We start from the raw sequence: 72089 nt of genomic DNA on the forward strand, positions 1-72089 counted from the left end.
CCATCTGCGCCTGGAAGTCAGTGGACCAACTGGTAAGTAAATGTCTAATATAAGTTTTTCTTGTGTAGTAAGGGGTGTACAGCAATGCCATATATTGCTCTGTCCATATTTTCACATAGATTCAGTGGTGTCCCAACGGTCTCTGGGAAAATACATCATGACCTCAAGGACCAAATTGCATGTTATGCGGTCAGAACCCCATATGTTGGACCAAATTTTTATGATGATATTATTCAATGGTATCTTTGTACACACACAAGCACACAGTGCCCATGGTGGAAATCTTTGTATGATGCTATAATCTATCTGTTCATTGTCATCACATCAATAGTGATATATGAAGCTAACATGTGTGACATTCATTGGCCATGTAAAAATGTCACACTTGTGTGTGGTACTCCTACAGCCATGTTACATAGGGGAACACCCACAGCAACACCCATGTAACACCCCTTTCACGCAAAGTGCTGCATGTAAAGGGGCCATATTTTCAAGGACAGGAAACATCACGAAGGGTGGCTTTTCCTGTCCTTGTAAATATGGAGCAGTACAATGCGCCAACAAGTACGTCACAAAAAGTGTCATACTGGTGGCACAGGGGGCTTTTAAATCGGCCCGTTGTATTCAAGTGCTCTGAAAGTTTCGCAGTGTGGCGCAGACAAAGGAGTTGTGGTGTCTCACTGCGTCCTCTCTTGGAAATCTGGCCCTATCCTGCGTAAATTTCAAAATACACATTAGTCAGGATGTCTATGTAAGCATAAGGCATCAATAAACCAATCAATCATGGAAATTATAAGTGCGCTACACACTCATGAGGGTCTGAATGCACGGGGACCAGCTGCGTACAGTCGAAGAGTCATGTCTTTACAGTTGTAATGAAGATGTGCAGGGTGGGGTGTGAGCCGGCTTTTGATTGGTAGCTCGTTCAATGGCTTGGCTGTGATGTAGTAGAAGGATCTCCTGACTATTATTGCTCTTTGGATGGGTGGAGGTTTGGGCAGTGTGTGCTCGGCGGATCGGAGGTTCCTCTTGGCGGTGGGGAAGGAGAGTCTGTAGTTGAGGTATTGGGTTCTGCCATTGTGGAAGCATTTGCAGCGTTGGGTGAGTATATTGAATGTTACTCTGTTTGCTACAATTAGCCAGTGGAAGTCTCACAGGTGTTGGGTGCTGTGTATGTGTCAGGGGATGGCGAGGACAGGCTTGGCTGCGGTTTTCAGTACAGGATTGAGTTTGCAGATTAGAGATTTGTGGATTCCGGGCATAGAGGGTGTTTTTGTACTCCAGCCTGCTGGTAATGAGTGGGTGATTTGCTTCATTCATTCAGGGTGGATCCATTTGATGGTGTTTCTGAGGATGCAGAGAGTGTTGAAGCAAGTAGATGTTACAGAGTATACCTGTCGGCCCATGGAGAGGGATGAGTCGGATATGATGCTGTGGTGTGGGGGGGTGCTGTCAATTACAGTGGCCTACCAGGAGTTGTCCAATGCAGAGGCGGAGTGTCCAAGGGTGAGGAGCTCTGTCTTCTTTGAGACCAGTGTCAGGCTGCTATGGCACATCCAGGATACAACGTCTCTCATACCTTTATGGAATTTGAGTCTGATGGTGATGGTGTTATTAGTGAGAGAGAGGATGATCTGGGTGTCATTGGCCTAGGATACTATGCTGAGTCTGTAATGTCTGTCAATGGTGGAGAGGGGGGCCATGTAAATGTTGAAGAGTGTGTGTCTGAGTTACTATCCTTGGTGTACTGAACAGTCGTTTTACGTAGGTTTTGATAGGAAATCTGGTAGTGTGATTCTCACGGCGAGGAAGGAGTGGAATCCTTCGAGGGTGGTTCACTGAATGCTGGATTTGTCGTGTCTGGTGGTGAGTGTGTGGAGGGTGATGGTATTGAAGGCCGCAAAGAGATATAGTGTGATCATGTCTGCGATGCGTTCCTGTATGAGGAGTGTGAGGATGTTGACTTTTGTGGCAAGTAGAGTGGTATATGTGCTGTAGTTGCCATCTAATCCAGATTGTGAGTGCTCATGGATGTTGTTTAATTATTTTATTTCCTCATCTGGATGTTGACAGTCTTCTTTGTGACTGTTTTTCAGAAATGGGAGGATGAAGATGAGTGGCTAGTCAATGAGGACTGTGGGGTCTCTTGAAGGCTTCTTGAATAGGGGTTGGAGTTCTGCGCCCTTCCACTTGTCGTGGAAGATGCCAGTTTTGACCGTGGTATTGATCGTGAGCTTTTAGTGCTAGAGCGATGGCTGCAGCTGCTCTGTGGAAGAGGGGTGGGACAGGTGTCTTAGTGGGATCATGAGTGGATGCCTCTCATGGTAGATGCATTGTCTTTGCTGGAGGATTGTGTGTTGTTTCAGAGACAGGTGTCTGGTCTTTGAAGTTGTCTTAGAGACACTTGAAATTATTGTGGAAGTAGGAGCAGAGTTTGTTGTAGAGGTCCTGGGAGGGAGAAATGTCTGTATTTTTGATTTGTGTTTTGGCATAGTCATTGATGATGGGGAATAGTTCCTTGGTGTTACTGGAATTTGTGAGGATCTAATTTGGGATGAAGGTCATTTTTGTGGATCTGATGTGTGGGTAGAATTCTGATAATGGTGTTCTTGTAGGTGGTTCTGTCTTCAGAGGATTTGATGTTCCCCTAGTTCTCCTCAAGGCGTCTGCATGTGCGTCAGGATTGATGGGGTTTAGCCTTGAACCATGTGGGCTACCTGTGCTGCTGTGTGTTGGGGTTACTTAGGGGTGCACTTTCATCTGCACAGTTTGAGACCCATTTGTGTGGTCCTTTGTCTGTGAAGTTGGCGTTGGTCAAGCTGTTGGTGACATTTTGGTTTTGGGCAGAATTGAGTTGTTCTTTGGTTATCTTGTGTCAGTTCCTTTGTGGAGCTCAGGGAGTAGGTTTGTTTGCAGATGCTTTGTCGATGTGGATGTGTACGCAGTGGTGGTCAGTTCATGGGGGTTATGTGGGCTGGCTGTAGTGGATGTGGTGAGGTTCTGCCCTGCCTTGTGGGTGGGGATGGTTACAAGTTGTTTCTGTTTAGAGGTTTGCAAGGTTGTCCATGCGGGTGGCAAACTTGGGGTCACTGAGGCTGTCGAGGTGGAAGTTGAGGTATATGATAAGTATGTAGTACATGTAGGCAATGGCGTGTGTGCGATTATATTTCAATGGAAGTGGTGTACACAGTTCGAGTTCTGGGTGGTCTGTAGGCAAGGGTGCCTCACAGGGTTGTCCTGGGACTGGCCTGGAGCTGGAAGTGGAGGTGGTTGATGCTGAGCGGGCTGTTGCTTGAGCTGGAGGACGTGAGTCGGAAACAGCGCTTATGTGCAATGGAAATGCCTCATCCTGGGCAGTTGGTGCGGTCCTTCCTCTGGTTCATGTATGTGTTGGGGATGGCGTTGGCAATGTTGATGGCATAGGTGGAGTTTGTCCTGGTTACTGTGAGGAAGGCAACGCCTGGTGCGAGGGTGCTGAGGAGGGTCTGGATCTCCATGGCGAGTCTGTGCAGGAAGCACATGTTGAGGAGGAAGCATTGCAGGGATCTAGATGTAGTGCTATTTGATGTGTATGGTGTTTGTGTTGATGGGGTCGGTGGTGAGGTCTGGGGGCAGTGGTATCAGGATAACTGACCATGGGTGGTGCTCTGTGTTTACAGCTTTTTCAAGGTTACAGTGCAAGGACATTTGCTGATCTATAGCAGAGGGATTTGGGAGATCCAGGATCTCTCACGCTGGTTGTGTTTGGGTCGTGGACGGCTGCAGACGGGTTTGGATTTTGAACAAATGCTGTGCATGGCTGCATGGCTGCTTTGTGGACATGCAGCGAAGACCATCAAATACGGAAGGGGGGACGGGGGCGCAGCTGGGAGTCAGAAATCGGCAGGGTGGAGGCACCAGGGGTCCAACAGCAGCAGGAACAGAGGGGGAAACGGGCTGCAAAAACAACAACAAGACATGGCCAAAATCGATGCAACAGTGACAAGCAAGGCCCAATCAGTATGCAATCAGGCCACAAGATAGACGTTGACATGCTGCAAGAGAGTCAAACAACTATTGTGACTTATCACGTCAAAGAATGTGTTCATATGTGCATGTACAAACAAATTTTGAGAACCATACATCCTTCCATCATTGTGCAATTGTGTCTGTGTAAGGGCATGTCTGATGAATCTGTTATGCACAGGCAAACTCCCAGGGATGCTCCACATAATTGTTTCACACTCAGTGAACTGTGATGTGGAAGTGACCCCCTCATTCACACTGTCCAGGTGTAAGTGTCACAACATTGCTTTACTTGATTTGAAAGTAGTTACATGGTCTGGTAATTGCCTGCATGTTTCATGATATCGTTTTGGGTATTTTGCATAGACAGTACATATGTCCGGCATTCCAAGCTGATTGTACATCTGTTCATGTTTCTTAGGTGGACCCCAGCCATAGACACAGGGGGAGGTAGACACATGTCACGACCCCAACGCTACCAATGAGTATCATTCACTATTGATTGCGAGGTTGGTGATGTGCAAGGATGAAAAGATGACTATGTATGTGGACAACTATAGGAAGATCACTACATCCTTGTCTTATGCTATCAAAGTTCAAAGACCATGAGGAAATACATTGTGAATGGTGCACTGCGTGCAGACATGCCTGGACCTCTTAAACCCCATGAAAGTGTCAGACATGTCTTCCCACAGTCCACAATGCTCAACGGAGTGCCCATTGCCACTTTGACTGCAGCAGCAGTAGCCAAGTGGAGACAGCAGCAGCAGATGGATAATGTTTGGAGAGGAAGGCATGCTTACCACATTCCTCAATACATGTGGGTGGTGGTGTTGTACCCAGTTGTTGAATAGGATGGTGGTCCTGGGTTGCAGTGTGGGTGCAAGGTCAGAGTCAGCTAGGCCAGGGTGTAGTGTAGTTCCTATATTCCTAATAGGCTCTGCGCATTGGAATAATATATCATATAGATGTGATGTAGGACTTATGTCTACTAGGTCTCTATCCAATATATTAGACTTAATTGTGAGTCCCAGCTAGCTCAGAGGTCACTAGAAACTTTCTCGAGTTTAAAAGAAGGGATTTAGTTTCTGACAACCACATACACATGACAACTTTGTTTCCCCAAGATAAAACTGATCTTCAGAGCCATGGAAACTTTAGATAGATATTTTACTCAGTCATTCGTGCATGCTTCGTTTCACCAGAGTTTGCAGAGAAATGGAGAGACAGGCGTTTTCAATAAAAGTGTTTATTGAACAGTCTTCTTTCTTATGCAGAAGAAATTAACTGATACAGTCGTAATACTGGTTGCAAAGTATAATGCGTACAGTAAGAAGAGTAGAATAAAATAATACTGTAAGAGCATTGTATGGTTCCTAGACCATAGAGGAATACAAAGGAACTAATACAAGGCTCTCTCAACAGGGAGAAAGCAACTCTGAGCACTACGTTAAAGACCAACAGGTCTAATTGATTAAATCCCAAAGTTAATCTTGAAGTACACAGCAAAATCATCCAAATGTTCAAGTCATTTATTTTTCAAAGTATGATGATGGTTAAATCACCAATCAACAAATTGAATATTCAGTGTCATTTCTTCATATTTGAAAAGGTTTAGAGTGATGTTCACACATCCCGATGCATTTCGGGCTCCGCCCTTCCTCAGGGTATTACTCTACAAAAACAATCCAAAATAAATGCTGTTCAAATACATAGCTCACAAAAATACAATACATACATACTATCTAACATAGATGATTCACTCGGATATGTTAGAACCACATGGTGAATACTCCTTCACCAGAGAAAACCGTGTTTCAAAACAAAAATTGAAATGTGATGCGTGCACCAGAAAAACACAAAAAATCACAGAGGAAATCATAATTCCCTCCACCTACCGAATGAACAAAGAGATGCAGGTGACTGATAAAAATGACGATGCCCAGAGAAAGAACAGAAATGTGAACTAGCCTCAAAGTCGCGAAAAAGTGAAATCATTACTCAAGTGCTGCATGCAAAATCCATATTAGCCTGACGTTCTAACAAGGTAATCCACAGAAAGGTGAAATCATTACTCTAGTGTTGCATGCAAAATCAGTGCGTGTTGCCCCATGCCACGTCCTCGGTATGGCGGATTCCCCAAGGGGGTAACTTACTTCAAAGAGTGTAGAACAAGCTCCGCGAGTGAACGCAGAGACCAGGTAATGCCGGAAATTGAAACGGGTAGCCGGTAAAGTAAGACGCGAGTACGCGTAGAGATAGAAAAAGGACAGCGTGACTAAAAATAGAAAGCGGACCATCCCGTGTAAACTGAAAGTGTATAAACAGACTGAAACCGAGTGAAGATGGGAAAAAGGATTCAACATCCATCAAAGTGTGGAAAAACAAGATCATAAGCAATTGCCAACCAAAATGTAGACATAAAATTACATTAAAAAATGATATAAAAAAATATATGAATGAAAACACTGTAAAATTACAAAATCATATGCAAGCATTACAGATAGCATAAAAATTCCATTCGATCATTTAACCCATCGGGCACCATGGTGGACATAAATCGGATCCAAAAGTTCTCTCGTTTGAGTAATGTGTTTTTGTTGTTATGTGTCACCTTGACTTGATCAAAAATTTCAATTGTGCCACACTGTGTCTCTTTTCATAAAAGTGGTTTGCCACACTGGATTTTTGATTGTGAGTGCGAATGTTACTTTTGTGTTCCAAAATGCGAACACGGATCTTACGCTCAGTATGTCCAATGTAACATTTACCACAAGGGCATTTCAACATATAGATGACATTACTGCTGTTACAGGTGGCATTAACTCGCAGTTTTATCATGTGTCCTTTCATTGGGTGGCGTGTGGTATTACCAGGAATGCAGTTATTGCAGTTGCTGCAATTGTAACAGGGTTTGAGTCCTGTATATGTGGATATATTAGTGGTAGACTTCGGTTGACTGAGGATTTCCTTGATATTTTTGCCTCGAGTAAACGCAAACATAGGTGGTTGACTAAAAAGTCCATTAAAATCAGGTTCCATTGCCAAAATGGGCCAGTGTTTGCGAATGATATACTGAAACTTGTTGGATATCATGGAGTGTTTCGAAACTACGACCATCCGGTCGGAATGTTTCTTAGGTTTAAGTTGCAGAAGTTCATTCCTGCAAGTTTTTTCAGTTCTTTCTATAGCTAGATCCAGTATGGGGGTGGGATACCCCCGCGCTTTTAGTCTTTCCAAAGTCAGTTTCATTTGTTTCTTGCTTTCACTTTCATTGGAAACAATCCGTTTGATTCGAAGCAATTGAGCATAAGGAAGATTGTTTTTCAACCCTGAACGGTGAAAACTAGTATAATGCAGGGTAGAATTCCTATCAGTGGGTTTCCGAAAAATAGTCGTGTACCACTCGTCGTGTTCTCTGTGAATTTCTATATCCAAATAATGGACACATTTCTCGCTGAATTCCCAAGTGAAACGAATTCTTTCATTGAAGGTATTCCATGTCTCAAGGAAATTCACTAGGTTGTCCGCTGTTCCACTCCATAACAAAAATATGTCGTCTATGTACCGGAGAAACAGTTTACCATGTTGAAGCCAGCTGTTATGGCACAATATGTGGGTCTCTTCAAATGTTCTCATGTATATATTGGCGTAGCAAGGAGCTGCCGAATTTCCCATGGCGGTGCCATTTAGTTGGAGAATCCATTTGTCCAGAACAGTGAAGTAACTGTGATAGAGAGTGAACATTGTCAATTGCATGAGGAAGACTTTCAAGTCCGAATCTAGATCTGAAGCGGCCAGTACTTGTTCAATTGCTTCAATACCTCCATCATGGGGGATGGAGGTGTATAGTAAACATACATCCACAGTGCACATTATAAGTTCTGTGTTTTTTAGTTGATTCATGATCGGTTCTATTTTCAAAAGAAAATCTGTGGTGTCACGAACATGTGACCCTGTTTCCAATACAAAAGGTTGCAAATATCTGTCAAGAAATGTCCCTGTATTCTGATGTATGCTACCTCTGGTGGATACGATAGGACGAAAGGGAGGTTTCGTAGGATGCTTATGCATCTTAGGAAGCATGTAGAGCACTGGAGGTTTAGGATTCATGGGTGTCAAGAATCTTCTGGTCTTGTCGTTGATGGTACCATTCTCAAACGTTACATTGATTAGTAGAGTCAATTTTTTGGCAAACTCCAGGGTGGGATCCCCCTGTAGAAAGTCATACGTGTTGGTATCACTTATATGTGCTACAATCTGTTGTTCATAGACTGTAGTATCCATGATCACTAATGCGCCACCTTTGTCCGCATTCTGACAAGTAATGGCTGAATTATCAGCCAATTTTTTGAGAATGTTTTTTTCTTTCTTGGATAAATTGCCATGTTTCATAGGTTGTTGAAATGGTAATTTAAAGATCTCTTGCTTGATAAGATTCTCAAAGGAGTCAATGATCCTATGGCTTTGTGGTGCCAAAAAAGTACTGTGTGGTCGTAATCCTCGGAGCATATCTTCTTCACGAGTGTTGGTGGAACATATGTTCTCAAAGTAGTGTCGAAGACGGATATTCCGTATAAGTTTGAAGGCGCTGACTTCTAGCTCCAAGGTTAAGGAGTTAGTGGTTGGCACGAACGATTGTCCCGTTTGTAAATGAGAAATGGAGAGACAGGCGTTTTCAATAAAAGTGTTTATTGAACAGTCTTCTTTCTTATGCAGAAGAAATTAACTGCTACAGTCGTAATACTGGTTGCAAAGTATAATGCGTACAGTAAGAAGAGTAGAATAAAATAATACTGTAAGAGCATTGTATGGTTCCTAGACCATAGAGGAATACATACATAAATAAATAAGGCTAATAAGTACTCAACTGGTGCTTCCAAAATACGCCTACCCTAATGTACCTAACCTAAGTCTAATACAAGGGAAGAAGTAAGTGAGGTGTAGCATAAATTTAGTATTCTTTGCCAAGAATCTATCCAAGATTTCTCTTAGGGTCTAATCAGCTCCGTACCTTGGCTTAAAATGAAGATGGTCAATCTCAGGACTCGATTTCCCAACAACCCGCAAGGGTAGCTTGGAAACACTGGAGCTGGATTTCTCGGCAAGAGAAAATACAGCGTCTCTCTCAGTGTGTCTGCTGGAGGGTCGGCTTCCTTCGGCACTTGCTGTAGCAGGATACGTCAGGCAAGTAGATAGTCGAACTGCTCCAAACCTCCGTGTGTTTGCTATGGCAAGTGTGGGCATATTTATACTTTGAAGGTGCCGAGTTTGACGTAAAGGTGGACATAATAACGTCATCAAAGAGTCTCAGTTCTTTGAAAACTCCATGATTTCTTGGATAAATCAATATGCAAGCATGGGGAAGCCCCTAGCCGCTGAAGCCGAATTTTCCAAGAAATCTTTGTGGATTTTCGGAACTAGTGAAAGTAGCCCTGCCGTATTTGAACTGCATGAGCTATGCCTAAATATGGTTATGATTTCTATGCCTATATAAGCATATGGTGATTTATACCTATATAAGGGCATGAATCGGGAAAATTACACTAGGATCCAAAAATGCTATACAACAAGGGAAGTACATGGTTTGCAATGCATTTTCGCTGTGAGTCAATGTAATAACCCGGAGTACAACCATACACAATATGGCCATGCTCAGTGTCCATCATTGACATATGTCTCTTCATGAATATGAAAATTTACTTGCAAACATGTTAAGTTATCTGACTGTTATTTGATATACAAGCATCAAATGTTGGATGTCTTGTAATAGGTATTCCTGATCAATGCAGCACTTTCAATATACATCAATAGACAATACTCATTTGTATACAACTGACTTATAGGGTTGGCTGTCTGCCTTATGAAATTGATGCAGACTAATAACTATGACAGCTCAAATTGCAACTCTAATTTTAACTCTAACAAAATGTCATCGCTATTTATACCCCCACCTTGTATCACTGTCCCAATTTATAACAGGTTACAGCCCCTAAATTCCCTAGAGGACAATGATTGACTCATGTTAGGCCATGGTACAGCTCAGAAATATAATCCATCAGGGATCTTGCAGAAGGATGCTGAAGGGGTAGCACCAGAGGTTTGGCCATCTATTCCCCTAATGTTACAAGATTGTAGGAAATCATACATAGAAATAGCCACTACCATTACTAGTGAAACAAATAGTACTTTCCCAAGGGGGGCAACAAAAACCCCAATAAAAACAACTGGGGAAACGCTTGATATTTCCCATAAGGAGAGCTCAGTTACCCCCTATGCAAGCCTGTAATTGACAACTCAAATGAAGGTTACACCATTGTAACATGGAATATTGCAGGCCTCAGCAAGAAATTAGATACACCATTCTGGAGGGATTTTATCACCTCAGACTATGATATCATCTGCCTGCAGGAAACCTGGTGCAGACAATCGATTTTCGTAGAGGGCTATACCTCGCACTGGTTAAATGCTGTTAACTCCGTGGCAGGCAGAGCAAAGGTTGGCCTTCTGCTTCTTGTATCCAATAAACTAACCGCATGTAAAATTAAAAGTTGCACAACAGTGGATACTCTTAGCCAGGTGATGCTACTCGACTTTCATAGGGGTAAAGACTTGGTGTTAGTTAATTACTACAATAATATTTTTGACAACAGTAGGGGTTTACTGTGCAGGCACTGGGAAAAGAAATCGAAAAGGTGTTGGCACTGTCAAGTAAGCAAGCCGCCACCCTTTGGGTCGGCGATTCTAATATCCAAGCATGCCCACTGCCCCAAACTAAGACATGTGGATTTATGAAGGGTTCTGAAGTTGATGATAACATCGATCACATGCATTTCCCCCACTCTGAATATGGCACACCTCTAAACACCCTAATTGCGGAACTAGATCTTGAACTTTTAAGCTGCACCACAAGAAGGAGAAATATTAAATGCCCAACCTTCACTGATAGGAATGCCGCTACCAACATTAGCTAAAGACACGCACATTCATTTACTGCTCCTAGCGCGACCTGGATGCTGACCTCGCTCTGTGTGGGTTGATTAGAAAATTACACCAAGCGCGACTTTTTAAAATTGAATGTGAACTCATGCACTTTGCTTTTAAAATTTAATTGCTCTTTTAAAACCACGATTGCACTTTACTAACCTGTCTGTGGCGATCCTTGCCGCCCCTGCTACCCCGGTCCACCGCAAGCGCTAGACTTGTTTGTTGTGGAGGGTGCAGGGTGCTACCTACTTCCGGGTTCCTTCCCGGTGCCGGGCAGTGATTGGTTAGAGGGTGGGGAGGCGGTGCTGATTGCTAGCACGGCCCCTACAAAGCCCCAGTGATTTTCAGGCGTTCCTTCTAAAGACACGCGCATTCATTTACTGCTCCTAGCGCGACCTGGATGCTGACCTCGCTCTGTGTGGATTGATTAGAAAATTACACCAAGCGCGACTTTTTAAAATTGAATGTGAACTTATGCACTTTGCTTTGAAAATTTAATTGCTCTTTTAAAACCACAATTGCACTTTACTAACCTGTCGGTGGCGATCCTTGCCGCCCCTGCTACCCCGGTCCACCGCAAGCGCTAGGCTTGTTTGTTGTGGAGGGTGCAGGGTGCTACCTACTTCCGGGTTCCTTCCCGGTGCCGGGCAGTGATTGGTTAGAGGGTGGGGAGGCGGTGCTGACTGCTAGCACGGCCCCTACAAAGCCCCAGTGATTTTCAGGCCTTCCTTCTAAAGACACGTGCATTCATTTACTGCTCCTAGCGCGACCTGGATGCTGACCTCGCTCTGTGTGGATTGATTAGAAAATTACACCAAGCGCACATTTTTAAAATTGAATGTGAACTTATGCACTTTGCTTTTAAAATTTAATTGCTCTTTTAAAACCACGATTGCACTTTACTAACCTGTCTGTGGCGATCCTTGCCGCCCCTGCTACCCCGGTCCACCGCAAGCGCTAGGCTTGTTTGTTGTGGAGGGTGCAGGGTGCTACCTACTTCCTGGTTCCTTCCCGGTGCCGGGCAGTGATTGGTTAGAGGGTGGGGAGGCGGTGCTGATTGCTAGCACGACCCCTACAAAGCCCCAGTGATTTTCAGGCGTTCCTTCTAAAGACACGCGCATTCATTTACTGCTCCTAGCGCGACCTGGATGCTGACCTCTCTCTGTGTGGATTCATTAAAAAATTACACCAAGCGCGACTTTTTAAAATTGAATGTGAACTTATGCACTTTGCTTTTAAAATTTAATTGCTCTTTTTAAACCACAATTGCACTTTACTAACCTGTCGGTGGCGATCCTTGCCGCCCCTGCTACCCCGGTCCACCGCAAGCGCTAGGCTTGTTTGTTGTGGAGGGTGCAGAGTGCTACCTACTTCCAGGTTCCTTAGCCGGTGCCGGGCAGTGATTGGTTAGAGAGTGGGGAGGCGGTGCTGACTGCTAGCACGGCCCCTACAAAGCCCCAGTGATTTTCAGGTGTTCCTTCTAAAGACACGTGCATTCATTTACTGCTCCTTGCGTGACCTGGATGCTGACCTCGCTCTGTGTGGATTGATTAGAAAATTACACCAAGCGCGAATTTTTAAAATTGAATGTGAACTTATGCACTTTGCTTTTAAAATTTAATTGCTCTTTTAAAACCACGATTGCACTTTACTAACCTGTCTGTGGCGATCCTTGCCGCCCCTGCTACCCCGGTCCACCGCAAGCGCTAGGCTTGTTTGTTGTGGAGGGTGCAGGGTGCTACCTACTTCCGGGTTCCTTCCCGGTGCCGGGCAGTGATTGGTTAGAGGGTGGGGAGGCGGTGCTGATTGCTAGCACGGCCCCTACAAAGCACCAGTGATTTTCAGGCGTTCCTTCTAAAGACACGCGCATTCATTTACTGCTCCTAGCGCGACCTGGATGCTGACCTCTCTCTGTGTGGATTCATTAGAAAATTACACCAAGCGCGACTTTTTAAAATTGAATGTGAACTTATGCACTTTGCTTTTAAAATTTATTTGCTCTTTTAAAACCACGATTGCACTTTACTAAACTTTCGGTGGCGATCCTTGCCGCCCCTGCTACCCCGGTCCACCGCAAGCGCTAGGCTTGTTTGTTGTGGAGGGTGCAGGGTGCTACCTACTTCCGGGTTCCTTCCCGGTGCCGGGCAGTGATTGGTTAGAGGGTGGGGAGGCGGTGCTGATTGCTAGCACGGCCCCTACAAAATACTGATGAGGTCTCGCCCGCGCCGACCCCGCGCCGAAGACACGCCTAAGACTAGCCCGTCTGTGCCCGTCCGGGCCAGGACGGGGCACAGGGCAGATGGCTATGTCCCTCAACCTAGCCCTATACAGGTAATGTCATCTGACCAATTGAAAGCTCTGTGCCCTACTCCGAATGACAACTGCATTCTGCTCGAAATCCCTCACTTGGGAACAGCTACCTGCCCCCACTGTAGTTGTACAATTTCATCCATTCAACCCTGCCCCCCTCGTAGAACTAGACGCAGTAAGCAAGTCAAGCAGCCCCTCCCTACTAACGATAACTACCTGTTCTATAGTATAAATTGTCGCTCCTTGCCCATGCACAGGTTAGACATGTTTGATCTGCTAATGGATGATAAACCTAGCGCTCTGTTTCTTACAGAAACCTGGCTACATGCAGGCTCTGGCCCTGACGTAGCTACGGCCCTTCCTCCCAACTATGCGATCGTCAGGATGGACAGAACCCGCAAAACGGGGGGGTGGAATCGCTATTGTTTATAACAAAAAATTTAAATGTACATTCAAGCCATTAGTAATCCCTGAGTGTGAAGCTGCATTGTTTAAAATCTGCCTAAATCCCAATTTCACATTGTCTGGCATTCTTATGTACCGGCCTCCCGGAAATGGCACTAAATGGGCTGCTGAATTGGCCAATCACATCACTCCTTTTCTTCTCATATCTAAAAACTTCTCTATCATCGGAGATCTAAATCTTCATCTAGAAGATAAATCAAATACAACATGTGCCAATTTGTTGGAAGATCTCACAGCACTTAATATTCATCTCATCAACTTAGGGCCTACCCATAAGGCAGGACATTTACTTGACCCTTTATTTTCGAATCTCCCTCAACTCACCTGGATGGATACCATCCCTGTATGTTGGTCAGACCATTTTTTTATTAAATTTAATTTTAAATCACTCAGTACCTCCGCTGACCAAACCATGCTATTGCCTTCACTAAGGAAAAATTGTCCGTCCGCCACCCCAGAGGTGGAGGGACCGTCCGCAGGGGCAGTGGCGGTCCCTCCGTGCAAATTAGGATGTGACCGCCACCCTGGCGGTCACATCCTGTATGTTTTAACATTGCGGCGAGTGCTGCTTGAAGCAGCACCCGCCGCAATGTTAAAACTGAATGTGTTACATTTACATGCACAAAGCGGCAGGCACCGCGCGGTGCCTGCCGCTTTGTGCATGTAAATGTTGGGGGGTACCATAGGTACCCCCCATGTGCACCCCCCACCCCCCGACACCCTGAGGGCCTGCAACGGGCCCCCAAAAGCCAAAGTCCACATGCTTTTCCACGGCGGAAAAGCATGTGTTCGTGCAATTCCTAATTTGGCTGACGGTGTCTTGTAGACACCGTCACCAAATAGCCCTCCTCACACCGCGGATCAGTGGCGGACGGACCTGCTGTCCGCCGCTGGTCCAACCGCACTCCCACCGCCATCCTGATCTGGCGGTGGGTCTTCTATTTCACTGCGGCGGATAATCCGCATACTCCGGGCCGGCGGTGGCTTCCGCCGGCCCGGAGTATGCGGATTATCCGCAATCATAATGAGGCCCTTGATGTAGAACTCAGCATGTACCCGCCTAATAAAAACCAAAATATGAAAAGTATTGCTATGGCCACTCAACAATGGCTTACAAATGCGGTAGAGTCCTGTCTACCCACCTCTAATACCAAGGGTAATATACATCGTCCCCCTGCCCCATGGTTTAATGACTCACTTAAAGAGGAAAAATCAAAATGCAAGGCACTTAAAAGAGGATGGCGTAAAGATTTCGATCCTGACAAAAAACCAGGTACCATACAGCTAGAAATCTCTACCACACTGCATGCAAAAAAGCACGTGCCACATATGTAGCCAATACCATTACGGGAGCCGCAAATAAAGCCAAAATACTGTTTAACACAGTTAAAGATCTTGCTGGGGCTCAAACTACTGCCCCATCGCGTCCTTTAAATGAGAAGCAATGTCAGGACTTAGCCCAATTTTTCTCTCATAAAATCTACAAATTAATCATTGAGATAGAGAAGAACACTCCTGACACTGCCTCTAAGGAAGAGTGGGAGTATACCCCGACCGTAAATCAGACCCTTCAAAAATGGCCACCCATTACAATTGATACTCTTATTTCCATTATGAAAACGATTAAATCTGGTTCTCCACAGGATCCCATTCCCATCAACATAATAAAATTATTGGACATGCCCGCCCTTGAAATTATTGCAGACACTTTAATATCATCTCTGGAGCTTTCCACAGTACCCACCGCATGAAAACATGCCATAGTGACTCCACTGCTGAAAAAACCTACAGCAGATCCGGACAAACTGGCCAATTATAGGCCAATTTCACTCCTTCCAGCTTTTTCCAAATGTCTGGAAAGACATGTGCACTCAGCCTTAACTCTTTTTTCAGAAGAGAATGCCCTTCTTCACCCTACCCAGTCAGGATTCCGAGCGGGTTTCTCTACGGAAACTGCCCTATTGGGAATCTCTGAAACTATTAGGAAACTTCTCGACGATGGGCAGACGGTTGCGCTTATTCTACTTGACTTAAGCGCAGCCTTTGACACTGTGTCGCATAAACGGCTACTCACTTTGCTGGAAAAAAATGGAATCTGTGGAGCTGCTCTGCAATGGATTAGATCCTTTCTGAGCCAACGGACATATCAAATAGCATCGGCTGCTGCATGCTCTGGACATTTCAACTCCCCCCATGGAGTACCACAGGGCTCCATCCTTAGCCCGCTCTTTTTCAACCTTTATCTTAGACCCCTAGCAGATCTTGTGGAAAAAGTGGGACTCACCTTCATGACATATGCAGACGACTCTCAAATCGTCTTTTCATTGTCTGAACCCCAAACATCATCTGCGTCTCTCCTTAAAGATGGGCTTTTGAACATCTTCAACTGGATGACAACTAACCAGTTGAAATTAAATGGAGATAAGACGGAGATTCCCCCTCTGGGCAAGCAGCCAGAGCTTTGGAGCACATCACACTGGCCTGCCCAGATGGCCAATCTTCCTATACCAGTGCCTCATGCAAGAAATTTGGGAGTAATCCTGGACAATTCACTGTCCATGAAGCAACAGGTTAGCAAAGTAGTGAGTCTCTGCTTTACTATCATGAAATGGCTCAAGAAGATCCTTTGGATGCTGCCTATCCCCATGCAGAAAACGGTAGTCAATGCCTTAATTACATCTCGGCTTGACTACGGGAACATCCTGTATTTGGGTGCAAACAAGGCAGTTACAAAGAGACTGCAGCTTGTACAGAATGCGGCTGCTCGACTCCTTTGCTGTATACCTAAGAACAACAGCATGTCCCCCTACCTGCGTGAGCAGCATTGGTTGAGGGTGGAAAATCGTATTAGGTTTAAGGCCTTAAACTATATGTTTAAAATCAAAGCAGGTATCGCTCCCAAATACCTTCAGGCACTAGCCCTTCCCTACATTCCAAAAAGAAATCTACGATCCAAATCAGCGGAAAAATTCTGTGTACCGAGATTCAAGTTGGCCAGGATGGGAGGAAGATCTTTTGCCCATCAGGGTGCTTCCATCTGGAACACACTACCAATCCATATACGAAAGGAGCAAAGTCTTTCCAGGTTCCGAAAAGAGATAAAGACCTGGTTGTTCGACCAGTAATCTTGAACGACCTCTGCCGTATACTCCATCCATCGTGCTGTGTTCTTAGGCGCCGGGAAACCCTTTTTGGGTAGCTGTTTGCGCCATATAAGTTTATAAAATAAATAAACAAAATAAATAAACATTGACCACATCCTGATTTCTTGTAACTGCGATTATTCCAATTTATGGATTACAGAACAGGCCTTAAGTGATCATAACAGTATCTTTATATCACTGTTATGCTGGGGAAACAAACAACCCAATAATAGTGTTCGCATCTCCAATATTGCCCTATAAGACCTAATGGCATGAGGATAAAATGGGCTGGTAATGACCCCCAAAAGATAGAAAGAGATGTGGTAATAAAATGTAGTAGAGAAATAGATCACTGTCTTAGCGATTAGGCTAATTCAAACACATTGATTTCTAGCTTTTTTAAGATAAACAAAATATTATGTTATGTTATGTTATGTTAATATCATTTATTTTGCGCACAGATGCTCCAGCTAAGGAGCGTCCTGGCGCAGGGAAAAGGTGAACATAACACAACGCTAAAAGGAACAGAAAAGTGAGTATGAAGTGAATTAAAACAAATGAGTTTTCACGGCTTATTAACGCAAAGCTATATCGTAACAAAACAGGTGCATGCCAGATGGTTTGACAAAATTGTACTCAAGCCTTATGCAGTCTGAAACAGGCCCTAGGCACCAAACCACGAACCATAATACACATTCCAGACTTACGTTATACCTATAAATTAACTATCGAGGCTCGAAAAAGAGAACTTCAGGCTGAGGCTTGGAATAAAATTAGCTTAGCAGCAGATACAATACAAATTGTTTTGGGAGACTATAAATAGCCCCTTTTTAAAGAACGATTGCATACCAGAACTAACTTCATATGTAAACTGTAATGCATGGATCGAACATTTCACAAATATTTTTAATCCAGATAGGGGGGTTTTAGATTTATTACTAACTAATGATTCTACATGGCCTACACTACCCTTACTAATCAATGTAGAGGAAGTGTATGAAGGGCTAGCCAATAGTAAGGGGGGCAAAGCACCAGGCCCGATGGGGTGCCGGTTGATTTGTACAAAAGTGAAATGAATTTATGGGCCCTGATTTTAGCTAGGATTTTTAACGCCTCAGCACTGGGTCAATTTCCGTTGTCCTGGGGCCAGTCATTAATTATCCCTCTTTTTAAAAAAGGTTTGAAATCAGAAGCATGTAATTGCCGTCCAATATCACTGTTGTATTCGTCTATCAAGGTTATGAGCAGGATTCTGCTAAAAAGGTTGGAAACCTGGGCTTCAGATAACGCTTTCCTATCGCAAGCACAATATGGGTTTAGAAAGGGCCTAGGAACTCTGGAGCACTGCGTCAACCTTGACCTCCTCATTAATAAGTAAACATCAGTGAAAGAGGGCAACATGTTTTTATGCTTTGCAGATTTGAGTAGTGCTTTTGACCTTGTGGACCACTCAATTTTGTGGACTACATTACTTGACTCTGGTGCCCCTAACGAAGTTGTCTACTTTTTAGCAAGAGTTTATGAGAGGTTATCTAGCAGAGTGCGATACGGGCCTGCTGGCGAATGTACCCCTCTTTTTAGTGTAAAGAGAGGCATCCGTCAGGGTTGCGTTTTGGCCCGACTTTTGTTTTCGCTATTTAATAACCAAGTTGACGCAACACTAAGACAGATACCTGCGGATGCCCCATTGATAGACGGAAAAGTTGTACCAATTTCGTTATATGCAGATGATGCTGTTTTATTATTACGTACCCCAATTGGCCTCCAGCGACTTGTATTGTTTATTAATGGGAGAAAACGTTTAATTAACAAATCGAAGACCTTTGTTATGACATGTGGGAAGAAAGCCAAGTCAACTAGGACTTTTTATGTAGATAACACTAAAGTGCAATCGGTCAAAATGTTTTGTTACTTGGGTGTAACATTCGCAGGGAACGGGAATTGGTCACACGAACACAAAAATGTGCGCTATAAAAAGAGCAGGAATTCTAACAGTTTTTTTAGATTTTCTACAAAACTGAGGGACCGAAGACTAAAAGATATGGTGCCCATTTACAATGCTAGGTGTGAATCCTCTTCATTATATGGGGCAGGAGTTTGGGGTCATCATTGTGAAAAAACACTTCAGCATGATGAAAATACTTTTCTTAAACGTTTGATGAGTGTACCAACATCAGCTTCCACTGAATTAATACATCAGGAAGTGGGAATCAACTACATTTCAGACTTAGCTGCCCTACGCCCCTTGCTATTATGGCGATCAATTTGGTCCAAAAATGAAACCCTATTTACGCAGTCTATTATCAAAGATTGCCTGAAGTTGGACCATTGTTCCCGTATCCCCTGGCTAAGATTCATCCACCATTGATACAGTCTTTTTTTTAATTGTAACATCTTTACGGAGCCAGAGTATGCAGCCTCGATACCAAAAAAGGAGCTAAAAGTAATTTTCTTGGCTCATAAAAGGGAGGCTCGAGGGAGACTGATTGGGGAACAACCTACCCTTGTATTTTACCAGCAATTAAATCTTAGAAACGGTTTTCAGGCATACTTAACTGAAGTGACAAGAACTTCCCATCGCTTCGTACTGACACGACTTAGGTTTGGAATTGTTCACCACCTTGTGGCATTTTCGACTATGAAAAAAAGTACTAATTCTGTATGTCCATGTGATAACACATCCAAACAAAGCTTCTGTCATTTTTTAATGTTTTGTACATTTTATTCTTTTATAAGGAAGTGTTATCTGAAACCAATCTTTTTAAATATAATGTTCGAGCCACAAAACATGGTATGAAGTTAATGTTTTCTCTGGAAGGTGCAGATATTTGTTTTTATGTTGCATCTTACATTCTAAAATGCATAGCTGCTAGGAAATCTATCATCCTCTGAGTTTATACATTATCTTGCCTTGATTAGACCAATTAAGATAGCACGTTAGCACTTTATAAACTTTTGGTGAAAGTCTTTGTTTATGTGTCTTACACTTAATAACTCATATGGTAAGCATATGTTATAATGTTATAATTTTACTACATTTAGTATCAGTAGCACATGGCACCTTTTGCAAAATTTGCACGAAATACATATTGTTGGCATATGGCACTTTATCGCGAAATTTGCACATAATGTATCAATTGTTAGCACGTGTCACTTTGGAAAATTTGTACGAAATGTAAATTAACTATACAAGGTACTGTATTACGACATTTGCACATTATGTAATATAGAGAGCATATGGCACGTATTTGCGACTTTGCACAGCTTCTATTAACCTATGTTGTATATAAAGCCACTCAGGTTGTTTAGAAATATTTGTGAATTTAATGTGGGCTGACAACAATAGTATTGTATTTTAATGATTGCTTATATGGTTGTGCCTTCCAAACCGAATAAAGCTTTGAAATTGAACTGAATGGGGTAATCATTATGCTTTGTTAAGGACAAGATTTAATTGTCATTTACACAAACATGCCACACCTTGTACTCAAAAAATGCATTCACAGTCCTGACTGCGTAAGACTGAATTCATAATGCTCTAAGGAATACTTGGTCCATGTACATGAGGACTAAGTAGCTGTAATGAAACTGTAGCTAAATTTTGATGTGTTGTAGAATGAACAATGTACACAAAACCAAGACTCTATTTTTCAAGGTAGGTTCATGTATGCCTGATTAATAAGCCCAGGTGAAGTTCACCCTGCTAGTACTACGTGGCATGCTGCATGTCGGTCAACATGAGTAGTGTCACCAATTATATGGTGCATCATTGGTAAAACTCCAACAACATATCTGCTTCCAAAGATGGCACTTGTAACAACAGTGCATTACTCTGTGAATGTGTGAAATGAATGTTCCTGAGGCTAAAATATCTTGAAAAGATTAATTTAATACTAAACACACGGTGACACTGTCTAATCTCAGCAGTTGTTGCAGCTTAAGGATCACATGAGTACATGATTTTTACCTGGTGGTCCAGATAATGTCATTTTTTAAAGAAATGATCTGAGGACATGATGTATGTTAACTGGTTTCTTATGTCTCAGACTCTTCATAATGTGTTTGATTTTTGTGAAACAAAGATTTACGTTGAATTATGAGGTTCAGCTAACTGCACGGTATGTGAAAAACAAACTTAGTGGTATGTGATGAACAAACTTAGTGGTATGGTGTCTGGCCCACACAGTGATCAGATGATTGTCACTAATGTTGGAATCATCTCAAATGATAGCATGCATTTTCTATCTACATTTGTCAGTTATGTACACATTGACTGACACATGTGGACTTCTTTTCCAAAAGATAACATAACGGCAAACGATTAAAGGCGTTTCTTTATCCATAAAGCAAGATACTCCCACATATGTGAGGTAACCAAGGGATTTCGCTAGACCTCCCATCTGTATGAAAAACAGAAGGCTGCCAAGACATGGCTTTCCAATGATCCTGCCAATCAAAAGAAAAATGGAAATGGCAAGCAGTCATCACAGCAACCTGAACCATCAAATGCACCAACACCAGCCCCAGGACCCCTTAACCTCTTTGGTGCTCATGACGAGACCAGCTCGTCATGAGTCACAGTGGAGCTGTACTCATGACGAGCTGGCCTCGTCATAATGGCTGCGCTTCGCCCACGCATGATTAATTCCCCACCTGTGCATGCGAATTAATCAGTGGGGCGGTCGTGACTAGACCAGCTCGACATGAGCACAGCTCCACTGTGACTTATGACGAGCTGGTCTCGTCACGAACACTGCAGCACCGTGGTCACCCCCACCCCCCGCACCATGGGGGAATTACCCCCGCAGGGAAGGGGTTAATGTATCCCCCTCTACTTCTGGACAGTGTTGTAGCCATGGTATGACCACATAAGATTTGGATTTTTTTAAAAGAAGATCAGTGGCCTGGAAAATCAGATGGATGCAATGTCTAAAAATGTGGACACAATGCAGCAGTGTCTGGACCATCTTATAAGCCTAATATAATGCACTGTTTGTATATATTTTCATATATTGTGTAAAGTAAAAATATTAGGATTAGTCATCGTGTAGATGTAGCATAGTTACATTAGGTAGTCTTAGTTAGGATTTTATATTCTTAATACCTTTAAATTGTATTAATATTCTATTATTCTAATATGTTGGAGCGGGTGGGTTATTTAGTGTGTGGTTAATTGTTTTTTAGGAAAAAAGAAAAAAACATTTTTTATCTGTGTTTTGCTACTTTACTTCTTAGTTCATGTATAGTTTAAGTATGTGTATGTCTATTGTACATTGATTTGTTAAGGGTGGGTGAGGGCTGATGTTTAGTAGTCTAACGTGATTCATGTTTAGGTTAGAATGAGTTAAGTAAAGTTATGTAGGTTGCCCATAGTTAGGATAGATAGGTCCTTAGATAGATTTTTAGATTTTAATATAGGTTAGTATGAGTGATACAGATAGTTAGTTACAGAGATTCCTTACCTATTTTTCGTGTTAATAAACTTATGTTATTTGAAAACCTTTGACAGTAATAATTGTTGTTCTTCATTTTGAAAGTTGTAAGTGTGAGTCATTGGGCATATGGAATGTAAACACAGATCTGTGTTTGAGTGTATTGTAATTGCAAAATCTGGCAGGTTGACGCTCCGGGATGAAATATTTGTACATGTTATTCCAACACCTGTGAATCAACTGTTTTGTGTACACATTTTTGTGGGATTCACATACATATGGGTCTGAATCAAATCATGGCTATACAAACAACATCTGTATGTGTATGGATCATGTATCTGTGTCATCTATGTTTCGTTATGCAAAATTTTGGTACATAGGTGCTGTCTCTTACACAGATGGACAGGATGTACACACTACACATTATCTCTCTTTGTGTTGCTAAAGCTATTTCATGGTAATGGACAACTAGTCATTGTGTTACAAGTAGTAAGTTCATACCACGGGGCACCACAATGTCTGTATACAGGACAAATTGAGTGGCTTGTCTGGGGGATATAGTAGAGAGGTACAACTTTGCCCACATCTTGGTTACTGGTATGAATAATTTGACTAGCTGTACATGTTGACTATTTTGACAGTACATCATTAATGTTTTAGTGTGCAATATTGGATCATATGTACATTGTCATACTTACCAGACATTGAGCAAGTACTTACACAAGTGTGGTCAAATTGATTTACACTCAGCAATCCCAGTGACATGGTGAAATCAAACATAAAACAAGGGTACATTGTTGTTGACACACAAGTAGTGAAACTGCACTCATTTTGACATGTTTGTGAGTATAGAAAAGACAAAAGTTATTTTTACTTTGTTCATTGATTCATACATTGTTGTTGCACAATGTAGTGAACTTCAGTAATGAATAAACTAATGATGTGTGGCACAGATGTAACCGGTTATGAAAGGAGTTTGTATTTTTGCAATATTTCTCATCAATGGAGAATAAGTCCTTTTGGTATACAACACCTGTGACTTGGTGTCAATTTAGTGTACAGTCTTCCTTTTAACTTGTGTAGCTGAAAAGTCATCCTCATCAGTATTTTCTAATTGCCCCTCAGCTGCACTGCTGTGGTCTCAGAAAGATTGCCATTAGGTCATTTAACATTAATGGTTGATTTTTTATGACAGTTATCACTATGAAAGCCGGACATTGTTGCCATGTAACTGTGCTGCTATTGCTGCATGTCTTTCAATATGTCATAGATATTTATAAGATGTTGAGCAACATCCCTGCTGCCACTTTGTGGTGGCATTTGTTCATGTGTCAGACTCATTATGGACAATATGTTGGCTAGTGATTGTGCAAGACCAGGTGTTGGGTTGCTGGTGGCTTGGTCCTGACCAATATTCACTGATTCTGAGTTCATGCTTCTGAGTTGACGAAGGATTGCGGTGGCAGTGTCCCCCTGACCCGTTGGGGTGACGGCTGCTATCAGACACTCCTGCTAGTATTTTTAGCGCTAAAGCTTATTGTAATTCTGTTGGCACTGGGCTTCTCTGCGCACAGGAACGCCACATTTTATTTGGTACAGGCAAGGGAGGTTGGTGACTGCACCTACCTGATTCGGGGGCCTGAGCTCATTGTTCTGTCCTTCCCGCCCTGGTCCGACGTGGTAGCTAGTATCGTTGCACGGAGGGCGGGGTAGGTAGAGCCAGGCACTTCCGCTTAATGCGGTTAGCGCTCTAGTTGCAGGGCAAGCCGCGTATAAAGGTCACATGCCTCAGCGGCCGCAGAGGACGCGCCACCGGCGCACCAAAGGCAAGCGAGTCTGCGCCCATCCACGGATGACCGGGACCAGGGGCCGGAACCCCTGCCGGTTTTAACTTAAGGAGGCAGTACAACTTTCAGCAGCTGCATGCACTATGCGCGACGCTGGGGGAAAAGTGCAAACACAGCATGGAATTGGATAGTCATAGTAAGATGTGCAATCACTGCTCCTTCTCTGTAAACCACCAGTTGAAGTCCAGCGACAGTGGTCAGTCGCTCAGTCTCTCCTTTTTATTGTGAAAATTTCTTTATTTGCAAGTAGGTAAGAACAGTCACAGCAGTTCGAATATTAATAGAGAGCACGTGGTGCACGGTTCTGACATGGTAGCAATGATAGTCAATTGTCAAACATTTTCAATTTTACACATCTATTTGATTTCCCTTTAACTCCCCCCTCCCAGTCCCTCCCTACCCCGGCACTTACATGGATACAATGATTGACAACATTATTTGGCGTGGGCGAATATTTTCTAGTACGCAGTGTCCATTTTACAGAAGCCTATGAAGGACTATACACCTTGCAATATATACAATTTCTCCACTTGGTGCACCCAGAGCTTGGTATCTAACTTCAGTACTGCACTAAGAACAGTGGTGTCGAGGGGGGTCAGTGAGTGTCTACCGTGTCACTCTTGTGACTAAACATCTGTAATCGATGGGGTGGACGAAGTGTCATTACCCGCAGTGAAGGCCTCCACCAAAGTGTTCCAATCCAATGATATTAGGGTCTTCCTAAGCTCCCTACGCTTTTCGCGCTGCAATGTCACACCCTCAGCTTTCCCCCAGCGTGTCACCTCAGACTGCCATATTTCTGGGTCTGGTGGCCTAGTCGATTTCCACCGCATGGTGATGGTGCGCTTGGCAAGCAACAGGGCTAAGTCTATAAATCGCGCAGTTACGCTCCTCTTCCGCTCTGCAGGTCCCAATCCTAATAAGGTATATTCTAAGGAGGTGTAGGGTCTGGAAGGGGCCAGTTTACATAGTGCGTCCCGAACCGTCTGCCAGTAGTACCCCAATCTTGGGCAGCTCCATAGCATGTGTAAGAGGCGCGCATCATCCGGCCACAGCGGGGGAATGTAGCTGGAGTGCCGGGGAACATCACAATGGTAAGGGGTTAGGTACGTCCTGTGTAGTATCATTAGTTGAATATACTTAAATTTCGGGTTCCTGGACACTTTCTTGGGAAATTTGAGCATGTGTTCCCATTACTCGTCTCTAAGCGTTCTGCCCAAGTCTCCCTCCCACCTGTCTCGCAGTGATTGCAGTGATGTCGCTCTCCCCATTCGTATACTACTTGTTATACATTTCGTCAGGTGGCTACCCGACCCCATGAGGTATTGCATTGTGAGCAGGGGGTTCGTGGGGGGTTCCACTCCGCGTGGGGACCAAGTTCTGGTTACATAGCGTCGCATCCTGCGTGTAGGAGGAACAGTCCCCCCGGGGTGCGGTGTGTAGTGCGGAAGTCCTCAAAGGACATAAGTCTGCCATCTGTGAAGAGGTCCCCCACTTGCGACACCCCTGCATCGTGCCACATCTGCAGTGTATGGGCTGATAGTGGGCCCGTTCCCGTCGGAATCCCCAGGAGTGGTATCGTAGGGGCGTAAGAGGAATCAGGGGCTGTGTACTTCACCGCCCGCTGCCAGTAGCCAATTGCAATCCGGTAGCAGGGGCGGCGCCCAATCGAGGATCTCCGCCCTTGGTAGTAAAAATGTGTGGACAACCCTGTTTCCCCACTCCGTCTCTGTTATACCAATTTCGTGCAGATTGCGTCCCGCTAGCCAATAGGCCAGCCATTGCAGTTGGCAGGCGTGGCTGTACGCCTGGAAGTCCGGGACCCCCATGCCACCTGCCACGGTAGGGAGTTGCAGCTTGGCCAGGCCAATGCGTCTCCTGCCCGGTCCCCATATGAGTTCCGTAAGTAGGGTGTTCAGCAGCTTAAACAAGGACATAGGGATCGCGAAAGGTAAGCCTGTGAAATAATAGATAAGGCGGGGGAGCACCACCATTTTAGAGATGGTTACCCTGCCCACCACTGACAGCGGCAAAGCGGTCCAGAACTGTATCTGTGACTTCAGCTTTGCAATCGCCCTCCCCAGGTTGCCGTCAATCATATCCTTCGCTTCTCTATATACTTGGATCCCCAGGTATGTCGCTCAGTCTCTCCTTAATCAACTGTAGATCTCTAGGGAAGCATAGTGCTGAAATATACGATCACCTGCTAGATGGGCAGGTGGACGTTCTCTTTCTCACGGAAATATGGCTTAACGAGGCCTCGGCACCAGAAATTATGGAAGCACTCCCCCACGGCTATGGAATCAGTAGGATTGACAGGCCTACGGGGAGGGGTGGGGGGATTGCCATAATCTATAAGCATGAGATTCAGTGCACCCTTGAGACGCCTGGCATTGCGGATAGGGAAGCTGGGTTCTTTTTGATCTCAGCATCTGACAATCATATCTTAAAGGGGTTCTTGGTGTACAGACTACCGGGACCAGAGGCGCGGTTTGCCTCGAGTCTGATCGAGGGCTTAATTCAGCCAGCCCTCAGGTATGAGAGGCTTTTAATCCTCGGAGATTTGAATCTCCACTTTGACGAGGCCTCTATTGCGAAGGTGCAAGAGGTCCGTCAGGAATTAGTAGCACTACAATTGACCTTGAAATAAGAACTGCCTACACACTGCCATAGCCATCTACTTGACCAGATTTTTGCAAATTGGGAGACGCTGATAATTGAACCCCCGACACCCGTGGTTTGGTCAGATCATTATTTGATCTCTTTTTAGGCGCCAGTACCGATAGTTAAGACACAGGGCAAGGTGGGAATCAAGGACAGAAGCAGGAGGTGGGCAGGCTTCTACACAGAGATGTTCAACAAGGCCCTCGGCCAGGGTGAGCTCTAGACAGATGCATTACGGAGGCACTTGATAGCACTGCGCCCTGGTCGAGTAAAGGACCAAGGAGACAAACAAAATCTGCCCCATGGTTCGGGCAGAACTTCGAAAAGAGAAAGCGCATGCAAGCGCCTTGAGAGACGTTGGAGGAGAGGTTTTTCTGTGACAGAAAGAAGCAATTATAAAAATTGTCTTACCATGGAATACCATGCTCTAATTAGAAAGACCCGGGCTTCCTATTACAGTAGGAGGATAGAGGGAGCAGATAACTCGATGAAGGAGTTGTTCTCCATTTGTAAAGTAATATCGGACCTTTCCAGCACTGCTGCTCTGATGACAGGGTCCGAGGAATCCTGCAATCGGGTGGCAGAGTTTTTTGTTGACAAGGTGGAGAGGATCTACTCTTCCTTCCCGGTTGCGGCCAGAGTAGGTTGCTTGGTAGTGGAGACTCCTATCAACTTTAAGGGAATGCAGTGTCTAACGACCTTAAGTGTCCCTTCTCGGGACGCCTTATGCACAATAGCTGGTAAAATCCAATTGGGTTCCCCTAAAGATCCTGCATCTCCTAAAGTATTGAGAGGCAGTGTGGAGATCCTAGAGCCCTACATCAGACACCTACTAGAGCTAAAGCGGTTCGGGTCTAGTTTGCGCTATATAAAACTCTGCAAAAAAAAAACTCAGGAAAGGTGCCAAAAACCTGAAAGGAGGCAGTGGTACTCCCCTTGAAAAAAAAGCCTAACGTCAGCATGGCGCAATTAGATAACCTGCGTCCCATTTCACTTTTACCGTACTTCGCTAAGATCGCAGAGAAGGCTGTTAGTAATGAGCTGACAGCCCACATTGAGGCTCATAAGCTGCTCCATCCCACCCAATCGGGCTTTCGTGCACTCTATTCGACCGAGTCAGCACTGCTCCTGTCTACAGAGACCTTACGAAAATTTGTGAACGAGGGTCAAACGGCGGCACTAATTCTGCTGGATTTACGTGCCGTTTTTGACACTGTAGCTCACCACACGCTGCTGCAGTGTCTAAAAAGGGGAGGAGTGGTGGGTAAAGCGCGGGAATTGCTGTAGTCCTTTCTGCAGGACCGCAGTTTTCAAGTGGCACAGGGACCCTATCGGTCCAAAGACATCAGCCTGAAACAGGAGGTGTCACAAGGGTCCAGTCTCAGCCCAGCTCTTTTTAATCTCTATGTAGCACCAGTGGCGGAGATCACGGAAAAATTTGGGGTGGAAGTCGTGTTCTATGCAGACGACACTCAGTTGGTTGTGACTTTGACTCAACCAGAGGAGCAGGTTGCCAGTAATTTCAGTACCTGTCTGCAGGAACTGGTAGTTTGAGGAATAATTGCCTCAAACTAAATGGAAATAAGACGGAGGTGCTGATTGTTGGGAAGGCTCCCTCGGTGTGGACCTCAGCTTGATGGCCTCAAGCGCTGGGCCCTCTACCTTCACTTAGCGATCAAGCTAGGAATCTGGGAGTATGGCTCGATACTAAGATCTGGTTTGAGCACCACACAAGACGGGTGGCAGGCACATGTTTTGACATCCTGAGGGGTCTTCGGAAGACATTGGACCTACTGCCTACGACAGCCAAGAAAACCATGGTCCATGCCTTAATAACATCAAGGCTGGACTATGGGAATGTCCTCTATTTGGGAGCTAATACCAAATGCACTCAGAGGTTGCAACGTATACAGAATGCGGTGGCACGCTTGGTCCTGATGCTGCCTAAGAGAGGCCCTTCGAAAAGAGCGTTGAAAACACTACACTGGCTTCTCATTAGGGAATGGGTGTTGTTTAAAGCCTTATGTATTAGTCATCGAATCATACAGGGGAAAGGGCCCATCTATCTTCATAACCTGCTCACCCAATATAATCCTACCCGGCAGCTGAGATCTAGCGGGACGGGGCAGGCCCTGGTTCTGAAATTCAGAAGAGCGAGGATGGGAGGGCGCTCCTTTCGCGTTCTGGCAGCTCAACAGTGGAACAAACTCCCTCTGAGACTCCGGCCGGACACGTCAGAGCTGGCATTCCGTAAAGAGCTGAAAACTCACCTCTTCCCCAAATAGTAGGCCTGGGCTAGGTAGCGGGTGGGTGGGATAAAATATGAGCTTGAGGTGCTCTGGTTAAAGTCGCACTGCAGCGCGGGGACACACTAGCCTAGTGTAACCAGGCGCTTTATAAATTCAGTTATTATTATTATTATTGCTTGCAGTGTGCCACCCACACTCTCCACAGCCACATGCACCTCTCTGAATAGGTCACGTTGTAGACCAACAGCTGTTCTTTGGAATTGTATCTGTGTCTCATATCAGTCCGGGGTTGTATGTGTAGTGTCAATTTCTGTGTTGGGATTGTGTTGCATTTCTGTGGGAGCAGCTACCACATTGTTGTCACTCTCTGGAGGTGGTGTAGGTGACCGTATGTTGTGCAGAAGGTCATCCAGCGTGTTTTTGTCAATTGTGGACAGACTGCCATCCTTCTCATCAAAGTCATGGGTGTCATCCACATGTTTGGATGTAGTAGGTACTTCCTCTGAAAAAAGATGGAAATGTGTTACTAGTGCTTGCATGTTCAATCATAGTGATGTTTAGAAAAAGGCATCACATGTGGTTTTTCAAGGCTGATCTCTTTGTCACAGTCAAGTGATCAATGTCATGACGCAGACTGATGGTCAAGAAATAGACCCACTTGCATGATCATTGTACCACTTATTGTTACAGGAGTGGTGCAGGGCGGTGGTAATTATTGTTACTGACACGTGGACATACACTTTGTTGCAAACATTGGTCTTAGTGGTACGTGCACTTTTATAGCAACACTACAATGTCAAATTAAAGTTTGTGTGTGATAGCAGTGTGTTGGCTGCCTAGCCAGCACAACATACTGAAAACCTAAAGATATGTTTGCATGCACATTTTTAAGGCCACTACCACTAGTTACCGGCAGTTCGCTGTACGCTGGTCAATCACCAAAAAGTATCGCCCTGTTAGTGATGTGATCGCAATACGATGGGATATGGCAATAGTTTCTGTTGGCCACAATGAAAACTGCCACAAACACTGAAGGCAACACAAAATCTGCCGTTAGAAAGCAATGACTGACAAAAGGCCCTTTAGCTGCAAATGAATTCACATTAGTCAGCCCAATGTTTTGTTTACCTCAACAGGGCAAAAAAAACATATAAGTCCACCTCCAATGAAAACTAGGAGACAAAAACTAATTCTTATGAATAATCGATCTGCCAGGCACAAGTATATCGCAGATCAACAACACCCCCAAGTCCCCTAACAGCCAAGATGACCAGCCAGAGTCCCAGGGAAATGTTTAATTCTAGGCTACAATAATGATAAGACGCGCATTGCTGAGTAATACCAATGACCATCACTTATCATTGTGCACTCCTGCATCACGATGGCATACAAAACCTTTGAAGCACCAATAAGTCCCCAGGTCATGGAGGTATTGCAGGGCTGTGGTTTAGGACCCTAAGTGGGATTTGGAGGTGCTGTGGAGTTGCTGGTCTGCGGTGGTAGGCATTGAGGCATCAGTGATCACCCATACCTGGTGGTGAAGTCAGCCAGGTCGCATGGAGCCACTATGCTGACTTGTGTGAGAAGACACCCTGGTCCCCCTTGTAGCTGTGAATGCTAGATGCACTCCTCAGCACCAACGTAGGGAGATACACATTGCATACCCCGCCCCAACACAACACTGTGGTGTACAAAGGATATTGCTAATGGTGGCCCACGCAACTCTGCATCACAGGCCGGAGGATGTACCACTGGCCAGAAACTGTGGAGGGTGAGGCCCCTGAGATGATCCAAACTTATGCTGTGTGAGCGCTGATACTTCACGCCTAAGGGAGACTTGTTGCATCACCTACATCGTGAGGTTCCCCAGCTGACTTGGCAACACATTCTGTACACAGGCTTGTGAAATCCCACCTGGCTAAGTCACAGATTTTGAGAAAGTGCTACAGATTGGACCACCGTGTCAATGTCCAAGTGAGGAGAAGGTGGGACATGTTGCAGAAGATGCCCGGGGTCTAGTGGGGCCCAGGGCTAGCTCCTGTGGGTGAGGGATCACCAGTAGCGGCTCATCTGCAATGGTGGCGGAGCATTGCCCACAGATTTTGAGCAGTGCAAGGTGAGAAAACACACCATGATGATAACTTTCTACGGTACTCATGCTATGTTTCACTTGTGTGTCGCTGTCCTACTCATAGAGCAGGCCCGGGGCGGAGTGATATGCCCACTCAAGTGCCCAATAACTGGTTGGCCCTCTCAGTCAGCTCAAAAGAGTCATGCACATTTTTGCAATACAAGCTGCATTACAGCCTGCATGCAGAACCTGGCCACCTCTCCATCTCCTGTCTGAACGCATTGTCCTGGCGCTCATGAACAATCCTAACGCCACATTGTAGAATTGTGATTGGCTTAGGTGAGGGAGCCTGGCTGGCTGCTTCCTGTCCCTTAAGCAGACTCAGGTGTAGCTAATAAACGTCTCTTAAATCCAGAAAATGAAATAGATTTGATTTATTGAAGATAAGATTCAAATCTAGTTGATAATACAAAAGTATATAAGTCCAATTGTAATCCAAATTAAACCCCACCAGGAGCAGATGGGCTCCTGCTCAGCCTCAGATGTAACTGTCTCTCCTTTCAAGCCTACACAATAAGAATTCCATGTGACATCATAGATGCAAGCTGGGCAAGTAATAACAAACACTAAAGAAGGACAGAATAAGAATGAAAAGCAGGATGCAACACATCTTCCCCCTTGACAAAATAAAAAGAGATAAGATGATAGAACATAAAGCACATACGACGTAAATATTACTGGAAAAGGAAACAGAATAAGTTACAAGATCAAATGGTTAAAGTAAGAAAGAAAATACAGTCACCACAAAATAACTAAATCCAGAAGAATGGCAATGACAGATTTGATAAATTAAATATATCTGTAACACCATCCACAAGAATGGAAATGGACGGATTTGATAAATTAAAAATATCAGTAACACCATCCAGAAGAATGGAAATGGATGGACCTGATAGAATAAATAAGAACTTCTATAAAAACATTAGAGCATTTAAATGATTCATATCTATGAACACACTTCCTCTCTTTAAACATCAAATAATTTGAACACCTCTAAAATATTAGAGCACATACATGGTATGTGGTTCAACACATGAGCAACCAGTGGCTCTTTAAACATCAAACAATGTGAACATCTCTAAAATATTAGAGCACATACCTAAGTGGTATGTGATTCAACAAAGCACTAAAACTCTTCAAAAACATTGAAATTTCTTAAACATGGCCCATCCTCAGATGCAACCCATAAACACATAAAACCAAGAAGCAAAGAACTCCTCACTTAACAATGAGCATTAAACAGCGCCTTGAATAATTGAACACCTTCTGCAGAATAGAACACAGCAAAAACACCTAAAAAATTAGCACAAAAGTGGCCCCGGAAAAATACACTAAGGCACCTCAAAATTGAGCACAAATGTGGCCCCGGAAATAAATCTCTACGACTCTTTACACATTAAACATAGCAAACGCCTGTGGTTCTACAATGAACATCAAACATAGCTGTGGTTCTACAAATGAATATCAAACATAGCGAACACCTCTAACTTATTAGAGCACAAATGTGGTTCACATCACGTCCAAAAATAGAGCAACCTACGGCTCCTTTAAACATCAAACAAACTGAACTCCTCTAAACATATTAGAGCACCTACGTGGTCCAGGAAAACACCAACTCTTCAACACATTGAAATTTGTAAAACAAGGTTCATCATCAGATGCAAACCTTAAACACATAAAACTACGAAGCATTAAAACTCCTCACATTCAAATACACATTAAATAGGTCCCATGAGCACATCAACCTAAGTTGAGCATATAAATGACTCACTCCGTTAAAACTAACTCATCAAATGCACCATTAGACACCTGTAACCAACATATGACCAACACATATCAAACTCCCAAAACCCCCCACACAAAATACAAATAAAATATAATTTTTTACAATAAGGTGGAAATACAAACTCCGGTGAGCGATCTCTCACCCGAGATCCATTAAAACAATACGGAATGCCATACCAATGAAAAACTCCCAAGTTGAGAAATATAGAAGTAAGGTAGCATAATTTTCTCCACAGGTACTTCTACTAGTAGTCGCAATGAAGCAAAACTCGATATTCACCAAGTTATAGCAGTCTGTCTTTTGAGGTGCGCATAGATATTCTTTAAATAATGAATACACGCAGAAACTCCGATCCAAAATGTCAATCCAGTGATCTTCCGTGGTGTTGTCATGGTGATGTAACTTAAAATGGCCTCCAACGTCGTATTTACGTGCCTTCAGCTGGAAGTTGGGCTTACTGTATCAACGTGAACAACGTGATGCAAGTGCTGCTTTCATCGGGAGATTGGGCACAACCAGTGACGTGGCACACAATCAGCTTGAGAACAGTGAAGGAACAATTCACTCAAGCCCTCTTTGAAGGTAACAACTTTTAAAGTTAGTTTCACCATTGAAGTAAAGTTAATTAAAAGTAAAATACTCACGACACACTCTTGAAGAACTTAGAAAATCTGGTTTTCACTAGCTTCCATGAATCCAGATTTAGTGGCAAAAACAAAAGACATGCTCATTCCTCATACCTCGAATTCAGGGACTTCCACAAAGGAATGAAATGCTGCCAAATCGTCATCTAAATGTCGTAATAAAGCTGTCATCCACCAAAAATCTCATATGAGTAAATAATACCTTCGTATGTTTGTAACAAAAGAAACAAAATACACAGGTAGTTCCAGTAGATGGCAGTTGATCCTCACGCTGTAGACGATCCAAAACACAGCTCCCAATGTAATAACCGATCAAATGCTCATTGAAAGGCTGTCAGACTCTGTAAGTCACAGGTTACTTATAATCAACATAACTTTTGAAACACACTGCTGGTCATACAATCACAAGCTTGGTGAGAGCACCGCTCTTCATAGGCAAATAGTTTGTACTTGAAATAAGTCTGAATCATGCAGTTAGAACTCAAACGCCCTGGGGAAAGAAGCTGTCCAGATCACTAGAGACACTGGTGGGGTTAACCAGGGCGCTTTACTTAATTTACCTTTTATTTTCAAACTTCTTCAGATGCAGTTGCAGTATTCTTAAATTCTTAGTTGCAGTAATCCATTGTATCTGCCTTTTCCTTCACGCATAGGTTTGTCCCTCGTCGCCAAATGTAGCAAATAAAAGTCTCTTAAATCCAGAAAATGAAATAGATTTGATTTATTGAAGGTACGATTCAAATCTAGTTGATAATACAAAAGTATATAAGTCCAATTGTAATCCAAATTAAACCCCACCAGGAGCAGATGGACTCCTGCTCAGCCTCAGATGTAACTGTCTCTCCTTTCAAGCCTACACAATAGGAATTCCATGTGACATCATAGATGCAAGATGGGCAAGTAATAACAAACACTAAAGAAGGACAGAATAAGAATGAAAAGCAGTATGCAAGATCAGGAAAGCAGGAGCCAGAAGACGCAGCACCCAGCCTCGAGTTAATTGTACTTTTGGAATATGTTGACAACCCCCGCTCACACACAAACCCTGTCCATGCACCCTCCAGTGTCCTTTCTGACTTTTCCACCTCACCGATGTGCAGTGGCCTCTGCATAACTACTCAATGGCAGACTCTGTGCAGCCATGCACAGTGGGCGTACTACTGGTATGCCAAAGGAATATACTGAGTTACAACGCTTACCATTACATTGCATTCCAATACAATGAACACGAATAGTACGCTTATTGCAACTGTAGAGAAACTGCTGGATAGCGTAGGAGTAAAATTTACTATTCCCACTACAGTGAGTGCAACCCTAAAACAAACACAAAACAAATTGTTAGAATTCCTCTTAATCGCTCTCCCTACAAAACTCCCACTATCTTAGATTGGATGAAGCACTTAAGAGCCCTTAATGGACAACGTCTTGTCGTGGATTCAGCAAAATTGCTAGGGGTAACGCTTGACAGTAACCTAACGATGCAGAAACATATCAGCGCCTCCACAAAAGGAGCTAACTTCCACCTGAAAACTCTGCGAAAACTGAAACCCTTTCTGCCCGTTTACAATTTCAAACAAGCAGTTCAAGCCCTAGTAATCCCTCGCGTGGAATATGGGGCGGTAACCTTATGCGGCCGCCCAAGGTCATAAACAGCCCCACTAAGAGACACGATCAACTCACCTGCAAGACCCATCACGGGTTCAAAGAGAAACTCTCACATATCCCCAGACTTTAGAGCCCTTAACTGGCTACCGTTTGAAGCCAGAATCCATCTGAAAATTACTTGTATGACACACAAGTCCCTCTACCAAAACGCCCCACACTACCTAGTTCAGAAACTAGTACTCTCTGCGGGCATGAGAGCCTCCAGGAGTGCCAGGACTCTTCTTCTAAAACCGCAACGTTTTGCCAAGAAAAAAACCTATAGCTGATCCTTTTCTGTTATGGCCCCTAAGATCTGGAATGCTTTGCCCAGTGAAACAAGAATGAACCCTTTTTCTGCCTCATTCAAAAAAGAAGTGAAAGCGATCTTCATGGATAAATTCACGTGAAATTTATAAATGTTTACTGTATTGTATTACTTGTTCTGTTTTTATGCTCCATAGTTAACCTTCTGTTACCTTAGTCTTTAAGATTATGAGCTTTGTATAACTTTTTCACATAGATCGTTGTATGTTATTTCTTGCTTTCCACATATGACTTGTAAGAGTCTTCTTCGCGCTATATGAAACCTTCAAAATAAATTTAAAAAAATGAAAATACCCTGAACCCTACATTTCATCTCTGACCCCCAAAGACGCACAAAACGTCATTTTTGACCCCAAAAACACTGTCTAATTTTCATTTCTGGCCAGAAAAATACACCCTATTTTTTTATTTTTGACCCCAAAGAAAAACACCACTTAATTTTCAATTTTTACCCAAAAAAAACTCCCTAATTTACAATTTTTACCCTGAAAACACACCCTGATCCCCAATTTTGGCCCCAAAAACACACCCTGATTTTCAATTTTGACCGCAAAACACACCCTAAATTTCACTTTTGACCCCAAAAACACACTTGCATTTTCAATTTTGACACCAAAAACACACCCTAAAATTCATCTTTACCGCAAAACACACCATAAATGTAATCTGTTACCCATAAACACACCCTAATAGTCATCTTTGCACACCAAAATACACCCTAAAATTCATCTTTGACCACCAGACACTCTAGATTTCATATATGGACACCAAAACAGGCCCTAACATTTTTGACTGACCCCAGAAATCATTACCAAACCTGAAATTGATGATTCGCCATTACTAACCTCACAATGCGTTGTTATGGCATGCAATGTGAAGGCAACTGCGTTGGTAAAGTTGCATTGTAATCGCATTCCAATGTAATGTGTTGTAACGGACGTCTCCCATGACAAAGGCAAGTCTTAGAAAAGGCCGTCTGCGTCTGGCTGCCCCTGCACCACACTCTGCACCAAGGACTCTTCCTCTGGGACACTCCTAAGCTAAGACGCCAGCACCCTCCTTGCCAGCTACCCTGGACGCAACAACGCCTGCCATCTAGCAAGACTGTGTAACCAACATTGCACAAGACCAGCTCAACTGCATCCTCCTCAACGTGCGGTCCCTCCACCCACACACAACAGTAATCTGGCACCTCCTTGCAGCAACCTCTTCAGATATCACCTTCTTCACGTAAACCTAGACCAACCTCTATTCTGGATTCGGACCAAACATCACCATCGCTATCACTGACAGCTACTAAATTACCTACAAGGACCACCACAAGCACCTAGGAAGAGGCAAGGGTGACCATGGGCAGCTTAACTTCCATATCCGGACAAAGCACAGCAACCTCCTTTTTGGCACCCTCATTTGCAGGCCCCCGGGACATGGACCCACATTCACCAATAGCATTGTAGACATCATTGCACACCAGGCTATCACATAAACAAGCAACATCCTACTTTGAGAAATCTAGTTCTACCTCAACAACTTCAGTGACCAGAACACCACCCCCTGCTGGGTAAGCTCACCAACATCAGACTGAAGCAGCTATTCATCACACCAAGCAACACGTTCGAGCACATCTTCTCCACCAGCAACAAATTCAACTACATCCACACCACCGGACTATCCTGGACCAACCATCATTGTAAACATCACGTATTCACCATGCCCACCGTACAGCACCACCATCATTGCTCCACTGCGCAGCTGTAGACAGGCCACCTAATCACTTCTCATAAAGTCCCTCAGCACCACCACTCTGCCAACGCTTACATACAATGACACAGAAGCACGCAACCTCCAACAATAGCCCCCCTCCAAAAAGACCAGGAAAAATCTAGCACCACGTTGCACAGTATTTGCAAAGTTACACATGTAGGCATATGGGTGACCTTATGAAGCCCTGTGCCACATTATGGCTGCATCAGGTATGATGTATGCAGGGTGTAGGTTCCCACTCGACAAAGCCTCATAGGAGTGGCACAGTGAAATCCTACAGATTAGACTGTGACAGTTGTGGGACTTCACTGCATCAGTACCTGAGGACTGCCTCATGGCAGCCGTAAAGGTGACACTGTGCCACAGGGATAGGCTGTCCCCATACACTGCTGGAGTGGGTCATGCTTGTGACATAACTGCAGGAATGCGTGACTTTGCCACTGACATATACGGCAGGATTCCAGACATATGTCATTACTGGCAACCTGGGGCACTGTCCACTGAACACTCTGCCTCCATTGTGAAGGGTGTAGTGAAAAGTGCTGGTACGCTGTCTTGTTGCAGCCCTGCAACCCTTGTCATGAATGAGACCAAGGAATACATACCATCTTATTGATGTTGCACAGTCCTGTCCTGTAGTTTTGACGCAGGGCAGCGCAGCTACATTCCTTGTAGCGCTGGCCAGACCAAATGCCTACTGACATGAGGCCCTACGTGTTTGTGCAGTTCTACAGTTCATCTTTTTTCTGGTGTTAAAAAAACAGCCTGTAACTACATTTGGAGGCAGTTTATTTGGTCTTGCTCCATACAAGTTTTACTTGCAAAGATCACGAAATTTGGTTTGGGTGCATTTTTGCACTGAACACCTCCCTTGCATTGCATTTTCAGTAGCTATTGTAAACATAATTTGCGATATTCATGAAGGACATTTTAGCTGGGGACCTATTGCTAACTGAGGTTAGGAACAGCTTGTACTTATGGTGAGTGAGAAATTTCTGCCGTACCATCTTATAGTGCGACTACGCTAGCATTGACTCATTGTACATATGCACCCATGTTTTGTGTTATTTTACATCCTGCACAGGCACATAGGGTTATTGTTAAGAGCATCTAGAACCACCAGTGCATCAATTGTAATCCTGTTTACAGTGATACACAGGCAGGACATGCTGCTTGTTGATCCCCCATATATTTGTAGGCACATTGGCCAATAAGTCAGCCTTGCGCCATGGTGCTGGGATGGCAGCTTGGTGGTTAGGTTGTTTTTGTACATGATAGGACACCTTCACACACATGAAAAATAGGTTGATGTTAATTGATCCTACGATGCATGCAGTGGTATATATTTGACTTGTATGAATAAGCTGGTCACATCAGTAAATTCCTCCTCATTCTTCCTCAGTGGGACAGCCATAGGGTGGCATGGCACTCAGGTGCATTTCGGCATTGAGAATTGCTCATTCATTTGAACATGTATTAGTGGACACAGGTGTTGCATGAAAAAAAATACAATAGTTCACATGTCACACCACCGACATGCCAAATGTAGCATTGACAGGTTGTTATTTACAGGCACAGACCCAGATACACTGGGTAGCTTTACCTATCCTTGTTCAGCACACACAGGTGTATGACACTGGTGCCTGACACAACTTATTTTTCGGATGTGGGAACAGTATTGTGAACATCACTTATGGAGTCATTGCTCCAACTGGTCTTCACTTTGAACGTTACCAAAAATAACGTACCAGTGGAGTACAGCCCTTCATTAATGAGGTCCAGTATATCTGCCCCATCAGAGATAGACAAGGCAGTGCGGTTTTGACATTTGCAAAGTGTGATTGTCATATGTGATTTACTTACATTACGAATAGTTGTGATTGTGGACAAGTACAAAGACACCAAGATGCACACATTAGACTGTGGCACAGGGACATTTCTAGCTGTTATCCCCACCATGACCCATTACTCACATATGTGCACTTATTGTGACTTACCCGTTGTCTGCTCTTCACTTTCTACGGTGGCACTGTCCTGTCCTGATATTCCTGTTACTATCTCCTCTGGTATGACAGCTGCCACATGCTCCTCCAGGTCATCCAGGACCTCCTGGTTTGCTGCCTTACGGGTTTGCCGCAAGCTTTTCTTTGATTTTGTTCTTTCAGTCATGCCAGGGTTTTTTACAGTCAATGACAGTCCTCTTGGATTGTCCAACAATATCGCCTCCAAAGACTTACTGGATACAGAGAAATATTATTGGATAACATTTGAGATCAAGGATGTAGAGTTTTTGATTTTCACACTAATACTGGAGTATTACTTCCATAAATTAAAATTCTATTTAATTTATTATTTCTCAAGAGGAGAAAGAGGAAGCCTCAACTACTACTGACTTTGCCTATATTTTACTTTTTTAGTCATGATTGGTAGTAAAATATTGGCAGTGGTGGGGAAGTTAATGTATATTGTCGGGAATGAAAGCACAATACTAATGTGTATTCATTATATTACAGCTGATGACCTTTTTACATTAAGAGTTATGCAGACCATAGACTTCATTTAAATTCACTGATGAAGTGATATATATAGAAACATATATTAGAATTCAGATTATTTCGTACATCTACTATACAGATTTAATTTTACGTTCAGCTCTAAAACGTTTTTTAGTTTTCACCAACCATAGGAGGTTAATTATACAAAGATTGTCACGAGGGAAAAACAAAATGTGTGCTTTGCATTTTGGTGCATTTAGAAGTGAAATAAGCCAATTTTAGGCAATATCCATGAGAAAATGAGAGACTAAATTTGAAATTGGAAATCCTCTTTCCGACGGGAAACATCATTTTCAACGAAGGTTTTTCTACGCGTGACGTTTACTACGAGGCACTTACCTCGCAAACGTCTTTTCCACGCGTATGCCTTCAACGACAGTCTTTACCACGCATATACGTTCTGGCTAGGGGGAGGCGTGGAATTCCTTCCAGTCGTTCAGCGTGGGATTGGGGGGTTGGCGGGGGTCGGCTGGGGGAGGGGCTGGGGGGGCCTGGGGGGGTCTCCCCCCCAAAAATAAACAAAGGAGCGGGTTAATTAAATTTAAAAAAAACGCACTTCAGTACCACCGAGGTAAAAGGAAAGTGCCTCCCCCAAAGACGTGCCGTTACATCAAAATAGTAGTCCTTTTTTAATTTTGGCAGACGTGTTTTGACGCTTGTTTCGATGGTGGATGGAAGTACGGGCTGATCGTGAAAGACGGGAAGGTGTCAGGTAAGAAAATATTCTTTATTATTTGTGTTTAAACGAAGGTTAAAATGCGTGGTATAATCCTTCGTTGCAAATTCCAGCGTGGTAAAGCCACTTGCGAACTAAAATTCGCGTGGTATTGCCATGCGTGGAACTTGTATTCGTGGTAACATCATATATTCCTTTCCGACATGAAAAGTGAGAGGTTGAGCAAGCACCAATCAATAGCAGTATTCTTAAATGCAAAACAATAATTTAGATACTGACCCAGCATGGTAACAATAGGTTGCAGTAGCACCCACCAGAGGTGCCCTTATAAAGCAATTCAACACTCACAGTATATAGACGCAATGGCATTGCTGGACGAAGTGTCTTATTCAGTATAGAACAAGTAGGTGCCATTTTAGCACATATCTAAAATGAAGGATGAGGGAAGGTTTTATCAGAAGGCGAGGGTGGCTGATCAATGTAGAGAAGCAGCTGATGCCAATGAAACCTTTGCTCCTGCTCTGCAAGACGTTCTTAACACTCCACACTTGAGTGGATTTTCATCCATATCTATAGTGACAGTGATTTATTAAAGCTATAATCTTGTTTTTTTCAAAATGTGTACTGACATTCATGCAAAACGATCTCGGTGGCATTACTGTAATTACTTTGTTTAACTTTCTGAAATTATTCAAATTACTTTATTTAACATTTGCAGAAGTAAACTAATTATTTAGTACACACGGAACAATACCATGTCATCACCTCAGGATCTCCGTGGCAGAAAACCATCTGACTAAGAAAATAAACGTTCTGAAGAAAGAAGGAGTACCGCACTGAAATCTTTAATTAAAAAAATATGATTCTGCAATTTAAAGTAATAAGTGACTCTGAATAAGCAAAAGGTTCTTTTCAATAGGTGATCATGTGACTTTCATGAACACACACATCCTTATGTGCCAAATTTGCATTACCAGTAGCTGAGAAAAATTAACATGGGTATACAATTAAAGACCAAAATCACAAGCTTGAGTTACATACAAAAGAAAGGTTAAGGCACTCTAAAACTGAAAACCCTCCAGGCTTTATTAGACTTCCTGGAAATTGCTTGAAATTAAAAGCACAGATGGTACAATGCAGACTTTTTTTTAATTACAAAGACCTTTTCTTTAGATGGTTGTGGTGGATGGCATGAGTTGTTATACCAAAACAGATACCAGCATCCATGTCTTCTAGCTATTGCTTTTTACCTTTTATCCCTCATCTTTTCCTTAGTGTGTTTCATAGCACCGCCAAAGCCCAGTCTACCTAATGTGCCAGTATCAACACTTAAATGTTTATTGCTTGTATCCATGCTGATCCATAGATCCACACCACTTTGATATGGTATATTGTATGGAGATGTGACTCAGAGCAGTTGAGTTTTATCTAGAGGCACCCACTTCACTTTCACTGCACTAGTACCCAGTTGGGCCCTCATTACAAGTATTTAGAAAATTCCTATATTGGGAGCAATCAATGTTAGCGCACGGTCCAAGCATTCTGAGCTGTACGAAAGCACCCCACATCGGATTTTTCTGAATGCATATCTCACCAGGGAATACCTTCAGAAATACAATTGGGGTAGAAAGGTCAGAAAACAAGAAAATTTAGGTAACCTCTTGTCTCCATCCCACCAGCAGAGTTCTTAGAATGTTCTCACCCTAGTTTTGATAGACTCCAGCGTCCCATAGAAAACCCATCTGTCCAGCGTGGGTAGCCTAATTGATTCTTCCCTGCATGCTGGCATTGGGGGGCATATGTATGAGCCCCTATCGCCAACACAACGTCACTTTTACCGACATTGTGGTAGTGATAGGGGCTGCGCCTTATGTGCAAGTCAGCGTTAAGCCACTTAATTGACTTAATGCTGCTTGTACATAGTCATGCTAACCATAGCTTGAAAGGGGTGGGCAGTGGCTGTTGCAGTAGGTGTTCCACTGCAAAACTCATTGAATTTTATGCTGTTCCCTATGTACAAGGGTGGCGTACATAGGAAGCAGCAACAAAATTAAGACCAGGTAAATCCTGGTCTTAAGTTGGCAAAACGAGGAGAAATGCATTATTTCTCCTCGTTTTTGCTTTTTCCATGTGTGCTGCCTTGTGTAGCACACATGGAAAAAGCAAAATGCCATGGTATGTTTATGTACAGGAAACCTTTAAAAAAAATACAATTTTGCCACTTCCATGTGTGCTGCATGAAGCAGCACACATGGAAGTGACAGAATGGCATTTGAGGATTCACATAAACAATCCTCCCCTGCATGCAGACAAAGGGTACGCCGTTGGAGCTAAGTTGTGAAACTTAGTGCCATTGCAGGGGGAAACGCAAGGTTGCACCACATTGCTGTAAATATGGGGCAGCCTTGTGTTTCAGAAGTGGTGGAGCACGTTGTTAAGCCAAGGAGGCTAATGCCGCGGTCCGCCACTTCCTTGTACATATCCCCCCGTATTTCTTATTGTTTTCCACGCCGGCTACCCGTGTGATGGCAGAGAGAGAACATGTCCAAGAGGCTAATGATGCAGTTTGGGGTGGGGTGAATCCGAGATGGAAGAGAATTCCTTTGACAACATTCCTTACCCGGACTATGAAGCCATTTGCTTTGCACCTTTGGACCCCGGGGACAGAGGCTCGGAGCAGGACCTGTCAGTGGAAGACCAGGACCTCCCCTCAACAAAGATGAAAAGATAAACAAAGTGCTCACAAGAGGGCGTGGGGGCCCGGGAGCTTCACCAGAGCAGGCAAACAATGAGGAAGTGACTGAGCCCGGGAAAGTTTGGAGGGTGGGACCCGGCGGCATAGAGAGCATAACTGCGAACTGCAGTCGGCCTGAGGAAGGAATAAAAATAGACTGCAAGAGTGGCAAGGGTGAACAATTAGTCAAATAACTCTGCAGTGGGTAGGGGACAGGTTGCATGGAAAGCCACATGGGTGGTTGGTAGAACAAGAGGGAGGTGAGAGATAAATGCTGGGGAAGGAGGCGTTAAACATACTGAGAGTAGTCGAGTGAGAACAGCGCCTTGGGTGCTATCATTGAACAGAGCAAAGTAAACTGAGATGGCACGCACTGTATAGTGGGAAGATAACAGGTGCACACCCACCTAAGCAGGAACTCTACCCTGGCTGTATGCCCCCCTCTCTTTGTGTTGCACTCAGAACTGCTCTTTTAAGGTGTTATGTTATGTTATGTTACAAATTGTTTATATAGCGCCTATCACCGCCGGTCTCTAAGCGCTTAACAGAATAACATAACACACTGTTTGTTACCCCAAACCCTCAGCTATCCCCCCAATTAAGCTGGAGTCATTGCCTTTCTGAATAGGTGGGTTTTCAGTTTTTTTCTGAAGTGTAGTAGCTGTGATTCTTCCTTCAGAGTGGCCGGGAGCTCATTCCACAATTGCGGGAGAAGCACAGACAGGGCCCTGCCTCCTCTGGTTTTTAACTTAAACCTGGGTTGGATCAGATTGAAAGTTTTTCATGAGCGCAGAAATCTACCAGGAACATATCTCTTCAGACGTTGTTTAATGTACTCTGGGGCTTTCCCAAAGAGTGCCTTATGGGCCACACAGAGACACTTAAACTGAACTCTGAATTTTACCGGTAGCCAGTGCAGCTTCTGGAGCAGGGGGGTTGCATGCGAATTTCTGGGCAGGGAGAAGATCAGCCTTGCTGCGTCGTTCTGTACTACCTGCAGCTTCCTCAACAGCTTCTGTGCAAGCCGAGGTATAAGGCATTGCCATAGTCAAGTCTTGAAATAACTGTGGCAGATACGATCGATTGCAGGGTGGAGGCTGATAAGATGGGGACTAACTTTCGTAATTGCCTCAACACACCTGTGCACGAGCCAACCACAGCTAAAACTTGAGGGGCCATCGAGAGGTCTGCATCGATCCTCAGACCCAGGCTTTTTACCACCATCCCAGGAGAGGGAGTAGTTCCTAGATCTGGGGGCCAATACAGGTCACCCCAGGGGTTCCCTCGGTTGCTGATCACCAGCACCTCCGTTTTATCAGCATTCACTTTCAACAGATTGTTAGTCATCCAGTTGACCGTGAAACTGAGCAGGTTCCTCACTGATTCCTGGGCCTCTTTGGTGTCTTCCAGCTGAACCAATAGCTGGGTATCGTCTGCGTAATTGAAGATTTCGCAATTCCTACGCATAAGCTCCTCCACCAGCGGTTGTAAATAAATATTAAAGAGCAGGGAGGATAGTGCCGACCCCTGGGGCACACCCCATGTCAGGTGTGTATAATCACTGGCTAGAAGCAATGAATGTATCAACCTGGGAAGGATGAAAAGCTCATTTGACCCATGAACTGCAGGTCACAAAAGTTGTCAGAATTGATTCTAGTCTCACCCTTGTGAATGCAGCATTTAGGAATGTCTACCTCAGTAGCACATGCTTCGTGACAGACCTCTCCTTGTGTTTGAGGAGCTCTTGTCATTGAGATGGACATGCAAACAGATCCCAAAGCTGTCTCATTTATGTGAAGCCAGGCCTGGCTTTCCCCATGCCCTCATCCTCAGAGCTCCTCTAGACAATGCCGATCACAGGCACAAACCATCCTGTAAATACACACCAGCCCACAACCATCTGTGTACAACTACATTAAGGTAAAGGGAGTGAGACATACCTGCAAACCCCCCAACTGAAATTTGTTAGATATCCATGATTTACAATTATGTACGTCACTGTCAGTGTAATCATCTATTATTTAGTTATGTTATGTTTCGTAATGTGGGGGCAAGTGTCCTGTGCTGCATTCAAAGTGCTTTGGCATATTGCAATTTGGAGCAAGGCTTAAATTAGGACTGTCTGCAGGCCTTGCATCTACTGAGTAGATGTCTAGGTGTAGGATATTGGTGTCAATGGAATGAGGATTGGATGGGAAGGCTTTACCAGTTGCTTAGTTGCTTGTACAACACTTAGGTTACAAATGTGCTCTTTGACTTGTGTTTACAGATAATGGGTCTCATTTATAATTTTTTGCTGTTGGGCAGCACTTCAGGGCTTCCTGCAGCCCTGCCCTATGGCAAAAGAAAAGGGCAGGAATGCACCGTATCTACCAGATACAGCACATTCCTATCCTTGTCCCTGCGCTGGCACACAATGGACTGGGTACAAGGGTGCCTGCATTGTGCAGATGATTGTTTTGTGCAGGAAGGAAAACCTTCCTGCACAAAAAACAATCACAAGAAGCGTTTTCCTTTTTCTATGTGTGCTTCAGAATGCAACACACATGGAATAAGGAAAAACGAGGAGAAATAAAGATATTTCTCCTCGTTTTGCCTCACGTACGCCTCCTCTGGGAGGCATAAGTTTTAGGCTCTGCCTCAGAGTTACGATTTCTTGTGAAAAAGCCATGGATGTTCTGGGAACGCTTCCAGCAACACCCTTTGCAAGCCCCTTTAATGCAGAAAACTGTGTTAAATGTAACAATATTTTCAAGGCAGAATTAAGCCAAAAAAAGTGGCTTAGTGCTGCCTCGTAAATATGGAGCAGGCTCCTGTGCCACGAAACATCACAAAAAGTGATGCACTGGTGGTGCAAGAGGCTTATAAATAAGCCCCAATGAGCTTGAATTGCTGTATTATGCTTGAAGGAAATAACGTTCATACTAGAGAACTCACTGACACATCTGAGAGGAGTTAGGTGTTTTCGCTCTGCTGTCTGTGTTCGGCTGTTATGTGTGAGGTGGCGGAATGGCTATACTGTCATAGTCCGCTACAAAAGTGTTTTGTTGAATGTACATGGACCAAGATGACTGTTACCCCATGTAGAGTTATGTCTTGTGTGTTTTGAAGTATGTTCACATATGGAGTGTTTATATTGGCGAGTACTTCCCGCACTCAGGTTTCAAGCACCTATATGTCACATTGAGACTGTGTTCAGTGTTTGAGATAAGGTCCCTTTAATGTGGTGTAGGGCTAAAGTAAGCAAAGTGTGTTGTTTTTATTTTTCCACGCTGCTGCGTTGATACTCATTAATCCAGTGACTGAAGAAAGGCAGAGCACACTTTCTTATGCCTGAAGCTGAGCACACTGAACGTCACTGGTTTCTGCAGTGTCCACTCAGCGATGGGAATGGAAATGTTAGAATTGCCCGGATGTTACCCAGACAACTGACAGCAGTACTACCGGAGCGTGCGAGCGGAACTCCACGGAATTCTGTCGAGTTTTTATGTACCTCAGTAGAATTCCACAACTTTCGCCGACCTCTAGGGAAGATCTAATTCATCAGATCAAACCTCATTTCACTGTCTGAATCTGAGACGAAATAAACAGTAATTTGGGGTGTGGTATTCAGTCCACACCAGTGGAAAATTACAGGTCCAAAATCCAAACTACTCATAAAGAGGGATTTAAGGTGTATACTACTCAATAAAATAGCAACCACTCTAAACGTTTCTTTTCTGTATGTATATTACATGACCCTGTTCACACTAACTGATTCAAAACATAGCTATTCTTTTGCTCAAACATCAGAGCAGTACAAAACTGGGTTCTCAAGCTAAGGCAGTGGCTGATACTGATCTGCTGCCCCTCAGGGCCTCCATGGGTGGGAAGGCAAATGACAATTGGCGATCATTCCTGACTCAGTGGAGTCTCCTCATAGCATGTTATGCTTGATGTCACTCTGCTGTGCCAGGTTAATTATATTTCTCTCCAGCAGTAGGAACAAAAGCCTCCTCATAAAACAGGAGCAATTAATAGGGCTTTACTCAGCTCCTGAGGAGCAAAGGGGTGGGTGGAATGATCTGCATCAATCAATAAGATGTCACACTGTTCCAGGCATGGGCCTGTTCAAGCCCACTGAACAATGGAGGGAGCCTAAACCTCAGGAGCCAACACAAACGGGGGCTCTCTTTTGAAAATCTAGTGAGACAGGCCTTAGAAGTGATGTCAGCGAGGGGCAGAGCTAAAGCCTAGAGGAGATGTGATTAGTGACTCCTGGATGATGCCATTTTGAACTCTCCCAGCATGCTGTACAGAAGGGTTGAGACAGGGGTGGAGAGCTCATGTGGCACCCTAGAATTGGCATGGGGTGCCTGGCTTCTGGAAACTGCCTCTTCCCATTAAAAACTATTTCGCAAGGGAGGGAAGCTCTCTTGCCTGGTGACTTCCCGGCATTTTGCTTCTGGACTCTGGAGCCACCATGGAGAACTGGAAGGAAGAACCCCCCGATGCCCACAAAGGGCTAAGAACTATGCCCAGTTGACCCCTGGACCAATGGGTCTCCCCAAGGGCCAGTGAGGCTGGCTCTCTTACACCCTCTAAAAAGCAGTTGGGGGAAAGGCCTGGATTCCTGCACCAAGAAACGACGACCAGGAGGAAGGCTAGTGCAGGGGGGCAGAAGAACCAGCTCCCTTAGGACTGCACCACTTTGGAGGTCTGCTGCAACTGCCCTTGGTGGCTAGAGCTCGCCACCATGAGTGATGTATTGATAATGGAGGGGTCCGGGACCCAATCCCAACCCTGAGTGACACAGGGACATGGGGAGCTGCATTGCACCCCCCCACTGGTGGTAGGTCTGTCACATTCCCCTTATCCATGTCTGAGGGGGAGTGGGCGGGCACCACCCTGTGCACACCTGCCCGCAGAAGTGAGCAGGGAAGAAGAGACTGCCAGCTTCAGCTGCCTCACAGGGAGTCCCCAAGGCAGCCAGGGGTTGACTCCCTGAGCTGCCTCTGTCATATGGAGTACGTGGGGTACCCAAGTTGGATGGGGCATCCGCAGGATTCAAAGAAAGCAAAAGGAAAAGCTAGGTGCCTCGTCATGGCACAACGTGAGAGCCGCTACTAAAATATTCACTGCTCACTAATAAGCAACCCATAATGACCTGTGGTGCTCTTCAGTACTAATGTTTATACCCTTGTGGTAGCCCCCCAAATGGGCAGGGGTACCACCATTGTTAAAATGAAGGCGTGGGGGCTACAAGAGAGCAGCAGTTCCCTCCAAGGAATTGTTATAAAACTAATGACCCTATGTTTGCTGAGTCATAGAATCCAGGGCCAATCCAGGTTTTTCCCAATGTTTTCAAGCACTCCCAAAGCTGGAGTTTTTCCTCCATAGCTTGGAGTGCTGTGCCTTCTAGGGGTTGATTTTATTGTTATAATTATTGTGGCCTGAAGGTGTACGAAGGAAACGTATACATTGGTGTGCTCTCTAAGTCTAAGGTTGCATGTTAATGTAGTCAATGACATTAATAGGTGCATTTACCCATGATTATTATTAATTGATGATTGCATTTAAGTACAAAATGATGTCTTTAACATATGGCTTGCTACTCTTGATCTCCTGCCCAAGCCAATAGACTTACTTGATACATTTGTATGACCACTTTAGGGGTCAAAGGTGATCATGTGATATCATCTATGGTGTTTTCCATCTGCCTATGTACATAATTTTAAATTACTGAGTAGTATTTATCAGTGTGTATCTGTGTAATAAATGTACGTCTGTGTTTTCTAAAGAAAAAGTACTGACTGGACAATCATTTATTGAGTATTATTATTGCATGCCAGTGAACGGTGATTAGGCCTTGAACTGCTCTGCCTTGCTACCCTGAGAGAATCAAGAACTATAATGTGGTGCTTGCTTCCCAGAAAGGGAAATTGTGAAAAGATTACGTGTGCATACCACACAACTAATAACCCAATTTTCTACACAGCTCCATCTGGTTGACAAAGACTGGATCCTCATTAGATGGTACCTTGCCTAAGCTCATGAGAGGTCCATTACATTTCAAACAGTTAAAATTATAAGACCATAATCCCCAAAGGAAAATCTCAAAATAAAAGTGGGAGGTTTCAAAGTGGCCTAATGTGAACCACAGAATATTTTGCTTACATGTTCCCTCATATGTGGATTGGAACTGAGGTACAAACCCTGAATTTTCACCTTAACCCTTTTGCTCGTATCTGTATTTAATGCAAATTCATCAGCCACTCTACTGAAAGGAATACGGGCGGGCACATGGCAGAACTGTTGGTTTACACTTGGTGGTATTTAGGACAAGATGTAGAACCATGTTTTGCGGTCACAAAAGGGTATGCAACCGTTTTGCGACCGCAGAAAGTGGTGGTGGTATGTACCAACGCTATTTAGCATTGCGATTCGCTATTGGGAGGGGGCGTGGCAAGGGCGTCCCTTCCTAATGGTATGTACCATTGTTTTGCTACTGCATTTGCGGTCGCAAAAAACTCACAGTTTACAACCTACTTCAAGTAGGTGGTAAACCATTCGCAAATGGGAAGGGGTCCCCTGGGACCCCTTCCTCTTTATGACTGGGTGCAAAATTGTTTTTCTTTTTAAAAGCAGCAGTTGGTTTTCTTTTAAGGAAAACGGGCTGCATTTAAAAACAAATCTGCTTCATTGAAAAAGCAGTACCAGACATGGTGGTTTGCTGACCCCAGCAGGCCACCATCTGAAATAGCCAGTTGAGTGCTAGCCATTCCCATTGGGGTCGCAAATTGCGCTTGCCTCATGAATATTTATGAGGCATGCAATTTGCGACCCCTTTGGGAATTGCAAACAGTGTCTGAGACACTGTTGTACATTGCATTTTGTGAGTCACAAAATGCAAGCAACGTACATCTGGCCCATTGTTCTTAATAAAAGAACATGTAAGAAAGTAACACGTGTGTATGTGAGAAGAAGCCTCTAATATGTGAGCTATAAAAGTAGCCACGACAAAAAAGGCCAAAATATAAAACACACAAAATCAGGTATTACCGTAAGCGGATGGAATTGCCAAGCACATCCACTTTGGGCAGTTGCGAGGCCTTACTCTACTAGTCTGGTGTGAGGTACAATGCTCTGTTTAGCTAGGTTAGCACATGCATTGCATGCTTAACATATATTGTTCAAACTGCTCTTTTTCTCTTTAGGGAAATCCATAATTCTGTGTTTAAATGTAAGGAGATGTGCAAAGTAAATTCAAGAATGGTTGTGCCATAACATCCCATTTTTAAATGATATCATAATTAATCTACCTTCAGTAGGACTGCATGGGTTGCAGTGGAGACAATGGCCAAGATTGTTTTAAAATTTCACGCACCACAGCACTGCACCAAAGAAAGGGAAAGCACAATTTAGTGCTGTGTAAAACGACTGACCTGCTGCTGTTGTCATTGTCAGGACTATGAAAAACTCCTTTCGTATCTGCACAGGAACAGAGATGCATGCTCCCAAATCCACCCTGGCACCAACCCAGAGCTCGACTACAAACGAGTCTCCAGGCTGTTAGCTCGGGAGTAGGGGGAAATTGGATAAAATAACAAACAAGAAGAGACATTCTTGGCTGGTTCCTCTCGTCAGTCTGACCCGCAGACAGTTGGCGACTATGTAGAAAACCTGAGGAAAAATAACACTATTAGCCTATCCTGAAACTTCCCTACTCTAGTCTTGTTTTATCTTTCTCTCTCTCTCTCTCTAACCTACCATATACTTCCAAGAGTGTTGCCTTCTCTTCTATTTTCTCTTTGGGTGTTGGCACTGGCTGGTGGCTATTTACTTCCAATGTATTTCCTGCAATTTACAATAAATACTCGTGTAAATTTAGTGTTTTAGATTCTAACTCTTTCTCTCTATGTACTACTCTATTTATTTTACTCACTTCTTTTATTACTCCAGCTGCCTTATCTCCTATGCCTTTATTTAACTCTGCTGCCAACAATTCCTATGAATTAATAACACAAGGTTAATTTAATATGACTGTTCTCTTGTGCACCTGACGGATTTTAATTAGATCATATCTCTACTTACTAGTTGACTAATCTTTTGTCTTGGCTCTTCTTATTTTCCTTTTTAGTCTTTTAAGATTAATTCTTGTCTTCTTATCTTTTCCTTAATTAGGTGTGATGCTACTGGTTCAGTCATTAAGTTCTCACAACTATGTGGTTGATTCAGCGCTCTTATCCCTAGGTAAGTATTTACAACTGTGCGTTTTAAATTGTTCACAACTAATTTACGCTGTAATATTCTTTATCACTTAGCTCTATGTTTGCTGTCTCTTTTCAGCCGCTCCACTTCCTGCGGTTCTGCTTGACGGAACTCGGGAAATCTGCCGGACTGGTAAAACAACATGCCACTTGAACTGCTCTGTTTCTTGTCAACTCGCGCTCTGTCTGCGCCCGTCTTCCTCTTCTTTTAGTCAGAAGCATTTCTCCGCTCTACAAACTGCTGACATTAAACTTGACCCTAATTAATCTTACGCTTCTCCGTAAGATGCGACTTGTTGTTTTCTAAGAACAAGCGCTCACAATTCAGTAATTATTTCTCTCAAAAACTCGGACTCAGAAAATACACCTCCTCGACGGTCGAATCTTCAGTGAAGTGCGCAGATTCTTTCCAGCGCGTGCTCCACCTGGACTCGGCTGCTCCTGAGACCTCACACACTAGACTGCTAACCTCTGCTCCCATGCTGCGGCCATCTTAGAGTTCCGGATCCGTACTCTATCGGACCAGGAACCCCCTACTGGCCTCAATGTACCGGTGGAAAGATCTTTGTGCAGGGTTAATGCTACCTGTGGATTTTGGGTTCTGACAGTACCCCCCAACAAGGGAGATCCTCTCCGTCTTGGTTTCGTGGGGAATCGTTGATGAAAGGATCTGACTAATCTCGGAGCATGTACATCTTCGTCTCGCTCCCAAGATCGTTCTTCTGGACCATATCCTTTCCAATCCACCAAATAATACAGTTGTCCCTTTAAATCTTTTGAATCTAGAATGTCTTTGACCTCATACTCTGTTCCAGTCTCTAAGTGCACGGGTTTTGGAGGTAACTTCTTTTTCAAATTGGTCGGGGCTTTTTTCAAAAGCGATACATGGAACACTGGGTGAATCTTCAGTTTTGACGGTAAGGTTAGTCGATAGGTAACTTGATTAACCTTTTCCTCCACTGGGTAATGGCCATTAAACCGGGGTTGAAATTTCCGGTTTCCTTTTAGTCTAAGGTTCTTTGTACTTAACCATACAGGGTCTCCTTTTTCTAAAAGGGGGCCTTCTCGCCTTTTCTTATCAGCATAGGTTTTATACTCCTCCTTTGCCTCTTTTAGATTTTCTACAGCTTCTTGGTGAACTTGTTCTAGGTTTGATACTAAATCCTCTACCGCTGGGACTGATATATCTATTTGTCTCAAAGTGGAGTTTGGGTGCCTTCCATAATTCATATAGAAGGGAGAAAAACCTGTGGACACGTTTTTTACGTTGTGGGCAAATTCCGCTGCCCACAAGTACTCAGACCAATTCCCTTCCTGTTTTAACAAGAACAATCTTAAATATTGTTCTAGTTCCTGGTTCACTCTCCCCGTCTGACCATAGGTCTCAGGGTGATAGCTAGTGAAGAATCTCACTTCAGTCCCTAAACTTTCCATGAAAGATTTCCAAAAATGAGAAATTACCTGTGGCCCTCGGTCTGAAATCACTATTTTAGGGATTCCATGAATTTTCACTATATCTGTGCTCAAATGAGTGGCTAACTCTATTGCTGAAGGAACCCCTTTTAAAGCGGTGAAATGTGCCATTTTCGAGAAAGAATCTACCACTATCAATATGGTGTTGTACCCTTGACTAAGTGGTAAGTCAGTAATAAGATCTAACGTAATCGTATGCCAAGGATAAGGTGGTGTGTGCAAGGGCTGTAGCAACCCTTTCGGAGCCTGCCGTTCAGATTTTCCCAGAGCACAAATCTCACAGGTCTTGACATAGTCCTTGATATCCTTAGCTATTTCTGGCCACCAATAATGTCTTTGGATCAGTTCCTTAGTTTTCGCCTCTCCTTTATATCCTGCCATTTTTGCATCATGACTTTCTTGCATCACTTGTTGCTGTAACTCTTTGGTGGGAACATATAGCTTTTCTTGAAAGTACGGAAGTTGACGGTCGATCTTTCTGCCTTCTTTTTCCTTTACCCAATCTTGCATAGCCTCCGGACTCATCACTTCGGGTATACTAGTTTCAAGATTGACTGAGGTCGTAACTCCTATTATCTTTTCCTTCGGAATGATAGATTGATTTTCCAAAGGCGTCCTTTGATTTTCGGTGTCAATTCTGGACAAAGCATCTGCCTTTCCGTTTTGTGTTCCTGGCCGATAGGTGATTACGAAATCGTAGTCAGCAAAGTACAATGACCATCGCAGCTGTCTCGGAGTCAGTGTTCTGGCCATCTTTAAAAACTTTAGATTACGATGGTCTGTAAATACTGTCACCTGATGCTGAGCTCCCATAAGGTGATGTCGCCATTCCCTGAAAGCGTCTTTTATCGCCAACAGCTCCTTCTCTGTGACGGTATAATTAATTTCTGCTGGAGACAATTTCCTTGATCGGTAGGCGACTGGATGCAATTGCCCGGTGAGCTTGTTCCGTTGAGATAACACTCCTCCAACTGCTTGATCCGAAGCGTCAGTCTCGACATAAAAGGGTTCAGCAGGATCAGCATGTTGAAGAATCGGGGCTGAGGTAAAATCTTGCTTCAACGAATTGAAGGCCTCTTCAGCTTCTCTTGTCCATTCAAATTGGATTCCTTTCTTGAGTAGTTTGGTAAGCGGTAAGTTCTTTTGGGAGATCTCGCTGATAAACCTTCGATAAAAATTGGCACGCCCTATGAAGCTTTGAACCTCTTTGACACTCACGGGAGATTTCCAATTCACCACTGCTTCGATCTTCCGCTGATCCATAAGTATCGCATTTGGGGAGATAACAAAGCCCAGGAATTCTACTTGAGAAACGTTAAAAGCACATTTCTCCAATTTTACAAACAATTTGTTATCTCTCAATCTTTGTAGAACCCCTCGGACTTGCTCTTGATGTCTTTCCACGTCCACAGAATAAATCAGAATGTCATCAATGTATACTATGGCACATTGATCTATAAACTCCTTTAGTACATCATTGATGAAGTGTTGGAAGGCCGCTGGGGCATTGCAAACACCATAAGGCATGACCTGATATTCAAACAATCCAAACTGGGTCCTGAAGACCGTCTTCCATTTGTCGCCTTCTCGCATTCTGACCAGATAGGTAGGCTCCTCTCAAGTCAAGTTTCGTGTATACTTGAGCACCCTTTACTTGGTCTAATAAAACCGATATCAAAGGTAATGGGTACCGGTTTTTCTTTGTGATTCTGTTAATCGCTCTGTAGTCTATACAGAGTCTCAAATCCCCTTCCTTCTTTGGCACATAAAATAAAGGCGATGAGACCGGGGATTGAGAGGGTCGAATGAATCCATTCGCAAGATACTTATCCAAATATTCTTTTAAGTGACGATGCTCTTTTTCTGTTAATGTGTACACTCGACTGCATGGCAAGTTTGCACCAGGTTCTATTTCGATCTTGCAGTTATAGATTCTGTGCGGAGGCAGTTGTTCAGCTTCCACCTCGTTAAATACATCCTGGAAATCCTTAAATTCCTCAGGGATCTCTTGTGCATTGATTACACATATTGTACCTCCTATTTGACACAGAGAGTGGGCTGGGTTGAACTCTGGAAAACCCTCCTTTTCCTCAAAGCAATTCTCCTTACAGTACTTGGAATCCATTCTGATTGTTCTGTTGCTCCAATCGATCGTTGGGTTATGCTCAGTAAGCCAAGGGAGACCGAGTATTAGTTCAAACTGAGGGGCATCGATCAGATTAAATTGGATCTTTTCTTCATGACCATCATTTGAGACTAGACAAATTACTTCTGTATGACTTATTATAGGACCGGATGATAAATTCGTCCCGTCTACTGCTCTAACAGGTTCACTTCTGCTTTTCTTGATTGCTTGAATTCCTACCTTGTCTGCAAATCTTAAATCACAGAAGTTTCCGGTGGCTCCCGAATCTATCATTACCGATACTCCGGTCAACGTTATGTGTCTGAACTTAACTTCCATCGATAAGATCAAGTGAGGGGCCGCGGACTGTAGTGTGTTGGCAACGCTGTGCTCTTCAGGAGTTTTTTCTGACATCGCACCCATCTGTTCAACTCCTCCAACAGATGGTGCTATTAGTTTTCCTTCGGCTTGAAGCTTGTCTTAGGTTTCTTGGGACAATTCCTAACAAAATGACCTCCAGCCCCACAGTACATACACAGGTTACTTGTTCGTCTTTTTTCCTTTTCTTCCTTTGACAAAGGACCGCGTATCGTTCCAATTTGCATAGGCTCCACACCCAATTGCCCTTCATTACTTTGACTATTTTCCGACCTGACGCGGTCAAACCTCGGAACCGTTGACCTGAATACTCTTCTCTTTTCGCCCCTTCTTTCGCCTTGTCGAAAATCTATTTCTAATACTAAATCCACTAGGGCTGAAATTTCGGTGGGTCTGTTAGGGATTCCGGCCAATGCGTCCTTTAGCTCATCCTTTAGCCCCCGTTAAAAAATTGCAGCCCGTTTACTCTCTGGCCAATTGGTCTCCACCACGAGTTTATTCAATTGCGCCAGATAGGATACTAGATCTCGATTCCCTTGCTTCAGGTGAAGTGATTCATTGTCCACGACTTGAGAAATTCTTCTCCTGTCAAATATTCGAAGAAACTCCTGCTTGAATTTTTCTTAGTTCCTCAATATCGGATCATCTCTGGTTATTAATGGCATAGACCATGACGTTGCATCCCCACTTAAATAGGACAATGCAAATGCGACCTTAGATGGTGCATCCGGGAAAATTGAAGGACGACACATGTAATGTAGCGAGCATTGTGTAATGAATATTTGCGCCTTTTGTGGATCCCCACTGAATCGCTCCGGGGCAGCTAAAGGTATAACTGGGACAGGGAGTAGATGACTTGAGTGGTCATTCTGTTTGTGCCTTCTGATAAGGGACTTGGAGCTTCCTGTCCTGAACTAAAAGGCTGCCTAAGTCTCTGTGCTAATTCCGCTGTCTCCTTTCTAGAATTCACCATTTCTATTTTCAGATGTTGGTTTTCCTCTCTAACTGCACTCAGCTCTTTTTGAATGGTGTCTAAGATTACTCCTAACCCTTGTAGGTCTAATCCCTCTGCCATCTCTGTTCGGGTGCAAGGTGCATCTTGGGAACTTCACTCTGTCAGTACTATAAAAAACTCATTTCGTAGCTGCACAGGAACAGAGATGCTTGCTCCCAAATCCACCCTGGCACCAACCCAGAGCTCAACTACAAACGAGTCTCCAGGCTGTTACCTCGGGGGGAAGGGGGAAATTGGATAAAATAGCAAACAAGAAGAGACATTATTGGCTGGTTCCTCTCATCAGTCTGACCCGCAGACAGTTGGCGACCATGTAGAAAACCTGAGGAAAAATAACACTATTAGCCTCTCCTGAAACTTCCCTACTCTAGTCTTGTTTTATCTTTCTCTCTCTCTCTCTCTATAACCTACCATATACTTCCAAGAGTTTTGCCTTCTCTTCTATTTTCTCTTTGGGTGTTGGCACTGGCTGGTGGCTATTTACTTCCAATGTATTTCCTGCAATTTACAATAAATACTCGTGTAAATTTAGTGTTTTAGATTCTAACTCTTTCTCTCTATGTACTACTCTATTTATTTTACTCACTTCTTTTATTACTCCAGCTTCCTTATCTCCTATACCTTTTTTTAACTCTGCTGCCAACAATTCCTATGAATTAATAATACAAGGTTAATTTAATATGACTGTTCTCTTGTGCACCTGACGAATTCTAATTAGATCATATCTCTACTTACTAGTTGACTAATCTTTTGCCTTGGCTCTTCTTATTTTCCTTTTTAGTCTTTTAAGATTAATTCTTGTCTCCTTATCTTTTCCTTAATTAGGTGTGATGCTACTGGTTCAGTCATTAAGTTCTCACAACTATGTGGTTGATTCAGCGCTCTTATCCCTAGGTAAGTATTTACAACTGTGCATTTTAAATTGTTCACAACTAATTTACGCTGTAATATTCTTAGTCACTTAGCTCTATGTTTGCTGTCTCTTTTCAGCCGCACCACTTCCTGCGATTCTGCTTGACGGAACTCGGGAAATCTGCCGGACTGGTAAAACAACATGCCACTTGAACTGCTCTGTTTCTTGTCAACTCGCGCTCTGTCTGCGCCCGTCTTCCTCTTCTTTTAGTCAGAAGTATTTCTCCGCTCTACAAACTGCTGACATTAAACTTGACCCTAATTAATCTTACGCTTCTCCGTAAGATGCAACTTGTTGTTTTCTAAGAACAAGCGCTCACAATTCAGTCATTATTTCTCTCAAAAACTCGGACTCCGAAAATACACCTCCTCGACGGTCAAATCTTCAGTGAAGTGCGCAGATTCTTTCCAGCGCGCGCTCCACCTAGACTCGGCTGCTCCTGAGACCTCACACACTTGACTGCTAACCTCTGCTCCCACGCTGCGGCCATCTTAGAGTTCCGGATCCGTACTCTATCGGACCAGGAACCCCCTACTGGCCTCAATGTACCGGGGTAAAGATCTTTGTGCAGGATTAATGCTACCTGTGGATTTTGGGTTCTGACAGTCATCCTAAAATTTCCATTGTCTTGCAAATATTTAAAAGTATAGGAAGAAAACCCTTCCAGTACCGATACCTATGTGTAGAAACCCCTAGAAAGTTCTGTTGCATTTGATGAATGCGGGGCACTGCAGTAGACATGCCAAGTCAGTCAAAATTACTTTATTCGGTTATTATTGAAAACCATAAAAGTGTGTTAAAAATACTCATCAACGTTACAAGACTAAAAAGAATTATGACATAAAATCATCTTATAAATATAACAATAAATATAACAGTGTCGCAGTTCCAAACATGTGTATATCATTATAAAATACAGACAATAAAAACATAAAGGGCCATATGTAGGAAGCTAAATACCGGTCGGTCAGGGCCGAAATTCGGTAAATTTGCCGTTACCGACCGTTTTTTAGGCATTTGAGATGTAGGAGGCTAAAAGTAAGGATTCGCTAAATATGAATCGGTAAATACCGATTCATCATTACCGAATTCTGAAATACCGAATCGGTATTTACCGAATCGGTAAATAAGAAACTGTAAAAATGAGAATTGAGATGTAGGGAACTTTTAAAATACCGAATTTCATGAAATTCGGTATTTAAGAGTCGGTAATTACCATGGATTGAAAGCAGGCAGTAACCATGGGCAGGCTATAAAACAGGCCCCAAAATGCAACAGTGTGATCAGAATGGCAACATTCTATGTGATAGCAAAGCGTCTACGGCTACAGGAAGCAGGAGAGAGGCACTGGAGAAGGGAGGAGCAAGTCTACAGACAGCGGATCACACTCGTCCCACTTACTGAGGCAGCGATCCATGAAAGGTACAGGCTACACCCCCACACCATCCTGGACTTGGTAAGGGACCTGGACCCACTTCTGGAGCACCCAACACCAAGGGCGCACACCATACCACCACATATGCAGGTGCTCTGTAGCATACACCTGCTTGCATCTGGCAGTTACCAGGGGGTGATAGCTGTGGTAGGTGGGGTGTACCAGAACTGCCTGTCCCATTTCTTCAGGAAGTTGCTGGAGGCCATGATGCAGAGAATGCATCATTACATCAGCTTCCCTGACACACATGGGGAACTGCTGAAGACAAAGACTGACATTTACCAAATGGCACAGTCCCCACATGTGATCGGCTGCATTGATGGCACACACATCCCAATCTGCCCACCTGCAGCCACAGAGTACATCTACAGGAACAGAAAGCCCACACACTCAACAAATGTGCAGGTAATCTGTGATGCTGCCAACATAATCACAGACATCGTGGCCAAATTCCCAGGAAGCACCCACGACTCCTAAAAAAACTGTGACACACCCTGATAGATACTGCAGATGTAGGTGTTGTTGTGCATGTGACTAATGGTTCTCTCTTTTCCACATAGGCGATAGTGCATATGCTGTCCGCTCGTTCATGTCCCGGATTCCCTCTGCCATCTCCTTGATGCCCTCCACCATAGAGCTGATGCCCCTGTCAATATTGACCATGTTCTGGTTTAGGTGCCACATTTGTCTTTGCACTGATTGTATGGCCTTCCCCTACAGGTGCTGCACTTTGACCATACTGGCCTCCAGCCCTTCAAAGACCCCATCAGCCTGCCGAGTTGTGCAGCGCTCCTGGGCCCTGCGGCGTCTCGCACCTGTGTGCACACCCTCGGAGGTGGACTGCAGCCCAGCATTTGTTTCCTCCAGTGGAGCACTTGGTGTGTCACCCTCCCTTGTGTCCTCAGAGGATGACTCCCTGACATGGACAATCAACAGCTGCAGGTATGAAAGAGCTGGTCTAGCCTGCAGAAAACCTTTGCTCTTCAGAACTGGAAGAATATAACGCCTGCGTATAGATAAGTACACAAGCAATGAGTTAGTTTCTGGTAGACATCAAAACATTCCCCTGGTTGGAGCTTGCTTCCAGTGGACAATACTTTTAAATGCAAAGGCTGGTCTGGCTATCTTAGTAGATTGGTCTTTGCACCAAAAACAGGTGTTCGTGCGGGTGTGCCCCCAGTAATGCCCCCATGACAATATGGCAGAGAGCGTATTATTTTTTGGGGCGCCGAGAAAAGCGCACATTTTGAATGCAAAACACCTTAATGAGTAAATTACAGCCTACACATCACAAAGCCATAGTAAATCTGGTCACAGGTTCAAGTATTTCAAGTGTTTCAACTTTATTACTGCTCGTGTGCTGCATAAATACTTTAGGATTTGTCTCTAATTTAAGCCTGACAGCTTTTGTAGCACGCTACCAGAGGAATAAGTACAGTACAGGTTAATTTAGTGACTTTTGTGATTCACCCTGAGAAGGATTGTGGCACTTGGTTGAGAAGGGGTTCACACCTGCCGCAACCAACAACTCACTTTCTCACACAAAGTATTTGGTGTAAATAATTAAGATTAAATGTTTAATTCTGTAATTGTGAGACTGTGTGTTATTCACTAATGAGTTCTCTGGAAGGGCTGGTTGTCTACAGTGTGTCTCAATCACTCATGTCATGTTCACTCTGTTAGACATGTATGCCCTTTTCTCTCCACATTATGTAAATCTGCATATCTTGCACCTCCTCTCTTACCTCTACAGCACTGTCTTTTCACCCCCTCCTAAATGCACTTCCGCGCATCTCCAGCAGTTCACCACCTCCCAAACTCAGGATGCACCCACTCACTTGTAATCGTTGCATTTTGTTTTACTTTCGTCTTGTCCATATTTTGAAAACTCTGTAACTCCTTACTACCCATTTGCACTGAATCACAATTGCAACTGGAATACATGACCATTGCTCTGTGCAGTGCGCTCTGCAAAGAGGCCAAGGACGGATGACCGTGTAGTCTGAGCACTTTTTTGAACCACGGCAGGCCCAGTGAAAAACCTACACTGCCTTCAGCCTCAAACCCTGAGCGATAAGTCATGGCCCCGTTATACATAATTGGATGGGATTTCATTCAAAGTATGCCGTATTCAAGAGTAATATGCTACATTAAAAAAATACAGAAACACAATATCCCGAAAATAGCTAACACTCTCAAGGCATGCAAGATTAAGTAACACAAGTGAACTATAAACAGGAGCTAAATCACTGACATGGTTTTCCTTAAGGTTTTTATATTCAATGTTCAGAAATCGATCATTGTGTTTGCAATTCCAGTTAAGAACATAGGGCCTGACAGGGACCCCTTTCAATGCCTATGTTTAATTTCTACTGTGTCTGAGAGCCAAAGGAACCCAACCCACTTAAATCTAACCTTAGCCCAGATATTTATGCGATGCAAAGCATAGCAAAATATAGCAGCTCATTGTCACTAAGGACTTGCGTTGTCCTTGCATTGCACAAGTCATCGTAAATCAACTTAAGTCCTTACTAAGCCATGCAAGCGGTGAGTTGTACAGAAAAAGTAACTCTAAGCAGCACCTTGTGCTGAGTTAAACTGAGGTCTGGGAGGCATTCCACGGTTGGAGCATGGCTTTCCCATGCAACCATCCATGGATTTTGCTGTTTCCCAGATTTATAAAGGTATTAAACCTGGGAATGCATCAACATGCTATGCCTTTCCCGGTGAGGTGTAACAAGGGTACATTTCTATATTTCTCCTCATTGCTTGCTCTTTCTATGTGTGATGCATAAAAAGAGGAAAATGCTCCCAAAGATTGGTGGACAATCCTGCCCATAACACAGGCACCCTTGAACTATGGTGCAAGGATGAGTGCTGTAAGAGGCAGCAGACGTGCTCCATATCCCTATAAATATGGAACATTTCTGCTCGGGCCCTTTTGCACAACGAGCATAGCAACTTTGCTTGCTGTCCTGCGTTGTGTGAAAGATCAGTAAATTTACCCAGCGTTGCAAAGTACATCTTTAGTTCAGAAGTTATTTGAAGTACAGTGACAGCCTACAGGTACTGTATTTATTTATTTAGGTGTGCTATATAATGTAGGTTGTCTCCTTACTATAACTTCAAAGTGCTCTAGTTAAAACGAAGCGAAATAATGGATTAAATAGTAACACCAAACTGTCCCAAATTCTGTGATTTTCGTTTTGAAGTGCCAATTAACTGGAGTAAGGAAGGGAGCAAAAGATAGCTCCTAATCTTCCACAAATTAATCTACTTTATCTGCTGCAGCCTGGATCCAGAAGGTGGAGGAACGAAAGGCTTTGCATTATGGGATACAGAAGGCATAATCACCACTGGCCGCTCAGATTTAATGAAATGGAAATTTTGCAGAGGATTTGAGTCAGCCGTGGTCCCCATGAGCTGATTCCAAAAGTGAAGATAGGGAGCTGGTGCGCAGCGCTTGCCATGTTCGTGTCAAGATGGATGGCACCGCTAATTCTGCGGGAAATCCAGGGTTTTCAGGAGACATAAGCTGCTGCAAAAGGGATGAAGTTGTCAAAACTGGCAGTAGGTTGCCCATGTGCTGATATCTGAAATACACAGCCTGGTGCCACGCAGCTGAGTCCAGTGCAACAGGCCCAATCTCAGATGTGACCCTCCTTCAAGTTATTTAAGACTTAAAATACCATCCATGAGGTCTTGCACTTGTTGGATAAGCTAGACTGCCCATCCTGTTGCAGTGTTTACGTCTCTTTGTATCATGCTTACATCGTGAGGATAATTGGCCCTGACATTGAAAGTTGAAAAGTTTTAGAAAACCTGTTGCTTGGTTTTCCCAAGTTGTAATGTAAAAGTCACTGAAGGAAGGGTCCCATGCCCTGCTCTCGATGGGGCCTGAGCTTCGATTATTATCATTATTCTGTATTAGCCCAAGCCCAGTCCAAGTCATCCTTGTCCCAGTCCTTACTCTATGAGAGTGCCTCACCCTGGAGACAGGTAAATCCTTTGCTACCCCAGGAAAGAAAGATCCTCCCTTAGGAAATCAACAAACTATGGGGCCTATTCACAAAGAAATGGGGCAGCATGGAGCTGCTTCATTTACAAAATGCACGGATGCATCGTATTCACAAGAATACAGCACACCCCTGTGCTTACTCTTGCACCGGTGCTAAAAAAAACTTCATAGCGCCAATATAGACACCCTTGCACTTGCAATGCATGCACCCTTGCACCATGGCACAAGGGTGTCTGTGTGCAGGGATGATTGTTTATGTGCAGGAAGGGAGACCTATCTGCACATAAACAATCATTAAAGGCGTTTTCCTCCTTCTATGTGTGCTGCAGAATGCTGCACATATTGAAATAGCAAAAACGTATTTCTCATTGTTGCGCCACTCTAACACCTGCTTTTCAGTTTTTTTGCTCTGCCTCAGATTTACACCTCCTTGTGAATCTAAGGCAGCATAGAAAAGCAATGGGTGTTACGGTGGAACGCCCACAGCAGCACCCATTGCATGCCCCTTTCATGCAGATACCTGCTTGAAAGGGTATGATATTTACAAAGCGGCTTTAAGCCACACAAAGTGGCTTAACTGCGCCTTGTTAATATGGTGCAGGGCATTGCACCAACAGAGCATCGTAAAAAGTGGTGTAACCACCTTGTAACCATGCCCCTATTTTCTTTATCTCCGCCTTTATTGCTCCAAAAGGTGCCCATGCTACTTCCTCCTCCTACGATATACCAAGCCAGATAATGTATGGAAAGGGAATCCTGTAACAGCTTATCGTGACAGGGGCTGTAACACTTTAAACTAAGCCACCATAGTGAAATCCGCGGCTAACTTAGAGTGCCTATGAAATGTCTTGTATTTATCTAAATCTGAGATTTGTGAACAATCTTATTGCTTCATTGTATGTCTTTTTTCCATGTCCATCCGGCTCCTTGCTTTGAAGATCTGCAGAGACGCTCCTGCCCACAAACGCTGGAGTCTTGCATGGAACAAAGTAATTAGACAAAAGACATACACCTAAGTTCTACCCATAAAGCACTCCCTTATGTATCATGCATTTGTTAAAACAAAAGGTCAAAGTAGGTCCAAATAAGACACCTTTATCAGAGACCACCCTGAATGCCCCTATGCAGTGCTATACCATGTCAGACATGTAGAGCCCACACTAACATATACATGCTTGCTGACTCTTTATGTAGGCACTCAACATGTCTGTCAAATCGATTTTTTCACATTAATTCAAAGCCTGTAATGGAGAGGTTGATTGAAGAAAATATGCCTTTCCCACATATTCATAATACTCCTGGCGCAAGGCAAACAGTATAGTTAATCAGTGTTGTTTTTTTCTAGAATGTTCTACTTCTTCAAACTGCTCCCGGAAAAGAAGTCAAGCGTTTGCTGTCATGTTCAATGTTGCTTTTAGCGTCATCTGATTCTCAGGAGCACTGATTGTCTGTCAGACACCCGCTTTGGTATTGACTTTCAGTAATTAACACTGGGATTACAATTTTAACATGGTTTTCTTGTTTGCCTCCAGCATGCAATTTGCTCCTTACTGATAAAGGAATTCCTTGCAGTTTGCCAAGGACATGTGGAGCCCCGGCTTCTTTGCACGAACGGTCTTGCAGTCTTGAGCAGGCGAGGGAATAATATGCAGTGAAGGGAGAGACAAGTAGAAGACAAGATAAGGAATAGGTCTGAAGTATTGTTGAATGGTAATGTATTTAATATGAAGGCACTCTCAGATCTCACGGGTAATCATTTACAATGATTGTGATGAGAAAGCAGAAACATACTGAATGAAGACGTGAAACTGAGGGTATGTCGCTCAGGAATTATGCATCTTCTTGGAGTGTTATGTTATACCATGTCAGGTGTTGTGAGGTAAAACAATATTACTACATCACCCTTAGATATGTATACATAATACAAATCAGCATATTATTCGTTTTGTTCACATTATAATCCATTTAGTGGTCTTACTAGCGCAATGAAGAAAATGAGGAGCTTGGGTTGAGGCAATGTTTTCCCTAGTTGTTTAGATTAGTTAAGAGTTAGTCAATCCTTTCCCTCCCAATTGGGCGGCAATGTGTTTCGACCCCTTCTGAACATCATTCATTGGGGTCTTCATCTCAAGTTTAACTTTTTTTTCATGCTTTTGATTTTTTGATTCCTGGTTGTATTCACTCTTCTCGAGACTGTCTGATGTGCAGAACTATATTAAATAAATTGTTTGAAGTTCGACATATTATTGAAGCTTTACTGTTTATCCTTTAGGTATTAAGAAGTTTGTTGGTTGTATTAGTTAATAAAGTACTTTTCGTATCCAATATTAAAAATTGTGCAGATAGCAGTGCTGTCATTCGCATAATGCATTAGGCTGGAATCATGTCCCTTTCTTATTCTTTGCAACTTAACTTACTGACAAGTCGACAAGTTAGGGCCTGCCCATCCAGCTCTCTGCACATTTCTGAATTTAGTCAATGTGTGTGTAAACTACTATCTAGCCGATCCTTTCAGAGACTATTTTTCCCTAATAGTATTTTTTGACTTTTTCGTTTTTGTGCCATTTCTCTTTATAAATGTTGATCATTTTTATTCCTTTACCACAAATGATATGTACTTTTAGGTTCAATTTTTTTTAAAAACTGTAAAGTTACTTGATTTTGTGACATCCAGAAAACCAAGGTGCGTTCTCTAGAAAAAATGAGGCAAGGATAAAGAAACAAATCATAGGGACGCCTACATTGACAGCCACAGAGATGTTTGCTCGAAAAAAGTTTAAGCAACTATTTATTCAAAGGTTGGCCTATAAGAGCAGCAATTGTGTAAAAATGTTTAACAGTTCATTGTTGAAAGCACTTTTTTACGACTTCACAATATTTACAGCAGGGAAATAGTGGGCAGAGCATTTTAGTGGATGGGGCGACTGAAAATAATATTCATTTAATCTTGTAAATTCAATACACAGATGTAATTCAGATGTATCTTTCTTAGCTACAGATAACACAGAGGCACCTATGGGAAACTCAAAAGAAATAGTGACTCAATTCTTTAAATTATTTTGTACGTATTCTTAGAAGACCTGATGTTCTATGCCAGATGTGCATGTACTATGTGCCTGACACTCCCCCAAACTTGCTGAATATACTGATCCTTCACAGCTATGCTGACATTTGACACAGTAACAGTGCCACAAGCCTTTCATAGATGGCATCTGAAAAGTGACACTGTCCGAACTCCTATTGCCTGTGAATTAAATCCCTAGCCCCCTAGCACGTGACTGGTCATGCTCCTGCCCTACATCCCTGAAAGTGTCAACTAGAGTGAGGCTGGCTTCTCTTCAGTACTACCTATCTTTTTCAAAGTTCAATTGGCATGTGACTGACTATTCTCTAATTCTGTGTGGAATGTGGTTGACTCTGTTCCCATCCATAGTGTCACTGACATTTCACTACTGTGTCTGTTGTGACTCAAGCATCTCAGCTCTACTAGTCTTACAAGGTTGAAACTAGCATTTGATTGATATTTCACATAGATTACTGGCCTGAGAGATCTCATATAATTGACTTGCTTTTTCGTTCTACTACTCAGTTTACAGTTCTACTAACCAGGCATTGGTGTATCTAAGATTTAACATACTTTTTTTAGGCCTACTGCCCATTCAATGGTGCACCGTTCATGGGACTGACTGTTCCCCAGTCATGCTGACCTAAAAGATGACTCCTTGGCACATATATAAAGTCTAGTCAGAGAACCTAGTGTCCCATGTGACTGACCCTACCGCATCTGGGTGGATTTTCCGAAACCCTGACCTGTCAGTGTGATTCTTTCACTCCCCAAAAGACTATAGATCAATATTCGACTCCCAAGCTTCTTCTTATCGTTAGGCGCTCAGTGATAGTGTGTTAGCATGGAATATGTTAGCATGGAATAGCCCATATTGCTCAAACAAGATGGACATTTTTCACTATACTGAAAAAGTCTTGGCAGGATCTTCATTTTTTGAAATAGAATCAATTTGTCATGTTATCTGGTCAAAGAAATGTACTGTTGATTGCTGAAGTCTCCCTTCAAAAACACACACAAGTGTGTATGGGTGCCTGTACAAGTGTTGCTTCTATGTGTTAGTGCCTGTATGCGTATCAGTCTGTATGTGCACATAGAAGCCTATATTTGTCTTTGTTGGACCTGGCACCATTGGCGTGGGTCTCCCTTCAGTTTTTACTGGTATTAGATGCTTTGGGCACTGTGCCACTGCTGTCCAGTGCCACAGTGCAAGTGCTCCCTATTGTAAATTGATGTAATAATCAGTGGTTCCATGTTTGGCTAATTTGTTTACTTTTCAGACACTAGTCTAGTGCACTGAGTGTGCCCAGGGCATGTAAATCCAAATGCTGCTGGTGGGCCTACAGCACTGGTTGAGCCACCCACAGAAGGAGCCTTGTAAAATGTGTCTAAGGTCTGCCATTGCAGAGCCTGCATGCAGTCTGGTACTGTCATGCTGACTGGGCAAGTGCACCCACTTTCCAGTCCCTAAACCTTCCCTTTTCTTCATATCAGTCACCCCTATGGTAGGCCCAACGGCAGGGTGCATTGTAAGTATAAGGTAGGACAAGCCCTGGTGTGTTTGGCATGTCCTAATAGTGAATTACAGCCATTTTCGTTTTTCACTATTGCAAGGCTACCTGTTCTCCATAGGCCAGAATGGGCTGTTAAATTATTACATGTGTATAATCCTAACTGTCTCAGAGAACATGGTAGAAATTTGAGTTTAGTATGCCTGAACTCAGAATGATAAAATACATCTTTTACTGAAGTTGGTTTTAACATTATGTGTTTGCAAATACCACTTTTAGAAAGTATGTATTTGCTTCTCTAACCTTTCAAACCTGCCTCTGCTAGGTTGTGTACTCCTTTGTCTGTTTTTATGAGTGACAGGGCTACGGGATTTCAAGAGACAGGATGAGTCAGCCCAGTGGTGAATAGAGAGATCTGCATCTAGATGGGAGGTAGGAGTTGCACCTGAACCTTGAATAGGGATGTGCCTGCCTTCCACAATGCTGGCTCCACCTCCTGGGGAGCAGCTGATGTCTCTGCCCTGCACACTGAAAGAAGAGAAGGAGTCCTGTAAACAAAGTGCTCCAGGACTGTACTTGCCTTCCACAATGCTGGCTCCACCTCCTGTGGGGCGTCTGATGTGCCTGCCCCGCACTGTGAAAGGAAAGGAGAAGTCTGGTGCTTCAGAACTGGTTTGGACTGGGCAAAGGCCCCTCTCCCCTCAGAGAACAAAGGATTTTGGGGTATAAATATTGGGACCCTGATCCCAAGAAATTAGATCACTTTTGACTACAAGAAGAAAACTTTACTGAGGAGAGGAACCTGAAGAAACTGAGGAGAGACTATCCCTAAGCCAAAGTGCTGCTTGGGAGATTGGCCTGCAGTGGTTGCCTTACTGCCAAAGGAAGGAGAAAGGAATGTTGTGTACTTTGCTTTCAACTTGTGAAGGATCTCCAAGGGCTTGGAAAAGAACTTGCCTCCTGCTGAAGTCTCAGGGACAACAGACTTCAACCCCCAGCTTCCCAGAGTTCTTTTGGAAGTGCCTGCTGCTGTTTTGGGCCTTCTGAGGAACTGCGTGTCACAAGGAGCTGGAAGCGTGACTCATCAAGGAAGAAGCATGTCACTTTCGCTGTGCCTGTCGTCGCAACTCCGAAGAAGGGTGTCGCCGCTGGAACTGTCGCACTGCACCACATCGAGAGAAGCGTGCCACAACGAAGAGGAGGCATGCCACCGTCGCTGCTGCAGCCGTTGCAACTCCGAAGGAGGGTGTTGCCGCTGTAGCTGTCGCATTGCACAGCATCGAGAGAAGAGTCTAGCAACGAGGTCGGAGCGTGTCGACATCGCTGTGCCTGCCATCGCAACTCCGAAGGAGGGTGTCACCGTTGGAACTGTCGCACTGCACCGCATCGAAGAAAAGCACCTCGCCTCCCCGAGAAGCGCGCTGCCGTCGGAGCTTCTGCCGTCGCATCGTGGATGTCGCCGCTGTAGTTATCGCATTGTGTGGAAGCTTCACGCATCATGGGAGAAAAGTGTTGCAGATGGAGCTGTTGCCCTCGCATCGCTGAATAAGGGTGTCGCTGCTGCAGTCCACACATCGAACCGAGAACTTCTCGCATCTCCGGAGAAGTGTGCCGCATCTGATCTTCAGGTCTTTATTTCTTTGTACTTGAACTTTGCCGCATTTCCCTCGCCAGGACATTGATGGTCGCGGAAGCGCAACACAACCTAAGCTACATTGACCCAAAGTGTCACATCTCAAGAACTGAACTTAACTAAGCTAAATCTACCATCCTAAAGTAACAGTATTGTGTATTTTTGTTGTTTATGGGCTTGTGGTAACTCTATATAAAGTATACTTATTTTTGATATAAAAACCTTGTGTGGTGTCCATCTGTAGTGCTGTCACTGGGGTACTGAATGTGGTCACAAATGCTTTACACACTGCCTCTGAGATAAGCCTGTCTGCTCGTGCCAAGCTACCAAGGGAGTGAGCAGGGGTTATTCAGGAGTGTAATCCCCTTGTCCTGACTAGAGGCAAGGGTCCCTATTTGTCACAAGTACCTACCTGTGCCAACTAGAGACCCCCAGATCTAACAGTCTTGCTCTGTGTATGTGTTCATTGAAGTATTAAATTGCATTATATTCTCGCATATGTATACTCGCTCATATCTCGCTAAGGTCCCAAATAGCTGCCAGTGGTTGAGCATGAGGCCACTCTGTTTGTTGTACATGGTGGAGCATGGATTTATAGGGAGGCCTATGGAGAAGAGCTCGGCTTTAGTGCATGAGCTTCAGACAGATGTTGCAAAACTTGGGACTGATTAAACTTGGATTGAACAGAAGCGATATAAGGAGGAAATAGCTAGTTTACATGCACATATTGTCTTCGCCGCCTGCTTCTTTTGCAGGACATGTTCAGGTATCTGTAGGTTTATACTCACGAGAACTCCCTTCAAGTCAAAACCTTCCCAATAGACAATCTCACATCCTCTGAGTACATGGGTGCAGAAATCTACACATCAGAGAAATCTCTAGCCAAAAGACACTTTTTTTTATCACCCTCCAGGAGACAAACAGCTGTTTGTTGAACAGATAATAGAAACAAGCACAATACATTCCATGGTACACCCCAATACAATTTGTATTGGGGACTTTAACCTTCATAGGCCTGGACGGTGAACTTCCTCCGTTTGTGGAGTTTACAGAGTTTTCTGCACTCTGCGCTCCGTGGAGCTCACGGAGTGCAGAAAACTCTACTCAGCGTAATGCCGCGGAGTTTTTTCCCTCTTCGCGCTCGCGAACAGATCGTTCGCAGGCACGAGCTGCCTCTCAGGTAGAATGTCTACCCAAGCGGCAGGAATAATTCCTTCTTTTCTCCCCACAAAACAGCTCCACGTTCGTCCAAGACTGGCTAAATCACTTAGACGCTCTCAATTGCAAACCTACTATCATTGACTCCACAAAATCCCTTGGAATAATACTAGACAACAATATAAACATGAGAACTCACATCAGTGCTACCACGCGCAGTGTGACATTCCAACTCAGATTACTGAAGAAATTGAAACCATTTCTGCCACCTTCATACTTCAAACATGCAGTACAATCACTTGTAGTCTCCAGACTAGAATACAGCTCAGCTACCCTGTCAAGTCTACCCAAAGGGAGAACAGCTCCACGCAAATCAATTCTTAATGCTGCAGCGAGACTGATAACAGGAACTAGACGCTTTGATCACAGCACCCCCTCACTTCGGAATTTAGACAGGCTGCCTATTGAGTCAAGAACTCAAATGAAAATTGCCTACCTCACACACAAAGCACTACATGTTAGCGAACCAAGTTACTGGGCAGAAATGATTTGAATCTCCGATGGCAGCCGCCTCCTAAGAAGCTCTAACTCTCTCAGGCTTGAACCTCCTAGATTCCCGAAAGGACAAACTTTCACACGCTCCTTCACTGGGGCGGCGACAAGGATCTGGAACTCCTTACCACCCACGGTGCACTAAAAACTCATCCTATTTTTCAACAAAGATTGATTGATTGACCTCGGGCAGAGATTTAATTAACCAAAGCTATCTGGGACCTACCCATTGCTAGTCATGGGGCAGATGCCAGGTGCCTGTAAAGCTTGTCCAATCTAGATCCCTTGATTCTTATGATAGGATATGGTTGCACCACGAGGAGCCTTGTTTGAAGCAATATTATTGGAACTGGCCATCATGCCAGCAGACAGAAAACAATGAATGAGTGTATGACTGAGCTACATCGCCTCAGAATTTTCCCATGGCACTAAGGTGGGCAGGCTGCAGGACAAGAGTGATGTCCTTGTTTCAGGAAATACAATGAATGGTGCAACTGGTTAATAAGGTCTGGCCTATAGCTTTCCCGCCATTCTTGTGTTTTCAGAAAAATCAATAAAATGAAAAATATGTAAGTATATAGATACTTACAGGAGTTTTCAGTCAGTGATCCTTTCCATTGGTCTGTTCTGCTATCATTCACATTTTGCGTCCTTTCACCACCAGTATACAGCACGGGGCAATGGATCAACTCATTTTAGCTACTGGTTCTTCTCTCTGTGAGTGACGGCATATTACCTCTGACCATGTGCTTATTCACAATAAAAGTAGTACATTTCAGTCACAGGGCTTGTAAGGGATTATCTCCTTTATTTAACTTTTTAGTTTTTGTTTAGAATGTTTGGCCTTTCCAATGATTTTTGGCTTCGTCAAGGCATTTTTTTGTGCTAAGATCAGCAGCTCCCAACATGCTGCTACCAGCTGCTCACTTCAGATCACTTTTTACTGTCACCTGCTCCCTTCTCTTGTATAGTATTTTTGTAGAAGCTATACGAGCTTATTTTCATGGTGTTTAGACAGGATATCGGAAACTAAGATTTCGTGGAACAAAACATCGTGCCAAGTATATCGAGGACAGAAATATTGGAAAGTACTTTCTATAGATAAGCAAAGTGTAACTATATGCAACTCCACATATATATGTATACATTTACAAAATATATATCTTCAAGAAACGTAGATTAGAGTTAAGAACAGTAAATCTATA

This window comes from Lissotriton helveticus, chromosome 4_1, assembly GCF_964261635.1.
Source record: "Lissotriton helveticus chromosome 4_1, aLisHel1.1, whole genome shotgun sequence".
Taxonomy (NCBI): Eukaryota; Metazoa; Chordata; class Amphibia; order Caudata; family Salamandridae; genus Lissotriton; species Lissotriton helveticus.